Source organism: Lolium rigidum, chromosome 3 (genome assembly GCF_022539505.1).
Source record: "Lolium rigidum isolate FL_2022 chromosome 3, APGP_CSIRO_Lrig_0.1, whole genome shotgun sequence".
NCBI classification, from domain to species: domain Eukaryota; kingdom Viridiplantae; phylum Streptophyta; class Magnoliopsida; order Poales; family Poaceae; genus Lolium; species Lolium rigidum.
In genome coordinates this window covers 49704422-49776510 of record NC_061510.1, presented here as the reverse complement: position 1 = coordinate 49776510, position 72089 = coordinate 49704422, and the positions used below count along the sequence as shown (strand labels likewise).

The 72089-nt window shown below is 44.0% G+C and overlaps 2 protein-coding genes across 3 annotated transcripts; one reads left to right on the top strand and one right to left on the bottom strand.

The window, feature by feature from the left end:
* The first annotated feature begins 22721 nt into the window (after positions 1-22721).
* Positions 22722-27401, top strand: LOC124701579. 2 transcript variants are annotated; one of them, XM_047233668.1, is made up of 5 exons: positions 22722-22824; positions 24455-24721; positions 25372-25503; positions 25894-26010; positions 26822-27401. In XM_047233668.1, exons 2-5 carry the CDS (start codon positions 24455-24457, stop codon positions 27167-27169), a joined length of 864 nt encoding a protein of 287 aa, XP_047089624.1. In that variant the 5' UTR covers positions 22722-22824; the 3' UTR covers positions 27170-27401. The 2 variants fall into 2 exon arrangements, with proteins under 2 accessions (XP_047089624.1, XP_047089623.1); XM_047233667.1 differs by lacking the exon at positions 22722-22824 and adding an exon at positions 23780-23919.
* A 10480-nt stretch (positions 27402-37881) lies between these two features.
* LOC124695993 (AP2-like ethylene-responsive transcription factor CRL5) lies at positions 37882-41119 on the bottom strand. The gene is made up of 8 exons (XM_047228789.1): positions 40912-41119; positions 40138-40561; positions 39810-39892; positions 39502-39590; positions 39217-39290; positions 38766-38816; positions 38518-38594; positions 37882-38294 (listed from the first exon to the last, which is right to left on the bottom strand). Exons 1-8 carry the CDS (start codon positions 41117-41119, stop codon positions 37882-37884), a joined length of 1419 nt encoding a protein of 472 aa, XP_047084745.1.
* Positions 41120-72089: the final 30970 nt, after the last annotated feature.

The following is a 72089-nucleotide window of genomic DNA, read 5'->3' as shown; positions in this document are numbered from 1 at the left end:
ATCATCATCATGGTCTTGCTCCGTGGGATGAGGACTTTCTTCTTGTTCTTCGGAATGTGACTCATCTTGAGTGGAGGATGGTTCTTGAGTTGGACTTGATGGTTCGACTTGAGTTGAGCTAGGCTCCACTTGAGCCGTGCTTGATACTTCTATTCCATCATCTTGATCATCACTATGAATTTCCATGGGCCGAATGTGTCCAATGCCCATATGCTTGATGGCACTAGATGGATCATCATCATTACCTGCAACACATGGAACAAATTGCTCCACTTGGGAGCCATTATCCTCCAAGAACTTCACGTCACAAGATACTTCAATAGTCCCGGTGGACCGGTTGTAGTACCTATAGGCGTGAGAGTTCTCCGCATAACCAACAAATATGTCCTCTATGGTTCTAGTTTCAAATTTACCGAGCTTTCCTTTGTTGTTTTTAACAAGGCATTTGCATCCAAAGACACGAATGTACATGACATTAGGCTTGTTACCGGTAAGAAGCTCGTATGGAGTTTTGTTGTGGAGAGGACGAAGGAAGAGCCGGTTGGAGTAGTGGACGGCCGTAGAGATGGCTTCTCCCCAAAAGTTGTGGGGTGAGTTGAATTCACTCAACATGGTTCTTGCCATCTCAATGATAGTCCGGTTCTTCCTTTCAACAAAACCATTTTGTTGAGGGGTGTATGGCGCCGAGAACTCATGCTTGATGCCCTCATCATCGACAAACTCTCGCATGGCGTAGTTCTTGAACTCGGTGCCATTGTCGGTCATTATCGCCTTGATCTCGGATTCATACATACGTTGAGCTTTCTTGGCGAAGATGATGAATTCCCTATGGGTCTCGTCCTTTGACTTAAGGAGAAAGACCCAAGAGTATCTTGAGTAATCATCAACAATGACGAGTCCATATTTGCTCCCACCAAGAGTATCATAATGTGATGGCCCAAAGAGATCCAAATGAAGGAGCTCCAAAGGCCTAGATGTGGTGACGATACTCTTGATAGGATGTCTCTCCTTGAGTTGCTTTCCGGCTACACATGCACTGCAAACACGATCTTTCTCAAAAGAAATGTCGGTTGGTCCCACAATGTGTTCACCCTTTAGGAGTTGTTTGAGATTCCTCATGTTTACATGACCAAGGCGGCGATGCCATGATAACCCACAAGTATAGGGGATCGCGGCAGTCTTCGAGGGAAGTAAAACCCAAATTTATTGATTCGACACAAGGGGAGGTAAAGAATACTTATAAGCCTTAACAACTGAGTTGTCAATTCAGCTGCACCTGGAAAAGCACTAGTAACAGGGGTGATGTGAAAGTAGCGAGTAATATGAGAGTAGTAGTAACGAGTATACACAGCGAGTAATAGCAATATGAGAGCAATGGCACCAGAAAATAGTTGATACTACTTCCAATGTCATGTAGAACGAGTATATGATGATGAAAGATGGACTGGGGTTCCCAGCTATCTACACTAGTGGTAACTCTCCAATAAAAAGTGTTGGGTGAACAAATTACAGTCGGGCAATTGATAGGATTGAAATAGCATTAAGACAGAATATCAAGATCATTAATCATGTAGGCATGTTTTCCAATAATAGTCGTACGTGCTCGCAATGAGAAACTTGCACAACATCTTTTGTCCTACCAGCCGGTGGCAGCCGGGCCTCAAGGGAATCTCTTGGATATTAAGGTACTCCTTTTAATAGAGCACCGGAGCAAAGCATTAACACTCCGTGAAAACATGTGATCCTCACATCACCGCCATCCCCTCCGGTTGTCCCGATTTCTGTCACTTCGGGGCCTTTGGTTCCGGACGGTGACATGTGCATACAACTTGTAGATACAATCTAAGCAATAAGTATAGAGCTTAAATCTAAGATCATGCCACTCGGGCCCTAGTGACAAGCATTAAACACAACAAGATTGCAGCAACAATAACTTCATAAACTTTGTAGATAGACAATCATAACGTAACAATCCATCGGATCCCGACAAACACAACACCGATTACATCGGATGAATCTCAATCATGTAAGGCAGCTCATGAGATCATTGTATTGAAGTACATGGGGGAGAGAATACCAACTAGCTACAGCTAGAACCCGTAGTCCATGGGGGAACTACTCACGGAGCATGATGGAGGCGATGGCGTTGATGGAGATGGCTTCCGGGGGCACTTCCCCGCCCCGGCAGGGTGCCGGAACAGAGACTTATGTCCCCCGAATTGGAGTTTCGCGATGGTGGCGGCGCCCCTGGAGTCTTTCTGGAGTTTCGTCAAGTGGTACCGTGTTTTTAGGTCGAAAGGGATTTTATAGGCGAAGAGGCGGCGCGAGGGGGCACACAGGGGCTCCCCACCACGAGCCGGTGCGGGCCCGAGGCCAGGCCGCGCCGCCTTATGGTGTGGTGGCCCTCCGGCCCCTCTCCGACTCTTCTTCGGTGTTCGGGTGCTTCCGGGAAAAATAGGAGGTTTGGTCTTCGTTTCGTCGAATTCGAGAATATTGCCCGAACAGCCTTTCCGGAACCAAAAACAACGAGAAAACGAGAACTGACACTGTGGCATCTTGTTAATAGGTTAGTTCCGGAAAACGCATAAAAACATCATAAAGTGCAAGCAAAACATGTAAGTATTGTCATAAAACAAGCATTGAACATCAGAAATTATGGATACGTTGGAGACGTATCAAGCATCCCCAAGCTTAGTTCCTGCTCGTCCCGAGCAGGTAAACGATAAAAAGAATAATTTCTGTAGTGACATGCTACTTACATAACCTTGATCATACTATTACAAAGCATATGAAATGAATGAAGTGACTCAAGGCAATGATCTATAGTTGCTAACAAATAGATAACATATAGCAAAACTTTTCATGAAGAGTACTTTCAAGACAAGTATCAAAAGTCTTGCACAAGAGTTAACTCATAAAGCAATAAGTTCAAAGTAAAGGCATCGAAGCAAAACAAAGGAAGATATAAGTTTCAGCGGTTGCTTTCAACTTGTAACATGCATATCTCATGGATAATTGTCAACACAAAGTAATATGATGAATGCAAATAAGCAAGTATGTAAGAATCAATGCACAGTTGACACAAGTGTTTGCTTCTAAGATGGAAGGAAGTAGGTAAACCGACTCAACATAAAGTAAAAGAATGGCCCTTCAAAGAGGAAAGCATCGATTGCTATATTTGTGCTAGAGCTTTGGTTTTGAAAACATAAAGAGAGCATAAAAGTAAAGTTTTGAGAGGTGTTTGTTGTTGTCAACGAATGGTAGTGGGCACTCTAACCCCCTTGCCGGACAAACCTTCAAGAGCGGCTCCCATGAATTATTTTTATTTTTGGGTGGCACTCCTTCCAACCTTTCTTTCACAAACCATGGCTAACCGAATCCTCGGGTGCCTGCCAACAATCTCATACCATGAAGGAGTGCCCTTTTATTTTAGTTTTATTATGATGACACTCCTCCCCACCTTTGCTTACACAAGCCATGGCTAACCGAATCCTCGGGTGCCGTCCGACAATCACATACCATGGAGGAGTGTCTATTTTTGTTAATTAATTTGGGACTGGGAATCCCATTGCCAGCTCTTTTTGCAAAATTATTGGATAAGCGGATGAAGCCACTAGTCCATTGGTGAAAGTTGCCCAACAAGATTGAAAGATAAACACCACATACTTCCTCATGAGCTATAAAACATTGACACAAATCAGAGGTAATAAATTTTGAATTGTTTAAAGGTAGCACTCAAGCAATTTACTTTGGAATGGCAGGAAATACCACATAGTAGGTAGGTATGGTGGACACAAATGGCATAGTGGTTGGCTCAAGTATTTTGGATGCATGAGAAGTAATCCCTCTCGATACAAGGCTTAGGCTAGCAAGGCTATTTGAAGCAAACACAAGTATGAACCGGTACAACAAAACTTACATAAGAACATATTGCAAGCATTATAATACTCTACACTGTCTTCCTTGTTGCTCAAACACTTTTACTAGAAAATATCTAGACCTTAAGAGAGACCAATCATGCAAACCAATTTCAACAAGATCTACAGTAGTTCTCCACTAATAGGCTTAGACTACATGAAAAAACTTAATCATGATATACTTAAGAGCTCAAAACAATTGCCAAGTGTCAAATTATCCAAGACATGATGAGGCATTTTCTGTTTTCAACCAAATATAAATAAGTGCAATAGCTTCCAACTTTTATCATTGAACATTAAAAGTAAAACGAAGAACAAGTGTTCATATGAAAAAGCGGAGCGTGTCTCTCTCCCAATCAAGGATTGCTAGGATCCGATCTTATTCAAACAAAAACAAAAATAAAAGCACACCGACGCTCCAAGCAAAGCACATATGATGTGACCGAATAAAAATATAGTTTCAGGGGAGGAAACCTGATAAGTTGATGAAGAAGGGGATGCCTTGGGCATCCCCAAGCTTAGACGCTTGAGTCTTCTTGAAATATGCAGGGATGAACCACGGGGGCACCCCCAAGCTTAGACTTTTCACTCTTCTTGATCATATATCATCCTCCTCTCTTGACCCTTGAAAACTTCCTTCACACCAAACTTCTCATAAACTTCATTAGAGGGGTTAGTACTCAAAAAATTTGAATCCACCTTGGTCCTGTAGTGGCACATTGCAAGAACTCAATAAAACATTAGCTACAGCCCTCTACGTCTAGAAAACCTCGCTTAAAGTCCACAAGAGACAATGCAAAAAACAGAGACAGAATCTGCCAAAACAGAACAGCCAGTAAAGACGAATTTTAATAAAATACTTCCGTTGCTCAAATCAGAAAACTCAAAACTAAAGAAAGTTGCGTACATATCTGAGGAACGCGCACGTAAATTGGCTTAATTTTCTGAGTTACCTACAGAGAAAACAGCCCGGATTAGTGACAGATAGAAATCTGTTTCTGCGCAGAAATCCAAATCTAGTACGGAGTATCAACCTTCGATTAGAGGCTTCACTTGGCACAACAAAACACAAAACCAAGATAAGGAGAGGTTGCTACAGTAGTAAACAACTTCCAAGACACAAATATAAAATAAAGTACTGTAGCAAAATAACACATGGGTTATCTCCCAAGAAGTTCTTTTCTTTATAGCCATTAAGATGGGCTCAGCAGTTTTAATGATGCACTCGCAAGAAATAGTATTCGAAGCAAAAGAGAGCATCAAGAGGCAAATCCAAAACACATTTAAGTCTAACATGCTTCCTATGCAAAGGAATCTTGTACACAAATAAATTCATGAAGAACAAAGTGACAAGCATAAGAAGATAAAACAAGAATAACTTCAAAAATTTCAGCATATAGAGAGGTGTATTAGTACCATGAAAATTTCTACAACCATATTTTCCTCTCTCATAATAATTTTCAGTAGCTTCATGAACAAACTCAACAATATAGCTATCACATGCAGCATACTTTTCATGATTTCCAAACACATAATTTTTATCGAGTTCAAGAATAGTGGAATTAAAACTTTCAAACTTACTTTTATTAATAATATAACAAGGTAGGTGATCAATCTCAATAGATATGGGACTCATAGAATAAGTCAAGAATTCTCCAATCCCATTTTCATTAGTAGTACAATTAATATTATCAAGTAGCATAGGACCATCATCTAAAGCTTTATCATAAACATTTGCCAAGCAAAATTCTTTAGTACCATGCATTTCGACATCAGGCACAAACAAAGCATTATCATAAGATTTATCAAAGTAGCATGGATTATCATAGATAACAGTAGCATAATCATTCTCACAAGTATTACTCATAGGTACTATTTCAAGAGAATCCACAGGAACATAACATTCAACCTCTTCCGGTAAGCATGGAGGACAATCAAATAGTGTAAGAGATAAAGAGTTACTCTCATTAGAAGGTTGACATGGGTAGCTAATCCATTCTTCCTCCTTTTGTTCGTCGCTCTCCTCTTCTTTTTCATCCAATGAGCTTTCGGGTTCATCAATTTCCTCCTCTTTTTCATCCAATGAGCTTTCGGGTTCATCAATTCCTTCTTCCACGAGTTCCTGCAAATTGTGAGTGCATTCTTGTGCATTAATGTGTCTCTCTTTATAATCAAGGATATAAGGATTCCTACTCGTAGCATTCTATGCAAGAATTAAGGATAGTAGAGACATAATCTTTAAGGTCCTTACAAACAACACAAGTTTCATAATTCTCAACCATGAAGGATTCTATCTCGGAGGCTCCCATAAATAAGACAAATTGTTCTACCTCTTCGAACCCATAATGAATATAGCAATTACGATTATAGTTCTTGATTAAAAATTCCTCACTAAAGCCACATTGAAATTTAAGATGTTTAGTATCCTGTTGAGAGCAACAGTTTATATCATGGCGTTCAAGCAAGATTTTAGCGATTGTATTCAGTTTTTCTATCATAGCACTCATTATTTTACCAGTTCTTGATTCTCTATAATTATTATAACATTCTATAAGCTCCAAGTAGGTTGTAGGTTCTCCCATAACAGCAATTTTTAATTTTTCGATTTTTCAAATTTTTATGGATTTTTGGGTATATGAGGAAAGTAAAACAAGACAAAAAGTAACTAGGCAAAAGTAAACTAAGCAAAATAATACTAGACAGAAATAAACTAAGCACAAATAAACTAGACAAAAGTAAACTAAGCAAAACAAAATAAAATAAAAGCAGAGAGAGAGGTAGAGTGTACTCCCCAGGTGAACTTATGAGTAGAGTTATGCCTCCCCGGCAACGGCGCCAGAAAATAGTTGATAACCCACAAGTATAGGGGATCGCGGCAGTCTTCGAGGGAAGTAAAACCCAAATTTATTGATTCGACACAAGGGGAGGTAAAGAATACTTATAAGCCTTAACAACTGAGTTGTCAATTCAGCTGCACCTGGAAAAGCACTAGTAACAGGGGTGATGTGAAAGTAGCAGTAATATGAGAGTAGTAGTAACAGTAACACAGCAGCAGTAATAGCAATATGAGAGCAATGGCACCAGAAAATAGTTGATACTACTTCCAATGTCATGTAGAATGAGTATATGATGATGAAAGATGGACTGGGGTTCCCAGCTATCTACACTAGTGGTAACTCTCCAATAACAAGTGTTGGGTGAACAAATTACAGTCGGGCAATTGATAGGATTGAAATAGCATTAAGACAGAATATCAAGATCATTAATCATGTAGGCATGTTTTCCAATAATAGTCGTACGTGCTCGCAATGAGAAACTTGCACAACATCTTTTGTCCTACCAGCCGGTGGCAGCCGGGCCTCAAGGGAATCTACTGGATATTAAGGTACTCCTTTTAATAGAGCACCGGAGCAAAGCATTAACATTCCGTGAAAACATGTGATCCTCACATCACCGCCATCCCCTCTGGTTGTCCGATTTCTGTCACTTCGGGCCTTTGGTTCCGGACAGTGACATGTGCATACAACTTGTAGATACAATCTAAGCAATAAGTATAGAGCTTAAATATAAGATCATGCCACTCGGGCCCTAGTGACAAGCATTAAACACAACAAGATTGCGGCAACAATAACTTCATAAACTTTGTAGATAGACAATCATAACGTAACAATCCATCGGATCCCGACAAACACAACACCGATTACATCAGATGAATCTCAATCATGTAAGGGAGCTCATGAGATCATTGTATTGAAGTACATGGGGGAGAGAATACCAACTAGCTACAGCTAGAACCCGTAGTCCATGGGGGAACTACTCACGGAGCATGATGGAGGCGATGGCGTTGATGGAGATGGCTTCCGGGGCACTTCCCCGCCCCGGCAGGTGCCGGAACGAGACTTCGTCCCCCGAATTGGAGTTTCGCGATGGTGGCGGCGCCCCGGAGTCTTTCCGGAGTTTCGTCAAGTGGTACCGTGTTTTTAGGTCGAAAGGGATTTTATAGGCGAAGAGGCGGCGCAGGGGGCACTCGGGGCTCCCCACCACGAGCCGGCGCGGGCCCGGGCCAGGCCGCGCCGCCTTATGGTGTGGTGGCCCTCCGGCCCCTCTCCGACTCTTCTTCGGTGTTCGGGTGCTTCCGGGAAAAATAGGAGGTTTGGTCTTCGTTTCGTCGAATTCCGAGAATATTGCCCGAACAGCCTTTCCGGAACCAAAAACAACGAGAAAACGAGAACCGGCACTGTGGCATCTTGTTAATAGGTTAGTTCCGGAAAACGCATAAAAACATCATAAAGTGCAAGCAAAACATGTAAGTATTGTCATAAAACAAGCATGGAACATCAGAAATTATGGATACGTTGGAGACGTATCATGCCACAACCAACCTTCGTCATGCTTGGTCGCCATTAGACATGTGGAGTGAGAGGAGCTCTCTTTCGAGAGGTCAACCACATAAAGGTTGTTCTCCACATATCCAACGAGGACCAATTTGAGATTGTCACTCCTAAAGACTTTCACACAATAACTAGTAAAATATGAATTGTAACCGGCATCGGCAAGATGATATATAGAAAGTAAGTTATAGCCAAGGGATTCAACAAGCATAACCGTCTCAAGGCACAAGTCCTTAGAGATTGCTACCTTGCCATACCCAAGTACCTTTCCCTTTGAGTTATCACCAAAGGTAATGCTTGACTTCTTGTTGATATATTCAATAAATTGATCAAGCACACCTCTTCCTCCGGTCATATGATTGGTGCATCCACTATCAAACACCCATTTTGGACCACCGGAGGAATATCCCTACAAAATTAAGTAGAGGATTTAGGAACCCATCGATTAATGGGTTCCTTTGCAATGGCAACAATATCTTTTGGTACCCAAATTGAGTACCCTCTATAAGCATAGCCATTAGGAGGGCCAACATAGTTAGCATAGACATCACCATAATAATCAACAAATAATGCATAGTGATCGTTTGGCCCCGTGCGGTCACCACTAGTGGCATTGCCCTTTGAGGCTTTGCCATTATTAGTGACCTTCTTGTTCTTATCTTGAGCGGGTTTCTCCTTGTTGTAGTTCTTCTTCTTGTGAGACTTGGGAACATATCCAAGTCCAAACTTTTGATTGTTTGACCTTTGCTTACTCAAGAGGTCATCCAATCCCATCTTGTTCTTGGCGGTGGTGAACTTTGCAAGTTCCTTTGTTAACCTAACATTTTCCTCAAGAATAGATGCATGCTCACAAGAGGATTCATTAGGATGATAGTCGAGACCATATTTAGTCACCAAGGATTCAAGATATGCATTGGTCTCAACATGCAAAGAGAGTTCCTCTTGTAAACGAACATGTTCCTCAACAAGCTTAGCATGCTCACTAGTAAAAGATGTAGGGGAACTAGCATGATTTTCAACAACAATGGGATCCTTCATTGATTCAAGTGCTTTTGTGTAGGTTTCTTGGAGTAGGTCATGGTTCTCTCCAAGTTTCTTGAGCTCATCCTTAACAAGCTTGTTAGCTCTTTCAAGGTGGTAAAGATCCCTAGTAAGAGAAGCATGAGCAACTTCAAGTTCCTCCTTTGAGGTATGGAGCACTTGAGTCAAAGATTGAGCCCTATCAATAGTTTCTAGGTCCTTAACTTTATCAAGTTCATAAGTTTCAATTTGTTGCTTAAGACCTTGAGATATGCACCTTTCGGTTTTTAGCTCTTGTCTTAGGAGATTGAATCTCCGTTCCTTCTCATTTAAATGATATTCTAATTCCTCAATGGACTCATCCTTTTCCTTGAGTGAGTCCATCAAGAAATCAAACTTGACAAGAGCTTCACTACGAAGGGTGCATCTAACATCATAGAGTTCCTTAAGCACAATTAATTCTTCTTGATTTTCGTTTTCATCATCAAGAACACTAGATAGGGAAGGTGGAGGTTCCATTACCTTGGTTTCCCTTGCCATAAAACAAGAGCCAACGATTGTAGAGGAGGGAGAGTCATCGGAGTCATCATCTTGAGTTGTTCTTGCCATGAAGGAAGAACCAACATCATTCTCCGTGGAGTAGTCCTTGGAGTAGTCATATGTGAAGAGTGACCCGGGCTTGGAGAAAGCCAAGCCGGCCACCCCGGCCTCCTTCTCCTCATATTCCTCTTCATCATCGGACAAGTACTCGGCCCCAACAAAGGCCCTTCCCTTGTTCTTCTTGAATCGATCGTTGATTGGGTTGGCTTCAATCTTGGCTTGACCCCTTTGATGAATCTTGGCTTGTCTACCCTTTTCTCATAAGGGCACTCATTTGCAAAGTGGCTATCTTCATCACAATTGTAGCAAGTTCTTTTCTTCTTCTTGTCATTGAGGAGCATTGGGAACTTTGCCTTGTATTTCTTGGCAAAGAAAGCAAAGTCGGTAGCAATGTCACTAGTTGAACTCATCTCTTCTTCTTCTTCTTCAAATTCATAGTCTTCATTGCTTCCATGATCGGCCCTAGCTTTGAGAGCAAGGTTGTGTGGCGCTTCATGGTTGTGTGAGGCTTCATCAACACGGTTCATTGCCATGAGCCTCTTTCCCGCTTTGGCCATGTTTTCATTGGCGGCCACATAAGAGACGAGATCATCGGAGTTGAGATCGACACTCTTGGTCATGATTTGCAAGTTGAGTGCAAGGTTGGTGTCTTGTTGCTTGACGGCAATCATAGCAATGACCTGGGACTTTATGAATGCTTCATTCATCTCGAAGCCATAATTGTACTTCTCAACACCAAGTCCCTTGACTCTTACTCTAAGAGCACCAAGCCTAGCGTAGGCATCGGACACGGATTCTCCATCTCGAATCATGAACTGGTGAGTGATGCGCGTAGATGACACGTCCGTTGGGAACCCCAAGAGGAAGGTGTGATGCGCACAGCAGCAAGTTTTCACTCAGTAAGAAACCAAGGTTATCGAACCAGTAGGAGCCAAGAAGCACGTCGAAGGTTGATGGCGGCGGGATGTAGTGCGGCGCAACACCAGGGATTCCGGCACCAACGTGGAACCTGCACAACACAACCAAAGTACTTTGCCCCAACGAAACAGTGAGGTTGTCAATCTCACCGGCTTCGTTGTAACAAAGGATTAGATGTATAGTGTGGATGATGATTGTTTGCGAGAAAATAGTAGAACAAGTATTGCGATGAGATTGTATTCGATGTAAAAGAATGGACCGGGGTCCACAGTTCACTAGAGGTGTCTCTCCCATAAGATAAATAGCATGTTGGGTGAACAAATTACAGTTGGGCAATTGACAAATAGAGAGGGCATGACCATGCACATACATTATATGATGAGTATACTGAGATTTAATTGGGCATTACGACAAAGTACATAGACCGCTATCCAGCATGCATCTATGCCTAAAAAGTCCACCTTCAGGTTATCATCCGAACCCCTTCCAGTATTAAGTTGCAAACAACAGACAATTGCATTAAGTATGGTGCGTAATGTAATCAATAACTACATCCTCGGACATAGCATCAATGTTTTATCCCTAGTGGCAACAAGCACATCCACAACCTTAGAACTTTCCGTCATCGTCCCGGATTTAATGGAGGCATGAACCCACTATCGAGCATAAATACTCCCTCTTGGAGTTAAGAGTAAAAACTTGGCCGAGCCTCTACTAATAACGGAGAGCATGCAAGATCATAAACAACACATAGGTAATAGATTGATAATCAACATAACATAGTATTCTCTATCCATCGGATCCCAACAAACACAACATATAGCATTACAGATAGATGATCTTGATCATGTTAGGCAGCTCACAAGATCCGACAATGAAGCACATAAGGAGAAGACGACCATCTAGCTACTGCTATGGACCCATAGTCCAGGGGTGAACTACTCACACATCACTCCGGAGGCGACCATGGCGGTGAAGAGTCCTCCGGGAGATGATTCCCCTCTCCGGCAGGGTGCCGGAGGCGATCTCCTGAATCCCCCGAGATGGGATTGGCGGCGGCGGCGTCTCTGGAAGGTTTTCCGTATCGTGGCTCTCGGTACTGGGGGTTTCGCGACGAAGACTATATGTAGGCGGAAGGGCGGGTCAGGAGGCGTCACGGGGGCCCCACACGCTAGGGCCGCGCGGGCCCCCCTGGGCCGCACCGCCCTAATGTGGCGGCGCCCCGTGGCCCCACATCGTCTTCTCTTCGGTCTTCTGGAAGCTTCGTGGCAAAATAGGCCCCTGGGCGTTGATTTCGTCCAATTCCGAGAATATTTCCTTACTAGGATTTCTGAAACCAAAAACAGCAGAACATGACAATCGGCTCTTCGGCATCTCGTGAATAGGTTAGTGCCGGAAAATGCATAAATATGACATAAAGTATGCATAAAACATGTAGATATCATCAATAATGTGGCATGGAACATAAGAAATTATCGATACGTCGGAGACGTATCAGCATCCCCAAGCTTAGTTCTGCTCGTCCCGAGCGAGTAAACGATAACAAAGATAATTTCCGGAGTGACATGCCATCATAACCTTGATCATACTATTGTAAGCATATGTAATGAATGTAGCGATCAAAACAATGGTAATGACATGAGTAAACAAATGAATCATAAAGCAAAGACTTTTCATGAATAGTACTTTCAAGACAAGCATCAATAAGTCTTGCATAAGATTTAACTCATAAAGCAATAAATCAAAGTAAAGGTATTGAAGCAACACAAAGGAAGATTAAGTTTCAGCGGTTGCTCTCAACTTATAACATGTATATCTCATGGATATTGTCAATGTAAAGTAATATAACAAGTGCAATATGCAAGTATGTAGGAATCAATGCACAGTTCACACAAGTGTTTGCTTCTTGAGGTGGAGAGAGATAGGTGAACTGACTCAACATAAAAGTAAAAGAAAGGCCCTTCGCAGAGGGAAGCATTGATTGCTATATTTGTGCTAGAGCTTTGGTTTTGAAAACAAGAAACAATTTTGTCAACGGTAGTAATAAAGCATATGTATCATGTAAATTATATCTTACAAGTTGCAAGCCTCATGAATAGTATACTAATAGTGCCCGCACCTTGTCCTAATTAGCTTGGATTAACACTGATTATCATTGCATAGCATATGTTTCAACCAAATGTCACAAAGGGGTACCTCTATGCCGCCTGTACAAAGGTCTAAGGAGAAAGCTCGCATTGGATTTCTCGCTTTTGATTATTCTCAACTTAGACATCCATACCGGGACAACATAGACAACAGATAATGGACTCCTCTTTAATGCATAAGCATTCGACAACAGTTAATATTCTCATAAGAGATTGATGATTAATTGTCCACACTGAAACTTCCACCATGAATCATGGCTTTAGTTAGCGGCCCAATGTTCTTCTCTAACAGTATGCATACTCAAACCATTTGATTGTGAGAACCGCCCTTACTTCAGACAAGACGAACATGCATAGCAACTCACATGATTATTCAACAAAGGTAAAGTTGATGGCGTCCCCGAAACATGGTTACCGCTCAACAAGCAACTTAATAAGAGATAAAGTGCATAAGTACATATTCAATACCACAATAGTTTTTAAGCTATTTGTCCCATGAGCTATATATTGCAAAGGTAAAGGATAGAAATTTTAAAGGTAGCACTCAAGCAATTTACTTTGGAATGGCGGAGAAATACCATGTAGTAGGTAGGTATGGTGGACACAAATGGCATAGTGGTTGGCTCAAGGATTTTGGATGCATGAGAAGTATTCCCTCTCGATACAAGGTTTAGGCTAGCAAGGTTATTTGAAACAAACACAAGGATGAACCGGTGCAGCAAAACTCACATAAAAGACATATTGTAAACATTATAAGACTCTACACCGTCTTCCTTGTTGTTCAAACTCAATACTAGAAATTATCTAGACTTTAGAGAGACCAATTATGTCAACCAAATTTTAGCAAGCTCTATGTATTTCTTCATTAATAGGTGAAAAGTATATGATGCAAGAGCTTAAACATGAGCACAACAATTGCCAAGTATCAAATTATTCAAGACATTTTAGAATTACTACATGTAGCATTTCCCGATTCCAACCATATAACAATTTAACGAAGAAGATTCAACCTTCGCCATGAATACTATGAGTAAAGCCTAACGACATATTTGTCCATATGCAACAGCGGAGCGTGTCTCTCTCCCACACAATGAATGCTAGGATCCATTTTATTCAAACAAAACAAAAACAAAAACAAACCGACGCTCCAAGCAAAGCACATAAGATGTGATGAAATAAAAATATAGTTTCAGGGGAGGAACCTGATAATGTTGCAAGGCATCCCCAAGCTTAGATGCTTGAGTCTTCTTAAAATATGCAGGGGTGAACCACCGGGGCATCCCCAAGCTTAGAGCTTTCACTCTCCTTGATCATATTGTATCATCTCCTTCTCTTGATCCTTGAAAACTTCCTCCACACCAAACTCAAAACAACTCATTAGAGGGTTAGTGCACAATTAAAATTTACATGTTCAGAGGTGACATAATCATTCTTAACACTTCTGGACATTGCACAAAGCTACTGAAAGTCAATGGAATAGAAAAATCCATCAAGCATAGCAAAACAGGCAATGCGAAATAAAAGGCAGAATCTGTCAAAACAGAACAGTTCGTAAAGACGAATTTTATTGAGGTACCAGACTTGCTCAGATGAAAATGCTCAAATTGAATGAAAGTTGCGTACATATCTGAGGATCACTCACGTAAATTGGCATAATTTTCTGAGTTACGTACAGAGAATTAGGACCAGATTCGTGACAGCAAACAAATCTGTTTCTGCGCAGTAATCCAAATCTAGTATTGGCTTTACTATCAAAGACTTTACTTGGCACAACAATGCAATAAAATAAAGATAAGAAGAGGTTGCTACAGTAGTAAACAACTTCCAAGATTCAAATATAAAATAAAGTGCAGAAGTAAAATAATGGGTTGTCTCCCATAAGCGCTTTCTTTATAGCCATTAAGATGGGCTCAGTAAATTTAATGATGCACTCGCATAAGGATGAGAGTTGAAGCAAAGATAGCATCAAAAAGCAAGTATGAAACAAATTTAAGCCTAACCCACTTCCTATAAAAAGGAATCTTGTAAATAAACAAGTCAATGAAGAACAAAGTGAATAGCATAGCAAGACAAAACAAGTGTAACTTCAAAAATTTCAGCATATAGAGATGTGTTTTAGTAACATGAAAATTTCTACAACCATATTTTCATCTCTCATAATAATTTTCAGTAGCATCATGAACAAACTCAACATTATAACTATCACATAAAGCATTTTTATCATGAGTCTCATGCATAAAATAATTACTACTCCCAACATAGGCATAGTCATTCTTATTAATTGTAGTGGGAGCAAATTCAACAAAGTAGCTATCATTATTATTCTCATCACCATAATCATCAAATGTAGGAGGCATAGTATAATCATAATAAACTTTATCCTCAATAGTAGGTGGCACCAAAATACCACTATCATCATAAATGGGAGGAAAAGTGTCATCAAAGTAAATTCTTTCCTCCATGCTCGGGGGACTAAAAATATCATGCTCATCAAAACCAGCTTCCCCAAGCTTAAATTCTTCCATAGCATTAGCAATAATAGTGTTCAAAGAGTTCATGCTAATAACATTGCTACAACTATTTTGCAAACAAAGTTCCATGGGTTTTTTAATTTTCTCTTCAAACACCTCATGTCCTAACTCAAGATAAATACTATAAAGATCTCTAATATTTTTGTTGTTTTTCATTAAGCCTAACTAGTGAAATCACACAACTTAATTAGTGTTCTCAGGAGTACCCATTTTAGCAGTAGTAAATAAAGTAAACTAAATAAAGTAAATGCAGGTAACTAATTTTTTGTGTGTTTTTAATATGGAGAACAAGACAGTAAATAAAGTAAAGCTAGCAACTAATTTTTTTTTTTGTTTTGATATAATGCAGCAAACAAAGCAGTAAATAAAATAAAGCAAGACAAAAACAAAGTAAAGAGATTGGAAGTGGAGACTCCCCTTGCAGCGTGTCTTGATCTCCCCGGCAACGGCGCCGGAAAACGATCTTGATGCGCGTAGATGACACGTCCGTTGGGAACCCCAAGAGGAAGGTGTGATGCGCACGAGCAGCAAGTTTTCCCTCGCAAGAAACCAAGGTTATCGAACCGAGTAGGAGCCAAGAAGCACGTCGAAGGTTGATGGCGGCGGGATGTAGTGCGGCGCAACACCAGGGATTCCGGCACCAACGTGGAACCCGCACAACACAACCAAAGTACTTTGCCCCAACGAAACAGATGAGGTTGTCAATCTCACCGGCTTGCTGTAACAAAGGATTAGATGTATAGTGTGGATGATGATTGTTTGCGAGAAAACAGTAGAACAAGTATTGCGATAGATTGTATTCGATGTAAAAGAATGGACCGGGGTCCACGAGTTCACTAGAGGTGTCTCTCCCATAAGATAAATAGCATGTTGGGTGAACAAATTACGGTTGGGCAATTGACAAATAGAGAGGGCATGACCATGCACATACATGATATGATGAGTATAGTGAGATTTAATTGGGCATTACGACAAAGTACATAGACCGCTATCCATCATGCATCTATGCCTAAAAAGTCCACCTTCGAAGTTATCATCCGAACCCCTTCCGATATTAAGTTGCAAACAACAGACAATTGCATTAAGTATGGTGCGTAATGTAATCAATAACTACATCCTCGGACATAGCATCAATGTTTTATCCCTAGTGGCAACAACGACATCCACAACCTTAGAACTTTTCGTCACTCGTCCCGCATTTAATGGAGGCATGAACCCACTATCGAGCATAAATACTCCCTCTTGGAGTTAAGAGTAAAAACTTGGCCGAGCCTCTACTAATAACGGAGAGCATGCAAGATCATAAACAACACATATGTAATAGATTGATAATCAACATAACATAGTATTCTCTATCCATCGGATCCCAACAAACACAACATATAGCATTACAGATAGATGATCTTGATCATGTTAGGCAGCTCACAAGATCCGACAATGAAGCACATAAGGAGAAGACGACCATCTAGCTACTGCTATGGACCCATAGTCCAGGGGTGAACTACTCACACATCACTCCGGAGGCGACCATGGCGGTGAAGAGTCCTCCGGGAGATGATTCCCCTCTCCGGCAGGGTGCCGGAGGCGATCTCCTGAATCCCCCGAGATGGGATTGGCGGCGGCGGCGTCTCTGGAAGGTTTTCCGTATCGTGGCTCTCGGTACCGGGGGTTTCGCGACGAAGACTATATGTAGGCGGAAGGGCAGGTCAGGAGGCGTCATGGGGGCCCCACACGCTAGGGCCGCGCGGGCCCCCTGGGCCGCGCCGCCCTAGTGTGGCGGCGCCCCGTGGCCCCACTTCGTCTTCTCTTCGGTCTTCTGGAAGCTTCGTGGCAAAATAGGCCCCTGGGCATTGATTTCGTCCAATTCCGAGAATATTTCCTTACTAGGATTTTTGAAACCAAAAACAGCAGAAAACAAAGAATCGGCTCTTCGGCATCTCGTTAATAGGTTAGTGCCGGAAAATGCATAAATATGACATAAAGTATGCATAAAACATGTAGATATCATCAATAATGTGGCATGGAACATAAGAAATTATCGATACGTCGGAGACGTATCAGTGAGCCTCTTGCTTTGCGGTCTCATAAAGAGCTGATTGGATCAAATCGGTTCCCTCTTGGAGTACTACGATCCGATCCCACAACTCTTTAGCGGAGTCGATGTCATTGACTTGATCAAGAAGCTTGCGGTTGATGCCACTTCTAATCTTGTCACGTGCGGAGGCATTGAGTTGACGGTTGTAGAACTCGGTGGAGGTCAACCGAATGGGATCTTGTGGCTCCCGGTATCCATGAACAATGATCTCCCATAACTCCACACTTGCAGCTGCGAATATGAGATTCCATAGAAGATTTCCAAAAAGGAAAGTGAGTTCCATCAAAATGGGGAACATTCCCACTATGGTTTATATGAGGCATGGGTGAAGTGTTTTTGGGATAGTTATGATTAACTTCATGGTAACTCTCTAGAGAGGCCGAAGCCGCACTAGGAGGAGGTCCACTAGTTAATTTCTTAAGCATGGCAGACATTTCTGTCATTTGGTTTTGTAGCTCATCCTCCTTTTTCTTCTTCTCGGCATCATATGCCAAGAATCTAGATTTCATCTCTTTAACCGAAAGGTTAGAGTCGTCATCTAGACCCTCGAAGAGTTTATCCATCTCACTCTTAAGGCGGTGAAGCCCTTAATAAGAGTCCAGGCTCGATACCAATTGAAAGTATAGAGATGGTAAACCTAGAGGGGGGTGAATAGGTTTCTACAAGTTTTAATTCTTTCTTTGCAATATTAGGCTTTGCGAAATATAAAGATGAGCCTAATGCAAACTAGGTGAAGCAACCTATATGAGGATACAACTAACTCGAGCACGAAGGCTCTCACAGAGCGATTAAATCACAAGTAAGGAGTTCGGTTAGAGATAACCGATAGCACGCGGAGACGAGGATGTATTCCCGTGTTCCCTTGCTTTGCAACAAGGTACGTCACGTTTGGAGGGTGGAGGTCCCACGAAGGATTCCCCACGCCACGAAGGCTCACCCTATTCTCCGGAGCCTATCCCACGAAGGAATAGCTCACTCACTTGTGGTAGACTTTGAGGTAGCCTCCAAACCTTCACAATCTTGCCCGGAGCAAATCCACAGCCCGGATGCTTCCGGACTCCTCTTGCCCACCTAGGGTTTCCAAGGAACCCTAGGAAGCAAGATTCTCGATGAATACAAGGGGGAATGAGATTTGGCTTGGTAGAACAGTAGATCGGGTCCTCCTCTAACGTTTCCCCGGGGGATTTGAGTTTGGGTGGAGGAGGAGGTAGATCCGAGGCTTTTGGTGTTTCTAGCAATGGAGTAAGAGAGAGAGAGCTCAAGAACAGCTTGTAGTGTAGTGCCTAACTGTTCGGAGGTAGGAGAAGGCCTATTTATAGTGTTCTTCGAAATATGGCCGTTGGTCACTTGCCACCTCGGCTTTTTCCTCGAGAAACCCGGTTGACCGGGCCACAAACCGGACAGCCCGGTGGTGAGGCCGGTCGGACTGGACCGATGGACCGGACGCCCTTTGCTGGTCCTGGAGCTCCTCCGGTTGGCGGCCGGTTGGCGACCGGTCGACCGGGCCGTGCGCTGGACTCGCCGGTCTGCAGGCCGGTTGACCGGTCGGCAACCGGATTTGCTGTGTTCAGGTGTAGAGCCCGGTTGGCGGCCGGTCGACCGGGTCGTGCGCCGGACTGCCCCGGTTGGCGACCGGTTGACCGAGCTGTGCGCCGAACAGGCCGGTTGCTCGCCCGGTTGGACCGGGCTGCAGACCGGATTTCTGCTGTAGCCCCTTTTTGATTGTTGTTGAAGTGGGGGGTCTCCTTTAGCCTTCTTGTTCCTTTGATACACCATTTCTGCCTCATTGCCTAATACCTGAGATTATCCTTATAAACATATTAGGCCAAATACTCTAGCACGGTGTCATTGTTACCAAAATAATGGATAAGGGTAAAATACCCTTACAACTTTCTATTCCACCATCATACTTATCGTTTATCTACTGGGTTCTACGATTTATATGCTACCATGATTTTTCAGGGTCAGCTGACTGCAGACTTACAGGATGAAGTCGCTCGGTATACACGTCAAGTGTCCAGTGCACCTCTTCTGCAGCGCGACCAACATGTGTCCTGGTTGAGGCGTCTCGAGGACAAGCTACGTGGGATCTACTCCGCTATCACGTGCAGCCGTAGTTCCGATGTCGTTCAACGCCACCTTCTTCCACCGCGGCCCTCCACACAGCAGCAACGACGAACACGTCTCACACCGACGGCGACACTTAGACCACCACTTCCTGACCGGGCAGGAGGTTCGTCGTGGCAGCACCACACTCCTTCCGTCGACGACTTTCAGTACCAGCACCACGGATCACGGCCACGTCTCACATCGACGGTGACACCCAGACCACCACCTCCTGACCAGGCAGGAGGTTCGTCATGGCAGCAACAGCAGCACACTCCTTCTGTCGACGACTTGCAATACCAGCAGCACGGTATGTTCGGTGACTATCAGCAGTAAGCTGCTTTCGACGAGTGGCAGCATCAGCAGGCCCCTTTCATGGGAGGAGCAGGATACACGCAGGGTATGTACTATTCTAGCTATTGTGTTCCATATAGACTATACTCCACTTAGATTGACATCACTTACGTTTTCGTGGCACAGGATACACGCAACACACTGCGTCCAATCCTTCATGGGGAGCTAGTGATCAGGATCCTGAGCAAATGGAGTATTACATCGCGCAACAGAACTATGTCGGTATGCAGACTCCTCCACCAGAGCCCACACAGGAGAAGCAGTACGGCCCCGAGTCCGGGTCCTGAATCCCTTCTTGCATCACCAGGGCCCCGGACAGGTTCGGTTGGACACCCCGTGTTACACCGCCTCCACGAAACCCCAGACGCCGTCCATAGTCTCAGTATCAGACATTTATGTATGCATCACTTATGTATCAGACATTATGTATGAACTATGTATCAGTATGTTCTAGCGTTTAAAAATGGCGCCATAAGTGCCTTTATATCCCTGCTAACCCTAAGCGTGTGCTGCAAACGAAACAAAACACATGCATGCAAATAATCGGATGACCCTAGGCCGGTCGGGAGGCCAATTGGTCTCTAGCTGTCCAGTTGGTCAGCTATCGACCAACGAGTTTGGCCATTTGGGTCAGCCATCCAGTCGACACCCTATCGGTCTGCCCCTGTCCGATCGGACTACTACAGTCCGACCGAGTCACACTTTTGTAAATATTTCAAAAGCGTGATAGTCCTGGAATTAAATAATTATTTCGTATTATTTGAAAGAAATTTGCGAGATATATCATGCTCTTTCAACATCGATGTCATCGCCAGCTCCTCACCCCTAAGTTCGTCTGTCGCCAGGAAGAGAGAAGGCGACTCCCGCCGCTCACTAACGAGCCCGACACACCATTGATGCATGCATGAACTTTGTACTTTATTAAAATATATTCCCACATATTTGCAACATATATGATGTTATTTACATTTTTATATTGATTTATGCGGATTTACCAATGACCCTCTTTATTTGTGTTATAACTCTGCAGAACGGGAAATCTTTGTTTTGTGTATTTTTCACTAGACCTATATGGAGTTAAATTGAGCTAGAATTTCGGAGACGCCATTTTTTTACCAAGAGAAGCATCTGGAGCACCTGGATCTCACGAGAGGGGCACGGAGACCCAAAAGAGTCCGGGTGACTGATACATTCATTTTACATCATCTATAGTGTTACATATATGTTTAGTTTGCATTAATGTTTGCCACTATACATCATTATTATGCATTATTAGTTGATTTTCTGGACTTTTTTTTAAATCTCTTTCATTGGTATTTAATTTCTGAGAGGTAGAAATCTCCTTTTTCGTAATTTGACTGTTTCATGGACCTTCTAAACACCTAAAAATTGAAGAAAAAATAGCAGATTTGTTTTTCACTGGAAGAAGAACCGTGGGCCAAAAAATCACGCAAATCGTGTGAGGGGACCTAGGATGGCTAAAAGACGCCAGGTGGCACGCCCCTTCCTTCTCGCCATATGTTCCTTTTTGTGGGCGCAGTTTCTTTGGATTTGTTTTTCGAGATAAAATGCACATTTGTTTTTCGCAGAGGAAAAAACGCTCGAAGTGAAAAGGCCCATATTATCGTGCTATCAGCCTGCCCATTAGGAACCGACTCATCAACCCACCCCGACGCGGATTTCCTATACACCGACCAGGTCGGCGCGTACCGTGCGCCGCACACCCCTCGCACGGTACGGGTCGGCCCAGTTCGGGTGTTGGGCCACTTGGCCGTTTTCTTTGTTGAGATTTTTTTTTCTGTTCTGTTTTTTTTTTCATTTATGTTTCTTTTTTATTTTTTTCGTTTTTTCTTATAGGATTTTAAAATGCTAGAATTCAAAAAAAAATGAAAAATTATAATTTGAAATTTTTTAAATTTAGAAAATGTTTAAATTGAAAATTGTTCAAATTTGAAAATTGTTCAAATTTGAAAATTGTTCAAATCTGAAAATTGTTCATATCTAAAAACTGTTCAAATCGAAAAAATGTTCAAATTTGAAATTTGATTTGTTCAATAAAAATATTCAGCTTTAAAACCTATTCAAACTACGTTTTTTTTAATTATTCAGATTTTGAAAATCGATTCAAATTTTAAAACTTTTCACATCTTAAAATTATTTAAGTTTTAAAACTGTTCATATTACGAAAAATCTCGATATTTTATTTTTCTAAAAAATGTTAGATTATGAAAAAGAAAATATTAGTAACAAAAAAGAAACAGAAAAAAAAAGAAAAAAATCGTACCTGAGGCTAATGGGCCGAGGCCCAGCCTACCCGACCTGGTCGCTGTGGTGTGCGGCACCCCCGCAAGAGCCGACCAGGTCGGCGTATAGCAGTCCCCACCCCGAGGCCCTGGGTATTGTTTTTTCGCTGCAATAGGTCCGGTTTGTCCCGTCGGCCCGCTGGACCGAACCTCCCTTTTGATACCAATAGGGTTAACGGTGCGGCCCGAAAAATATTAGGTTCACTTTGGGTAATACCCGTCCGACCCTAGCACCTCCTTGCAGAGAGTAGGCCGCCGTAGAAACCAAGCAATCCGCCGGCCGCTCGCAGATGCGGGGCGCCTGAGCTCGTCGGAGTAGAGCCTCCCCTCCTCGCCGCTGGGCATCTCCTAGCCTGCCGGCGGCTCCTCCACCCTCTGTCGCTACTGTCCCCGCCCATCTGCAGGTCGTCCCTGCCGGTCACCGGAACGACGGGACGCGCAGGTAGCGCTCGCAACCGGAAGCGCACAAAGCTTGTCGGCGATTGGCCTATTTTGGTCTTCTTTATTTATTTATCCTCTGTGAATGTGATCCCCTTTGCTCATTCTCGGCCTTTCCTTGGGCCTCGTTCGCTTAGCCCCAACCCGGCCGGTATTGGGCCGCAATCCGCGTGGATACACTGGTTTTGGGCCCCCGGGAGTTAAATACCGGTCTGCTCCGAAAATGCGTTCGGTTAAACACCGGCGGTTTTCTAACCCGCCCGGTTTTGCCCAAAATCCCTCGATTCGACCGGTTTTTGAAAACACTGCTCTGGACCCATGGATTGTATCCCGAGCGAGGCGAGCGACGCGTTCTCCCTCTAGCTTTCGCGACAACGGCGGCGCCGGCGGCGATTCGAACGGAAGGGACGGCTTCCTCCGCCCCGGCGCGCTCGCGCAGCTCCGCGACTCCAAGATCGTCGCCCGCTCCCTCCGCTCCGCCGCGCAGGTCCTCCCGCCCTCCTCGCCCCCGCCCAGCTGTCCCCCGCGGAGGGGCGCCATGCCCTGGTACCCGCTCCGGAAGAAGCCGCCGCGGCCAGGGGCGACCCCGCCGCCCATGTCGACCGGCGCCGCGGAGGCGTTTCTCGGCGCGTTTGCGCTGGCCCCGTCGGAGCTCCTCGCTGCGCACGATTGAGGGCCTGCCTGCTCTGGAGACCAACTGCTGCTGTTTGTGGGCGGGGATTAATCGAAGAGAATGTGAAGCAGGGATATGGGGAATGTGGTTAGTGGGGGATTAGGGTGGTGGTTGGGGTTCACCCGATTACTCCCCGGATTAGATCCACGTGGGATTTGACCCACTCGTAACCGAACGAGGCCTTGAGGTTCAGCGGTCCAATAACAGGGTTGTTGGACCTGACCGGACCTGTTTGCATCTAGAGAGGCCCGAGTCCATTCTAAATATCCCCCAGCGTCTCAGCGAGCTACCACCCACTGAGCAGAGGGGAAAAATTAGGCGTCCGTCTCTCTCCCTTCGCCCAAGGAACCCTAGCCCCCCAGGGAATCGCCGGCCGCCGGAAGGTCGCCCAAAGCCGCGTCTATCGGTCCCGCCGTCGCGGATCCAGTATGGGTTCCCTACTCTGAGATCCCTCCATTTCTCGATTTGATCCGATTTGGTTGCTTTCCTGCCCGAGATCATGATTTTTTGGTCTCCTAGACGGAAATCAAGATCGGATAATTATGGACGGGATTCAGTAGGGTCCTATAGGGACCAAACCGTGTTGGAACGAGCGGACTGCTCGGTCCCCTTCGATGGCTATGATGCTGTGCTGAACGAATGAAACCGTGGAGTTCCTCTGCGATACATGAATGTCATATGCCTAGGTTACGTCTGATGCTACATAAAAGTAACAATAGAAGGGTGGTAGGGTAACTAACGATGTTGTCTATCTATGAACTTCAATTCTGAAATGAACGTGGCAAGACTATGGCCAGTTCAACATGCTTTTCTTGTCTGGTGCATTTCTATTGTTTTAAATTGGGTCTTAATTGGAATTTGCGCATTGATTGTTCTTTTTATTTCGCTCAGGCCATACAGATACTTGGTAATTATGTCTGCCATATAACTAATCAAGTAGTATTGTCAATCTCCTGTCCAGATGGCTCTGAATGAGCGCCTCAGCAAATTTAAGCAGCAGCAGGAGAGGTGCCAGACTACTCTATCCAGCATTGCTGCAACCCAGGCTTCAACTTCCAAGCTGCAAATCTCTTCGAGGTCTCGGCCAGTGAATGCTCCGTTGGCTCCAGCAAAACAGACACCGGCTATTAAATTCTCAAATGATACAGAAAGGCTTCAGCACATCAATTCAATCAGGAAGTCTCCTGTTGGAGCACAGATCAAATTAGTAATTGAGCTTCTTTACAAGGTAATTTGCCACAAGTTCAACTTGATGAGATTGCCTTGTCTTCCATAGTTTTTTTCTTTTCTTTTGCTGCTTTAGCCTTGTAACATAGTTTGTGTAACTGATTGCGCAAAGCAAGCTGTTAATTACTCCCTCTGTTCCATATTAGTTGCTGCTGATTTAATATACTAAATCAGCGACAACTAATGTGGAATGGAGGGAGTATTTGACGAGGTCATTCTTTGGTTACATTTGACCGTTATGAATGATGTCTTTCATTTTGAAAAAAAAATACTGCGTGAATTATTTCTTTGGATAATGATGAAACGATCTGAGCAGTGATGTACTATGATTTTGCTGTTCCTTTTTTTGTGTGTGTGTGTCAAATAGAAGATAATATACTGGCACTGTGGTAGAGTTAATTGTATAAGGGCTCTCCAGCACAGTTATCAGATGCTAGCTGTCCTTAGGCAAAAATAACATTTTTCTCTGGACTGAAAATGGTTTTGCACCTAACTTTGCACACTTTAGTCGAGCAATATTTCAACTTACTGGCACAAAATGACAGCCTTCGTGGTATGGTAAGAACAGAAAATGACTTTTTCCAACTTTTATTCTGGAATTCATGTTATAGTGTGCCCTCTCTGAAATATTTGTGTTTTCTGAACTTGCAGACAAGACAAGCTTATACGGCAGAGCAAATAAACGATGCAACGTATGTTGCAATTAATAGTAACAAGGCCGTCTTTGACAGCCTGAGGAACAATCTCAAAGTACAATTTGATGGGAAGCGTTTCTCGTACAAGGTATATGCATTGAGTATCATATTGTCATTTGTTAACCATGTCAACAAATTAATACCTCGATAAATAAACTGTAATATATTCATGGAGAAGACACCAAATTTGTTGATCCCTTGCAAAACTGCATTCTCTCTCACTGAACACTCAAGGAGCACAGACACACTTGATGATGCCTAACACACAGTCCCTTTAAGTTGTCAGCCCAATCTTGCAACAGCTTAAACTGTAACGAATATTGTATGATTCATCTTGTGGGCAAGTAAATCTTCAGGATGAGATCCCTTTTCACTAATGAAGTTTCCCTTAATATGCTCTAGAGTTTGGTAGTCCTCACAATCGCTCGCCTCACTCATTTTTAGGATGCATATTGACCTGGTATTTGTACTTATGCAGTCCAAGCATGATTTGAATGGAAAAGATCAACTGCTTTATTTGATTAGAAAGTATCCTGAGGGTCTTCCTGTTGTGGAGGTCAAGGATGCGTATCCAACTGTATTGGAAGACTTACAGGTGATACTGTTATTCTTTGCTTAAGATTTGAGAAGCCTGGTGTGTTTTCAAGTATTTTGCAAGTTGTTGCATCAAGTTTGATGGCAGAAATAATTGAATCTGTTTAGACTTAGAAATTACAGTGGTCTTGTTTTCCAAGGTTTGGGCTGAAACCTTGCTTCTATATGCATATTATGTAGAAGTATGGTTACTGGGGCTTCCACTGTTTATGTTCTTAAATTCTTCTTACCCGATTATATTGAATGCTATATAAATGTGGATTGCAGGTTAGACTAGTGTTTGTTTGCCATGAAAATACTGTGGAACTCTGCACAATCTTAGTTAGTGGCTATTGGAGTATTACAACTGCTGGTCAGTTCACCGCTTGTAAAAAATGGAAGTTGGTGAAACACATAATTTCATGTTTGATTATCTTGAACCAGTGGAGAATATACAGAGGTAGAGGTATCTCGTGGCTGTTGAATTATCTTACTGGAAATCAGCGTTTCCTCGTAATGAAACACAATAATAGAGAATCGATGAAATCACTGGTGGTTCATTGTATTGGTCTTTCTTGTATGTAACAAATAGAGCAGCAAAGCATGACAGGGCAGTTCCAATATATATTGGACCTAGGCAGATGGTTTACTGTTCAATAAATAGCATTGTTGTTTCGTTGTGGATTGTATATGCCCAAATGTCCAATGTATTGCAGTGTGTATTTCTGGATTTAGTATTTTGTTGCATCATCATCAGATGTAAAGGTATTAGGAAAGCAGAAATTCAGCCCAGAAATCTGACACACAGCTAAAGTCTCAATTTCTGTTTACAGGCTCTGAAAGCCTCTGGTGACATCTGGTGGCTGTCAAGCATGGACTCCCAGGAAGACATTGCGTACCCGAATGATCCTAAATCAAAGATCAAGGTTGATGCTGATTTGAAGCAACTGTACCGGGAAATAGAGCTGCCGCGGGACATGATAGACATTGAGAAGGAGCTCCTGAAGAATGGCCACAAGCCAGCAACCGACACAACCAAGCGGCGTGCGGCGGCGCAGATCAATGGCCAGCCAAAGAAGCCGAAGGCCAAGAAGAAGCAGAAACAGATCACTAAAAGGACCAAGCTCACAAACGCACATATGCCTGAGCTGTTTGACCTGCCTGGAGGGAGAAACACATAAAGCTTTGGGGGAATTTCAACGTTTGAGAGCTCACAATAATATCATTTTACATATACAAGCCATTCTGGTTTTTCTGTGTTCCATGAGTATCGGCTTGAACGAGTTGCTGTATTCTCAGACACTCGAAAACCAAGCCGGATGCTAAATTATGTTATAATGTTATTTATACTCAGTTGGTTGCTCCTGTAAAAACTGAACCGAGATGAATAACAGCATTCACATACTATCCTGATATTTGTTGTCCTGGGCTTTGAGCTGCTACTCCAAATATAAGTTCTTTGCACTGTCCTGATATTTGTTTGAGGCGCTTGGGTGGGCGTCGGATTTGCCTCTGAAGTCTGAACACATACACCATTTCTCTGAACATACACAACTTGCCGTGTCAAAGTGAAGTTGTATTTTGTTCCTTTTTCACGGCCATTAGTTGGTGGAAACACCTAACTCATATTCAGTCGCAGCATTTTGTTATGCTTCTCCTGTTCATATATGAACTGGGTTGTAAAATAGATTTGTGATGGGTTTGAAAGAGGCTTGGAGCTAGAGCAAATATGGAGGGGTATACTGGACCGGTGATCCGATGAGAGGGCGGCAGGGAGAGAATCTGGTAAGGAGATTTGTGCAGTGAGACACGATTGAGAGGATGCTAGCTGCAGCAGGCGATTTACACAAAAATAACCCAAAAGTGGAAGAAAAGCACAGACTGACCCTCCGGCGAAACTATTTCACCAATCTAACCCTTTTGTGTGGCGCCCCTCCCACGGGCGTCACACATGCCCATGTGGCTCCCCTCCTGCCGGCGCCACTGACCCAGCCGACGTGGCCCCCTCGCCGCTGAGCTGGTGCGCCTATCCGACGTGGCAGCATGTGTGGCGCCCCTCCCAACGGCGCCACACATGCACTTGTAATCCCCCAAAACATACTGTAAGACAAATCCTCTGGGACTTAGCCGTTTTGCGAGGCTCGATGTGTGGCGCCGATGCCACGGGCGCCACACTAGCATGTGTGGCGCCGATGCCACGGGCGCCACACATAGAGGCTCGCGAAAACGGCTAAGGACTTATCGTCCGAAGCCCCCGGATGTTTTCGACCCAATAGTTGATATAGGTTGGCATGTGTGGCGCCGATGCCGTGGGCGCCACACGGTGCGGTGTGGCGCCACCGTGAAGGGCGCCACACACCGACTTGTGTTAAAAACCTGAAAAATCCTACCAAACTCCAACAGTTACGAGTACAACATTGGACACAACAAGTAGCAATTTCATGACATACACGTATAACACTTCATAGGTCACATTGTAGCACGTAGATTCAAACAACAAGTAGCATTACAGACCATGGTTCGAAATGACATAGGGTTCACAAATCGATACTTATGAAGATATAGTTCACAACAACACGGAGCACATCCTAGTGTCGTCCTCGACGTGTCGTCCTCACGGGCTGCTTCCGGACGGCCATCCTCTTCGTCCGCTGCCTTGGCTGCTCCTGCTGCTGCTCCTGCTGCTGCTGCTGCTCCTGCTCCTCCTCCTCCTCCTCCTCCTCCTCCTCCTCTGAAGAGAACGGCTCGTCGTTCCTCATCCTCGACATAGCTGATCTCCGCGGCGGCCCGTCATCCTCCTCAGTGACAACCTTCTTTCCTCGGTTGACATAATCTTCCGGAGTGTACCGGTTTGGAGCCTTGCCCCTTGGCTTCAACCGGTAAGCTGACCGTTGCTTGGAGGTACGCTTCGGAAGTACGCCTTGACTCGGAATTAGGTCGTCCTCGGGAGGAATCTGCACAAACATGAACACATGAGATTACAAAAGTTGAAATTAGTAAGAACATGTTTCACAGCAACAAAATAGTCCATACATGTTCTTCAGAAGAGGAGGATGTAGGGATTTCGCCTTCGCGGCAACCTAGCAAGTTCGCTAACCGCCGCATCTTTCGTGCAGTGTTCTGCGTCATGGAACTCACGGTTACAAAGCCACCAGAACATAATTGCGTACATTCAAAGTTGGTGATCATACCTTAACGAAATTCCGCAACGGTCCGACAGAGCTTTTCATCCGTGTGGCTCTGCTCCCACACAACCTCGCACTCCTCGGCTGTTTTCTCGGATCTCCTCCCGCTGTGACAAACATAGCATACACAATTTAAGCGAGCACATGGCAATCTAGATGATGTACTAGTTAGTGAGAGAATCCATTACCACGAAGTTCAGCTCGGAAGCAATAGAAGTCGATCTCCCTCTCGCGAGCAAAAGTGTCGTGCTGGCTTTGCCCAACCTCATCGAACTGGATGGGGTCGTCCAAGATCTCTTCACGATACGCGCGCTTCACTAACTCGATACGCGTGTTCTGATGGAACCACTCGAGGTAGTTGTTGAAAGCGGTGAAGTCGTGAGGCACAATCTGCTCAGGGCCGGCATTCCGTGCCGCTTCCAAGCGGTGTTGGAACGCCGTGATGTGGCCGCTATGATGGACTGGCCAATTTGTGATCTTCCTCTGCCGCTGCCTATCAAGCCTGCAAGAATCAACAAGTTAGTTTGTACCTCTTCTATCAAGAATCTTCCATCGCATGATTCCGAAGTTTACCCGTGAAGCGCCTTGTCCGTATCTTGCCACATTGGTGGGCACTCCGATACGACCCAAACTCGTCTCATCACTCTTTGCGGCTGGTGGTGTTCAACAAGCCACATGCATATGAGTGGACAGCGCATACGCCAGAACCGCGCCTCCTCCGTGCACTTGGGGTTTAGGTCAGTCATCGCCGCGCCAATACGGTAGTAGCTACCATATGGCTCCCATTCCACCTGCAGCATACAATTATTTAGTAGATGCCAGTAGAATCAATCAAAACTAGGATTGCAACTCCGCGGTGATCGGTTACCTGCTCGGCGGTAAGAGTGTCCAACTCCGCGAGTGTACTGCTCGTACATGATCATTGGATCGCTAGTCATCTCCGAGACATTGTCCCAAAGGTATGCCCAAGTGGGCTCCCGATCGAGAAAGTGAGGGAAATGAGGCCATGGCGTCTCGTTGAGTACCCTGGGACGCCCAACTGATAGGCGGTCCCAGCTCCATACGGAAAGTAGGAGCATGCATCCACCAATACCGCCGCTACCCGTCTTGCTCCCAGTCCTGCGACAAGCTTCGTCCAACTGCGTACATAAGATATTTGGTTACTACTTTGTGTAGCGCACTACTATAGGAAAATAGTACATAGAACAAATCATCACCTGCCGGTAGAGGTAGGCAAGTGCCGCTGTTCCCCAACTCCACCGGGCGTCCAACACCGTAAGCGCCTTCAGCCAACACCAATGGGCCAGCTTACCCCCACTGTCAGGAAAGAGAGTCCTGGAAATCATGTACCATAAGTACACGCGGGCGTACGTCCTCCGAGTGTCCTCGTCGGCCTCTATGGGGCATTCTGCAAAGTTAGTTCTGATCCAAGTGAAAGACGCGCAAGGATCATGGAAACATCCTGCAGAGTAGGGGCCATCTCGCCGGCCCTCAAGTGGAAGGTGTGAGTCTCCGGCCTCCACCGGTCGACAAGGGTGGTGAGTGCCGAGGGGTTCATGTGTGGCCCCCCACGGCTTACAAGGGATATGAACGGCATAAGACCGGTAGGCCGGATGAACTCCGTGTACCTCTCGTCATAAGGTATATCCGGTGTGCCATGGTAACGAATCTTCAAAGGGTGAAGATCCGTTCCCTCTCCGTCATATGAACAGCCCGGTGCTCCCTGTCGTACTCTTCATCCAGAAGCCACACCATCCTACATGTATGAGCAACACATACAACATATTATGAGCCATTCATACCAAATATGAGCAACACATACAACATATTATGAGCCATTCATACCAAATATGAGCAACACATACATGAGATTATGAGCCATTCATACCAAATATGAGCAACACATACATGAGATTATGAGCCATTCATACCAAATATGAGCAACACATACATGAGATTATGAGCCATTCATACCAAATATGAGCAACACATACATGAGAATATATCCAAATAAGCCATCACACATACATTCCTAACAAATATGAGTTATTCCATCAAGAATACATGAGAATATATCTAACTTTCGAATCACATATACATCACACATACATGAGAGTTCATATCCAAATACATCACACATATGAATTTCGTAAGACATACCATTCCTAGGCACATAATAGACATATGTAAGACAATAGAATGCATTTGCTAAGCTCCAATTTTGCCTTTCACCACATACATACATAAGGATTTCAACACATACATGTAAAATTTCATTCAACACATCTAGGGTTCCTACATATCTAGGGTTCCTACATATCTAGGGTTCCTACATATCTAGGGTTCCTACACATACACATTCAACACATACATAGCCATTTCAAATCTAGTTTCCATGTCTAGGGTTCATGTGCAAATCTAGCAAGATCTATGAAATTAGTGGATGAATGTGAGGGATTCGAAGGGGATTACCTTGAGGAATGGATGGGGAAGAGATTGGCCGGTCAGATCTGATGAATTTGTGGCCGATTTGTTGGGGGAGAGAGAGAGGGAGGAGGAGGAACCGCCGGCCGCCTTGGGGAGAGAGGGAGGGAGGAGAAGAAACAGAGAAGAAGAAGATGGTCGGGCTGGGGGCGGGCGCGGGCGCCACACTTAAGTGGATGTGTGGCGCCCGTGGCATCGGCGCCACACATGCTAGTGTGGCGCCCGTGGCATCGGCGCCACACATCGAGCCTCGCAAAACGGCTAAGTCCCAGAGGATTTGTCTTACGAGTATGTTTTGGGGGATTACAAGTGCATGTGTGGCGCCGTTGGGAGGGGCGCCACACATGCTGCCACGTCGGATGGGCGCACCAGCTCGGCGGCGAGGGGGCCACGTCGGCTGGGTCGGTGGCGCCGGCGAGGAGGGAGCCACATGGGCATGTGTGGCGCCCGTCGGAGGGGCGCCACACAAAAGGGTTAGATTGGTGAAATAGTTTCGCCGGAGGGTCAGTCTGTGCTTTTCTTCCACTTTTGGGTTATTTTTGTGTAAATCGCCGCTGCAGCAAGGCGTCGGACTTTTTTGATGTGCGCCATCCTCTCGATTGGATATCCCCGGTCAATTCCTCAAGGAAAAAAAAAATACAGTATGTCGCTTTGCTTTTTGGCATCTCTCACGAGCAAAGGCCATGCTGATGCTGATGCTGCAGCGCATGCTGGGCCGGGGGCCGGCAGTGCGCAACCGGACAAGGCCTGAGTTTTTTTGGTGTGTGTTTTTGTGAGGTGGACGAGGTGCTGCACGCACGCTGACACTTTTGGCACAAAAGCCACCCGATTCCCGCGTACGTCCGCTCCAGGGCGCGGCGCACTTGAGAGACCGCTAGTCAGTCACTGCTGCATTTGCATTTGGGTTCTGCGGGGTCTCGCTGCATTGCGGCAGGGTTGCATTCAGCGGATGTAGAAAGGAATCTCCTACTCCTAGCGTCACCTCTGTGTAAAAAACCATGACCCTCCGCTCCCAACAATATGGATTGTCTAGATATGCAACTATATGGACAATTCTATATGGCAAGATACAAACAAGTAGTTAATCAACACGAAACAGGTGATAAGAGCATCTCCATCGGCGCCTGCAAATAGTCGTCGGGTAGAGGTGCCGGCACCTCCGTTTGGAGGATGTTGACACCGCATCCTCTATTTGGGGGAGCTGTTCCCACACCAGCGTCTCTAAACCGGCGGCCCCGATAAATATTTTGAATTAAAATCACAAATAAATGCATAGAAAATCAAATAAAGAGAAGAAACATTCCATTCCACAAACTAATACATAATTGGGAAGGTGGTTTAAATGAAGATATAGTTTTGAACATGGTTTTCCACAAACTAATACATAGTTTGAACCATGGTTGACACAAATATAAAACGTTGCAAAAAAACTAAACCTAACTAGGACGGTCATCGCAGGTTTCGTGTGTTCGCTGCCAAGAAAGACACTCGAGGGCACACCTAGTCATCCAAACTGGAAAATCCAGCTGGTGAGGGTGTCCCTGTTGGTTCTTTAGATGAAGAACATCCAAAAACATGCGTGCCGGTATTCACTGCGAAGAAACAACACTCAGTCGTCGTCCTCCTCGGTGCTGTCGCCGTGGTAGTGACGGCGGCAACGCGTCTCGTCGAACACCTTGACGGTCATGTCCCTCTCGCCAAAGTAGGAGAACATGAGCACGAAGCCGGCTTGGAGGCGGTGGTAGCGCGCGAACTTCTCCCAGCCGATGTGAAGGTACATCTTGCCGCGTGCGTCGTAGATCACGTCCACGATCCACCGGCAGAAGCCGCAGACAGCCTCCCGCAGATGCAGCGTGCCCGGGCGCTCGTCGTCGGCGACGATGTCGGCGAAGGTGTCCGACAGCCTCTGGATGCCATGTGGGTCGTCCTTGAGGACGACGACAAATTCGAACAGCACGGGGCCCTCCTCGTCCATGTCCGGCGATGAAGACGACGACGTCGCAGGCGATGGCGTGCGTGCATCTCTGCCGCGGCAACGACCACGACCACATCCGCGACCTCGGGCTCGACCAGGCATGGCGTCGTCTTTTCAGATGGTGGCGGCTAGGGTTGGGGAGATAGGTGCTAGGGTTTGTGTGTGAGAGGTACGATGAGAGGCGGCCCTTTTTATAGGCCGGATGGAGGCGGGGGAGCGGTGGCGCTCATTAACGGTGGCACGAAGAGCAAGGCGCGCGCGACGGGATGGTTCGCTCCGCGTCTGCGGAAACTGCACCGCCGCTGCGCCCCAATAACTCTCGTCGCGAGGTAGGCGGCGGTTAGGTTAAAATTGAATGAGCCGCTGACGCGTCGGCCCCGCCACTCCCCGCTGGCGTCGACTTTTGGGATGTGTGGCTGACAGGCGGCTCCCACGCCCAAAATTTTCAGCCTCGCGAGGCGCCGGCGCGCCCGATTCATGCCCTTGGCCAAGGGGCCGGCACGGGGTTGCCGCGATTCTATTGGGCTCGAAAATTGGCCGGCTCCGTTTGGGGGCCGCCGGTGCGAGCCCATTTTCACTCCTGACCCCCAAATCGCTATCGGGGGCGCCGGTGGAGATGCTCTAAAGGATGGTGAAGGATAGAAGTAACATCAAAGGAAACACACCGAGACACAGTGGGATGCGACGTTCCCGTCAATAGTGAGGCGTCTGTGGTGATTTTATCAATTTCAGGATTCAATCATCTGGCTCAGTCTTCCGGAGATGCTCATAGGGGTAGGATGTGCGTGTGTGAATTCATATGGGTGAGTGTATACGCGTGTATGTGAGCGTATGCGTTTGTACTGTGTTTCTAAATTTTTTTTCCCATAATTCCTTTCTTTTGAAGGAAAGTAGGTCTACATATTGGATGGTTGTGGCACCACAAATGTCACCAACGTCACGGAGGCCTCATCCTATTATCCAGTGAGCAAACCACCATGGATACGTAGCAACCTAAACCTTTACAACAAGGTTTGGGCAATCTCTACACTCAATTGGAGGCTCCAACAAACAATCACGAAGCTTTTACAAACACAAAGCAAACCTCAAGGACATATTCTTCCGTCTATGGTTCAAGGAACCTAAGAGTAACGAGTACTCAATGGAATGGGGGGGATTCAAATTTCTTTGGTGGAAGTGCAGACCTAGGGTTTCTCCCTCAAATCCCAAAAGGGTATCAAGATTGAGTTGCAAGGAAGGGGATCTAGAAGGTTTTAGCTCAACGTAATGGAAGAGAGAGAGAGAGAGAGAGAGAGAGAGAGAGAGAGAGAGAGTGAGTGAGTGAGAGAGAGCGAGCGAGAGAGAGAGAGTGGAAACGGCGACTCGGCCTTGGGAAAGAAGGGGATATTTATAGGGGTCCATATTTATAGTCGGTGTTGGATGACTAACCCAATAAATTCCGTCCTAGGGACTGGACATTCCATCCACAAGGCCTGTGTATTCTGTTCTGGCACAGATGCTTCGCCCAAATCACCGGCAGCATCCAACCTTGCTTCTGCGTGGAGTGCAACTAGGCGCGAACCCAACCATGAATTCCCGGGCCCTGAGATTCCGGCCCTTTGGCATAAAGGATAGGAGATTTCAGCCTAAACCATATATTCCGCTACAGCGCATCCTCAGGAACTTCTAGGCCAAAAAATTCGGGCCGGAAATGTAAGAGTCCTAAGTGCCGGAATCTCCTCTCCCGCACACATAAATTTGTGCCCTAGGACAACAAGATCTAGAAATGTTGCAACAACGAGAAGTTTGGTGGTTTCTCTCCTTCATTAAAGATTCGAAAGGTTAGTGGGTGCAAAAGAATTTGTGCAACAAGGTGAATTGCCCACTCCTCCCATCTAGCAAGCCCACTTGATAGTGCGGTGTCCTAAAATTACAGAACAAAAAATAAACTAGGACACCGTCTTGATCTTTTTCTCTTTTTGACGGGTCTCCTACCATCTGGTGCTTCTTATCAAACTTACCTACACACAATTATCACACTGCTAAAATCACTTAGGTTGTCAAAAAAACATCAAAAACCATTTAGGGTAGGGAAATGCTATTTCGACAACCCTTACAAAAATAAATAAAACACGAATCCTTGAAAAGTTCAGTATCATCTTCCTCCCGCATCACTCGGCGGTGCGTAGTGAGAAAAGATCGATGCCACCTATAGGCATTCGACGCAGCGAAGCTCGTGTCGTAGAAAACTTGAAAAACACATGTGCTTGTAGAAGCAGAGGCCAGAAATGTGCCAATAGCAAGAAGTTGCGGGCGAGTACGCTCCGGAGAAGCTACTACCTAGGTGGACTAGGAGATCATCCCAACTCTGGCAAGACCGAGATGGGGGGCACAAAACTTGCAATTTTCTTGACAAAGCCGTACGTAGCTGGGCTTCATCGGGCGGTGGCAGAACTCGAGGACACTATTACGCTCTGACATCATCCCCTCCACAGGATGCCACCGCCGCTGAACGACGCTTTCACGCCATACCTAATCCTAGGCGATCGACTCCAAACTCCAGTCCATCGACGCCCCTCCGAGAAAGAACATCAATCTGGGGCGGGCTAAACGACCTTTATTCTCATCGACGTCAATGCCCATACACTAGAGATGAAGAATTCGAAGACCCTACGGGTACCGGCATTCGCGCCGAGGTTCGCCCACCCTGCAGCCACTGCTGCGACCGACTGAGGGTAGGGGAACCAGGAGGAGAAGTGCGACGGATGAGGGGAGACAATGCATCCAGAGCGTCTTCGTTGGAACCCTAAGGCAGAAAAAACTCTTCGCAAAAAGGTGGCTGCAACACACCTTGATCTCTTCTCGATTCTAGGGGTGTAAACGGGTCGGATCAGATTATGATCTCTCCATATCCTTTCCCATATTATTTTGTCAAATCGAGTGGATCGGATTATGATCTCTCCATATACTTTCCCATATTATTTTGTCAAATCGGAGTGGATCAGATAATGACTGGATGCAGATTCGAATGTCAATTATATCAAACTACAGATTCAGGTTAGAAGCGGAGCGGATTGGGACCTGAAACAAATATACGTTAGCGATAATTGTGCACTATTACTAGTCATGACAATAATATATGGTAGTCCCTCCTTTCCGCAAATAGTGTATAAATACCACAAATTTAGACAAATATATGACATCCTTCTTAAGATTGAAGAGGTGGTTAATCGTGTAACGTTTTGCCTAAAATTAGTAGAGTGCATATCACATTTGTACCTCAACTAGTATAATTTTTTGTTAGTAGCATTACTTGCAACACAAGAGCTCACTCTTCTTGCTTTTTTTTTGATAAAGGACTTTATTACTTAAAAGGTTTAAGCATTAACTTTGATCGCTATGTAACTAAGATGCACACAGCCGAAGCACTCTTGCTAGGATATGGTGAATTATATAAGGAGAGAAACACATAATTATTATGTCAATGTGGAAATGGATCTGTTTGTTATCTGGGCTAATTTATCAGACAATCTTAATTAAGTACGTCAGATAATTCCAAAAAATTGGAAGATAATCCACATCTGTCAGGTAATGGCAATACCATCATATAGTAGGATATCCATCTAACTAAAATCCTTATCCGGCAAATTCCTATAATCATGTACTGTATCTTCAAAAACGGATATTGACTTGGATTCGGAGTGAAAATTATCCGTATTATTTGCTTTCGAATCGCTAGCTAGCATATACCGAAATTCATTGTGCGAGTTGCCAAAAGCATGTAATTCATGCAAAGCAACCAAACACGCTTTGTGAGCAATGAGCAAGTAGTAAGCACATCAAACACATCTAGAGTGAGAACAAGGAAGAGCAAAACCTCGACTACAGCACAAGGAAGCTCGTAGGTCGCAGCACACGCACGATCGAGAAGGAAAGCACACGGTGTGTCTGCGAACATAACGCATAGGCATCGATCACCAGCAACAAGCAGGGCTTGGTAAGATTTTGTTGCTAGCAATAAAATCTCCTAGCTACATCAAGACATGCATGTCTCAGTCTCACATTGCGGCAAAATTGTCGCCACCTCCCGAAGAAGATGCCAACCATGCGACGACATGCATCCATGACGCAACACCACAACCCTCTCGCGCGCGTATGGGTTTGATCAGAGCAGGCCGCCGTCGCAAACTTTGGCAGTACCATGCCTGCATATGGCCCTACCTAGGCTACCTACGTGCCTTGCGTTGCGTGCTAGTGGTACGCTAGTCAATCAGTCGTTCCACAGCGCGAACACCGGGAGCGGGTGCACGCCCGGGACGCCGCCCACCGGCCTCGCCGCGGCCGGCATCCAGCTGCCGCCGTGGCTGCTCTCGCCGGCCTCGTACTTCATGGCCTGCGCGTACTGGAGCCCGTGCAGCAGGTGCGCGCCGCGGTGGCCGTCGGAGGCGTCGGAGCTGTGGTCGGACGCGACGTCGGAGCGGTCGACGGTGATGGGGGCGTTGACGAGCGCCGGCGCGTGGGTCGGGGACGAGCGCCTGCATGCCAGGTCCCCGCCGATGAGGTGCGAGCTGGCGCAGATGCGCTTCACGTCGTACTTGCTGATGTCGAAGTTGGTCACGGCGCTCAGCCCGCGGAACTTGATCGCCGCGATGTCGTACGCCTCCGCCGCCTCCTCCTGCGTGCCTACCATTTTGATGAGAACACAAGCTCAGCATCTACAACTTGAACCATGCACAGCTAAGCATGAGACAAATGACATCAGAATATGCAAGAAATTTGCTCTCTTGTAACAACAATGACAAAAGGAACAAGATTACTACATGCCGTTGGATTAGCAATAGTGGTTATTAGGATTTGGAACTTGGAATCACATGATGTGTCCAACAGTAAAAAAACAAAAACTTACTGAAGGTGCCAAGGTACAGGTCCTTGTTCCCTGCCACCCTGCCAATCCTGGCCTGCCACCTGCCGTGCTGGTGGTGCCTGTATGCATGGGGAAAGCAAGCTCAACAAGAAAGATCACACAGCCTGGCAAGTCGATGCGTGTGTTTCTACGTGTCTGCAGTGAGATCGACCACAGATAGAGCAAGTCTTGTTTTTGGGGTGGTGAAAAAGGCGGCAGATGTGGTTAAAAATGGGGGAGCAGCATAGCACCTGGTCACTCCTCTGTACATGGATGCTCCCCTCGAGAAGCCACTGCTGTTCCTGCAAACAACAAAATTTTAACTCGGAAGTTGTAAGCAGCGTTGGTGAGAGCGCCAGATGTTTTGGCAGTTTTGGATGCATATATGTATGTGAAAGAGTGCAGGCAGATTAGGCAGGAGAAATTTTGTTTCTACTGATCTTCTCCCAGGTTTTCTCCCATGTATGGTCTGCAACTTTTAAAGTTTATCAAGGAACTTCACAATTGTCTGTTGGCAACTTGGCACTCTACAACTTACTCTAGTAACGAGAAAATTGCAGGAAGGAATGAAGAGTTGGAGATTGCATGTTTATGAAAGGAACTTCAGCAATGACAAGTGTATGCATGCTGGAATTGTACCACTCATGATAGTAATGAGGAAAAATGCAGAAAAGTATGAAGAGTTACAGGATACTACTGCACCTTCTTAAGTGCGCAATGAACTCCTGCCTTGTCATGTGCTTCATCTCCTCCAGCTCTTTCTCATAGGTGCTTAACTACATGTCACAAAGCCCAGTGGATCAGCGAACATTGAACACATACATCTGCTGGGGCACTTGTACTAGTACTAAACCTTTAATCAGACGCAAGTTAAAGAGCGCAGGAATGAACAACAGGACCAGGCCCCTACACTGATAAATCCTTTGGGCTCAACAGGAGTTGAGCAAAGCTCTTGATAGTAATGGAGTCTCTGAAACTGAAACGTACCGGGAAATTTATGTGAGTCGTTGGACCCCAGTACTTGAGCGCTGCCAAATCATAAGCCTTCGCAGCTTTCTCCTCCTTGTCGTACCCACCTTCAAACCAATAACCATGGCTCGTCAGGATCATGTACACTTTCACTGAAATGATTAAGGAGGGCGTGGCAAAAGCTTACCTAAGTAAACTGCTCGTTTCATTCGGTAGATCCAAGAACAAGAAGGCGATCGATGTTAGTGGCATATCCATCTAGCTAACAAATGTCTAAAAATGTCGAGTGATTCATCGTGTCGTAGCTCATGCATGCATGGATGTACCTTGTCTCCCTTTCCTGGTCTGGCCTTCCTTCCTGCAAGTGTTGTCCCACAGGTGAGCCTCGTACCTCCCCGTCCATCTGTGCCTGCAATGCAACGCGAGATCTAACATCAATCCATGAACGGGCAGTACCACACGTCCAAACTACGTTGCGAAACTGGAGGAACCAAGATCACCAACCTGGTGACGCCACGGAACTGCGACGTCCTCTGGCCGAACGTCTGCGCGAGCTTGCGAGGGACGGGAACCGACGGCGCCGGCAGCGGCGGCTCGATCGGCGCGGGCACGGCCACGGAGGGCGGCACCGCCGACGAGCGCTCCGGCATGTACATGGACTGCCGGAGCCAGGACTTGATGCCGGAGATGGACATGGAGCCGTCGAATCCCGCGGCTGCGTTGTACATCGGCGCCGCCTGCATAGGCCCCCCGCCTTGGTTCGGCGTGCACAGCGCGTATTGGGCGTGGCCGTGGTGCGGAGGCATGAAGTGGTGGTGGTGGTCTTGCGGCGCGAGGGATCGGTGGTCCGAGAGGCCGGCGCAGGGTGGTGCGTTGTTGATGTCCAGCCCAATGATGCCGCCGCCGCCATGGCCACGGTAGTACGAGTCTGCAGGGAAGGCGTGCACGTCCTGGTGGTACTTGAGCTGGTCGGCGCGGTTGCCGTCGTCGTAGATGCCGCTGCTCCTGTCGTTGCTGTAGCCACCACTCAGGAAGTCCTCCAGCTTGGGGCCTTTGGCTTCCGCATGATGCCTCCAATCTGTGAAAAGGTTCAGGCAAACAGAAATTGGATCTCCTTTGTGAGCAAACACAAATCGAATGCGCTGTGATTGAAGGTGGTATGTGATGAACTAGCAAGCAGGTCTAGGTTGCGTGACTTAGCTCGTTCAGATTAGCACTTCAGAACACGGCAGGAAAAAGGAAGATGAACACATTTGTGTCAAGAACTCAAGTAGAACACGAGACAAACTAGGTTTATCTCCCTAGTGCCAAGCATGCACTCGACAGATAAAAACATGTTAACAGGAAAAACAGAAGTGCAATCAATCGAGCAAATCAAACAGAGTCCTCCTGATCATCAGTTGCATGCATGCATATGCATATAGTTACCTTGACCATCGTACTGCGCAGAGCCGCTAGAGTGCAACGGCACGCCCACGACAGGCGATCCCGCCGCCGCCGCCGCCGCAGTTGGAGAAGAGCAGGAACCACCATCGCCGCCGCTTCCCCCTCCTCCCTCGCCGCCGCCGTCGCCGTAGCCCCTGGCGGCGGCGGAAGAAGAAGACAAGGAGAAGCCGAGCCAGCCGCTGTTGTCCATCTCCAGTTCCTCACCAGCACACGCCACACCAAAAAGCTACTAGCTTATGAGGAGAAAAGGAAACCAAAGAGACACCAAAAGAGCTCGTGATCTTTTCCCGGCCGGAGTGTCTGTGGCTTGCAAGCAAGGAAGGAAGCTATCTAGATTGGTGCTCGAACTACGAGAAGAGACGAGCCTCCCTTTTTGACGTTTATATACGCGAGCTACTCCTACTACACGGGTGCTGTTGTAGCGTAGCGTAGGTGGCGGAATGATCGATCGATCTGTATGAATGAGTGAATGCGGTGGGGAAGTCTTGGTGTGCAACCCTGGCTGGCTTGTGCATTGCATGTACGTATGCGAGTGTGGTCCGGAGTTTTCTTTTCTTGGTCTTGGGGGTTGTGCCATCATAGATACGTCTCGCAGTATGCCAGCACCGGCTGGGGCAAGTACACGCCGCTCCGGCTGATGCACACGACTAGCCTAGTGTGAACGATTGAATGTGTGATGCTCTCTCTATACTATATACTTGGGAAAATACAGTGCATATTATTAGATATATATTTATATATTATAGTTTCTCCATATATGTGAGGGCTTCCTGCATATTTGCACTTGTATATGTACTATATATTGTGGCCTTTGGCCATTGGTAATACAACAAGTCTATTACTCTAACATGGTATCAGAGCCATAGGTTTTGCTCCTCTCCTCGCAGCCGCCGCCCACCCCGGTCTCCTGCCGCCGCGCTCGGCCGCTGCCTCTCCCTCGCCGTCTGCGAGCTCCGCCGCCCCGGCTGCCGCCGTCCCGCCCGCCGTCCTGCCCTGCTGCCCCGGCCCCGACCGCCGCCGCCTCTCCCGGCCGCCGCCTGGCCACCGCCCGCCAAGCCTCCGCCCGCCAGGCCGCCGCCTCTCCCGGCCGACGCCCCGTCCCGGCCGCCACCCTGTCCCCGCCCGTCCGCCTGGCCACCGCCCGCCAGGCCCCCGGCCGCCGCCCCGTCTCCGTCTGTGTACGTGATCTGATCGGAAGTTGACCCGATCTCCCGTCTTGAAAAAAAAACAGAGCTGTGTGATACGTCTCCGACGTATCGATAATTTCTTATGTTCCATGCCATATTATTGATGATACCTACATGTTTTATGCACACTTTATGTCATATTCGTGCATTTTCTGGAACTAACCTATTAACAAGATGCCGAAGTGCCGATTCTGTTGTTCTCTGTCATTTCTGCTGTTTTTGGTTTCGAAATCCTAGTAACGAAATATTCTCGGAATTGGACGAAATCAAGACCCAGGGGCCTATTTTTCCACGAACCTTCCGGAAGACCGAAGAGCATACGAAGTGGGGCCACGAGGTGGCGACACCACAAGGCGGCGCGGCCAAGGGGGCCCGCGCCGCCCTGTGGTGTGGGCCCCTCGTCGGCCCTCCGACTCGCCCTTCCGCCTACTTAAAGCCTCCGTCGCGAAACCCCCGATGAGAAAAACCACGATACGGAAAACCTTCCGGAGACGCCGCCGCCGCCAATCCCATCTCGGGGGATTCGGAGACCTCCTCCGGCACCCTGCCGGAGAGGGGATTCATCTCCCGGAGGACTCTACACCGCCATGGTCGCCTCCGGAGTGATGAGTGAGTAGTTCACCCCTGGACTATGGATCCATAGCAGTAGCTAGATGGTTGTCTTCTCCTCATTGTGCTTCATTGTCGGATCTTGTGAGCTGCCTAACATGATCAAGATCATCTATCTGTAATACTCTATGTTGTGTTTGTCGGGATCCGATGGATAGAGAATATCATGTTATGTTAATTATCAAGTTATTACATATGTGTTGTTTATGATCTTGCATGCTCTCCGTTATTAGTAGAGGCTCGGCCAAGTTGATGCTAGTAACTCCAAGAGGGAGTATTTATGCTCGATAGTGGGTTCATGCCCGCATTGACACCTGTGATGTGAGACGAAAGTTCTAAGGTTGTGTTGTGCTATTGCCACTAGGGATAAAACATTGATGCTATGTCCGAGGATGTAGTTATTGATTACATTACGCACCATACTTAATGCAATTGTCTCGTTGCTTTGCAACTTAATACTCGGAGGGGTTCGGACGATAACTCGAAGGTGGACTTTTTAGGCATAGATGCGGTTGGATGGCGGTCTATGTACTTTGTCGTAATGCCCAATTAAATCTCACTATACTTATCATGACATGTATGTGCATTGTTATGCCCTCTCTATTTGTCAATTGCCCGACTGTAATTTGTTCACCCAACATGCTTTTATCTTATGGGAGAGACACCTCTAGTGAACTGTGGACCCCGGTCCATTCTTTTAATACTTGAAATACAAATCTGTCTGCAATACTTGTTTTTACTGTTTTCTCTGCAAACAATCATCTTCCACACAATTCGGTTAATCCTTTGTTACAGCAAGCCGGTGAGATTGACAACCTCACTGTTTCGTTGGGGCAAAGTACTTTGGTTGTGTTGTGCGGGTTCCACGTTGGCGCCGGAATCCCTGGTGTTGCGCCGCACTACATCCCGCCGCCATCAACCTTCAACGTGCTTCTTGGCTCCTCCCGGTTCGATAAACCTTGGTTTCTTTCCGAGGGAAAACTTGCTGCTGTGCGCATCATACCTTCCTCTTGGGGTTCCCCAACGAACGTGTGAAATACATGCCATCAAGCATATTTTCACGGCGCCGTTGCCGGGGAACTGAAGAAAAGCTACACCACAAAGATTTCTAACTCCCACGTCAACTACGCGCCAGCATATTTTCTGGCGCCGTTGCCGGGGAGATCAAGACACGCTGCAAGGGGAGTCTCCACTTCTCAACCTCTTTACTTTGTTTTTGTCTTGCTTTATTTACTACTTTGTTTGCTGCACTAAATCAAAATACAAAAAAATTAGTTGCTAGTTTTACTTTATTTGCTATCTTGTTTGCTATATCAAAAACACAAAAAAATTAGTTACTTGTTTTACTTTACTTAATATCATGCATGTTTTTATTTCACTAGTTAAACATAATGGAAAACAACAAAAATATGAGAGATCTTTATGAACTTTATCTTGAATTAGGACATGATGTGTTCGAAGAGAGAATTAAAAAACCCATGAAACTTTATATGCATGCTAATGGGAATGTTATTACTATGGATGCTTTGAACACCATTGTTGCTAATGCTATGGAAAATTCTAAGCTTGGGGAAGCTGGCTCGATGAGCATGATCTTTTTAGTCCCCCAAGCATTGAGGAGAATATTTTCTTTTATGATTACAATATGCCTCCTATATATGATGATAGCCACTTTGTTGAATTTGCTCCCACTACAACTAATAAAATTGATTATGCTTATGTGGAGAGTAATTATTTTATGCATGAGACTCATGATAAGAATGCTTTATGTGATAGTTATATTGTTGAGTTTGCTCATGATGCTACTGAAAGTTATTATGAGAGAGGAAAATATGGTTGTAGAAATTTTCATGTTACTAAAATGCCTCTCTATATGCTGAAATTCTCGAAGTTACACTTGTTTTATCTTCCTATGCTTGTTACTTTGCTCTTCATGAACTTGTTTATTTACAAGATTCCTATGCATAGGAAGCATGTTAGGCTTAAATTTGTTTTGAATTTGCCTCTTGATGCTCTCTTTTGGTTCAACTACTATTTCTTGCGAGTGCATCATCAAAACTGCTGAGCCCATCTTAATGGCTAAAAAGAAAGAACTTCTTGGGAGATAACCCATGTGTTACTTTGCTACAGTACTTTGTTTTATATTTGAGTCTTGGAAGTTGTTTACTACTGTAGCAACCTCTTCTTATCTTAGTTTTATGTTTTGTTGTGCCAAGTAAAGTCTTTGATAGTAAAGTAAGTACTAGATTTGGATTACTGCGCAGTTCCAGCATTTCTTTGCTGCCACGAATCTGGGTCTACCTCCCTGTAGGTAGCTCAGAAAATTAAGCCAATTTACGTGCATGATCCTCAGATATGTACGCAACTTTCATTCAGTTTGGGCATTTTCATTTGAGCAAGTCTGGTGGCCTAATAAAATCCATCTTTACGGACTGTTCTGTTTTGACAGATTCTGCCTTTTATTTCGCATTGCCTCTTTCGCTATGTTGGATGAATTTCTTTGATCCATTAATGTCCAGTAGCTTTATGCAATGTCCAGAAGTGTTAAGAATGATTGTGTCACCTCTGAACATGTGAATTTTTATTGTGCACTAACCCTCTAATGAGTTGTTTCGAGTTTGGTGTGGAGGAAGTTTTCAAGGATCAAGAGAGGAGTATGATGCAATATGATCAAGGAGAGTGAAAGTTCTAAGCTTGGGGATGCCCCGGTGGTTCACCCCTGCATATTATAAGAAGACTCAAGCGTCTAAGCTTGGGGATGCCCAAGGCATCCCCTTCTTCATCGACAACATTATCGGGTTCCTCCCCCGAAACTATATTTTTATTCCGTCACATCTTATGCACTTTGCTTGGAGCGTCGGTTTGTTTTTGTTTTTGTTTTGTTTGAATAAAATGGATCCTAGCATTCACCTTGTGGGAGAGAGACACGCTCCATCGTAGCATATGGACAAGTATGTCCTTAGGCTCTACTCATAGTATTCATGGCGAAGTTTCTTCTTCGTTAAATTGTTATATGGTTGGAATTGGAAAATACTACATGTAGTAACTCTAAAATGTCTTGGATAATTTGATACTTGGCAATTGTTGTGCTCATGTTTAAGCTCTTGCATCATATACTTTGCACCCATTAATGAAGAAACACTTAGAGCTTGCTAATTTGGTTTGCATATTTGGTTTCTCTAGAGTCTAGATAATATCTAGTATTGAGTTTTGAACAACAAGGAAGACGGTGTAGAGTCTTATAATGTTTACAATATGACTTTTATGTGAGTTTTGCTGCACCGTTCATCCTTGTGTTTGTTTCAAATAACCTTGCTAGCCTAAACCTTGTATCGAGAGGGAATACTTCTCATGCATTCCAAATCCTTGAGCCTACCACTATGCCATTTGTGTCCACCATACCTACCTACTACATGGTATTTATCCGTCATTCCAAAGTAAATTGCTTGAGTGCTACCTTTAAAATTCCATCATTCACCTTTGCAATATATAGCTCATGGGACAAATAGCTTAAAAACTATTGTGGTATTGAATATGTACTTATGCACTTTATCTCTTATTAAGTTGCTTGTTGTGCGATAACCATGTTTCTGGGGACGCCATCAACTATTCTTTGTTGAATATCATGTGAGTTTCTATGCATGTCCGTCTTGTATGAAGTAAGAGAGATCTACCACCTTAATTGGTTGGAGCATACATATTGTTAGAGAAGAACATTGGGCCGCTAACTAAAGCCATGATTCATGGTGGAAGTTTCAGTTTTGGACATATATCCTCAATCTCATATGAGAATAATAATTGTTGCCACATGCTTATGCATTAAAGAGGAGTCCATTATCTGTTGTCCATGTTGTCCCGGTATGGATGTCTAAGTTGAGAATAATCAAAAGCGAGAAATCCAAAATGCGAGCTTTCTCCTTAGACCTTTGTACGAGCGGCATGGAGGTACCCCATTGTGACACTTGGTTAAAACATGTGTATTGCGATGATCCGGTAGTCCAAGCTAATTAGGACAAGGTGCGGGCACTATTAGTATACTATGCATGAGGCTTGCAACTTGTAAGATATAACTTTCATAACTCATATGCTTTATTACTACCGTTGACAAAATTGTTTCATGTTTTCAAAATAAAAGCTCTAGCACAAATATAGCAATCGATGCTTTCCTCTTTGAAGGACCATTCTTTTTACTTTTATGTTGAGTCAGTTCACCTACCTCTCTCCACCTCAAGAAGCAAACACTTGTGTGAACTGTGCATTGATTCCTACATACTTGCATATTGCACTTGTTATATTACTCTATGTTGACAATTATCCATGAGATATACATGTTACAAGTTGAAAGCAACCGCTGAAACTTAATCTTCCTTTGTGTTGCTTCAATACCTTTACTTTGATTTATTGCTTTATGAGTTAACTCTTATGCAAGACTTATTGATGCTTGTCTTGAAGTACTATTCATGAAAAGTCTTTGCTTTATGATTCACTTGTTTACTCATGTCATTACCATTGTTTTGATCGCTGCATTCATTACATATGTTTACAAATAGTATGATCAAGGTTATGATGGCATGTCACTTCAGAAATTATCTTTTGTTATCGTTTTACCCGCTCGGGACGAGCGTAACTAAGCTTGGGGATGCTGATACGTCTCCGACGTATCGATAATTTCTTATGTTCCATGCCATATTATTGATGATACCTACATGTTTTATGCACACTTTATGTCATATTCGTGCATTTTCCGGAACTAACCTATTAACAAGATGCCGAAGTGCCGATTGCTGTTTTCTGCTGTTTTTGGTTTCAGAAATCCTAGTAACGAAATATTCTCGGAATTGGACGAAATCAAGACCCAGGGGCCTATTTTGCCACGAACCTTCTAGAAGACCGAAGAGCATACGAAGTGGGGCCACGAGGTGGCGACACCACAAGGCGGCACGGCCAAGGGGGGGCCCGCGCCGCCCTGTGGTGTGGGCCCCTCGTCAGCCCTCCGACTCTGCCCTTCCGCCTACTTAAAGCCTCCGTCGCGAAACCCCTGATGAGAAAAACCACGATACGGAAAACCTTCCAGAGACGCCGCCGCCGCCAATCCCATCTCGGGGGATTCTGGAGATCTCCTCCGGCACCCTGCCGGAGAGGGGATTCATCTCCCGGAGGACTCTACACCGCCATGGTCGCCTCCGGAGTGATGAGTGAGTAGTTCACCCCTGGACTATGGGTCCATAGCAGTAGCTAGATGGTTGTCTTCTCCTCATTGTGCTTCATTGTTGGATCTTGTGAGCTGCCTAACATGATCAAGATCATCTATCCGTAATACTCTATGTTGTGTTTGTCGGGATCCGATGGATAGAGAATACCATGTTATGTTAATTATCAAGTTATTACATATGTGTTGTTTATGATCTTGCATGCTCTCCGTTATTAGTAGAGGCTCTGGCCAAGTTGATGCTAGTAACTCCAAGAGGGAGTATTTATGCTCGATAGTGGGTTCATGCCTGCATTGACACCGGGACGATGTGATGTAAAGTTCTAAGGTTGTGTTGTGCTTGTTGCCACTAGGGATAAAACATTGATGCTATGTCCGAGGATGTAGTTATTGATTACATTACGCACCATACTTAATGCAATTGTCTGTTGCTTTGCAACTTAATACTTGGAGGGGTTCGGACGATAACCTCGAAGGTGGACTTTTTAGGCATAGATGCGGTTGGATGGCGGTCTATGTACTTTGTCGTAATGCCCAATTAAATCTCACTATACTTATCATGACATGTATGTGCATTGTTATGCCCTCTCTATTTGTCAATTGCCCGACTGTAATTTGTTCACCCAACATGCTTTTATCTTATGGGAGAGACACCTCTAGTGAACTGTGGACCCCGGTCCATTCTTTTAATACTGAAATACAAATCTGCTGCAATACTTGTTTTTACTTGTTTTCTCTCGCAAACAATCATCTTCCACACAATTCGGTTAATCCTTTGTTACAGCAAGCCGGTGAGATTGACAACCTCACTCGTTTCGTTGGGGCAAAGTACTTTGGTTGTGTTGTGCGGGTTCCACGTTGGCGCCGGAATCCCTGGTGTTGCGCCGCACTACATCCCGCCGCCATCAACCTTCAACGTGCTTCTTGGCTCCTCCTGGTTCAATAAACCTTGGTTTCTTTCTGAGGGAAAACTTGCTGCTGTGCGCATCATACCTTCCTCTTGGGGTTCCCCAACGAACGTGTGAAATACACGCCATCACTGTGTCTTCCTCGTCGGGCTATCTTGCAATTCCTCGCTGCCCAGTGATTTTTGATGGCGCGAATTACCCTGATTTCGCTGCCTTTATGCGCGTCCACATGCGCGGTCTTAGTCTTTGGGTTGTGCTTTCTAGCGAGGTCTCCTATCCGCCGCAATCCACTGCTCCTATGGCGCCTATTCCACCGACGCCCGTTGCCCTTGCCCCTGATGCTACTTAGGAGGTCAAGGATGCAGCCAAGAGTGCTGATGATACTGCTCTGGCTGAGTATGACCGGAAGGTCCAGGAGTATTCTACCGCTGTTGCGACGTACCGGTTGGATCTGACTGACTACACTCAGTGGATAGATGAGAATGCTCGTGCTGCTGCTGTTCTCACTTTCAGTGTTCTGCCTCAGTATGCTGCTGAGTTCATGGGTCTTCCCACTGTTGCTGCTTAGTGGGCTTTTCTTCGTCAGCGCTATCAGCAGTCTGGTGATGCTCTTTACCTGTCTGTGGTTCGGCAGGAGCATGCTCTTCAGCAGGGTGATTCCACTATTGATGAGTTCTATACTCAGAGTGCTATTATCTGGCGTCAGCTTGATTCTCTTCGTACAGCTGTGCATGCCACCTGTCCCTGCTGTCTGACTGTGCGCGTGGATCTGGAGTTTCATCGCGTATTTGAGTTCTTGTCGCGGCTCCGCAAGGAGTTTGAGCCTCGTCGTGCCTAGTTGCTTGCTCGTGGCCGTGTTCCGCTCTCTGAGGTACTGGCTGAGCTTCGTGCTGAGGAGACTCGTCTTCGTGGTGCTGGTCTTCTTGAGGTTCCATCTGTACTTGCTGCTCGTGGCCCCCCTGTGCCATCTGCTCGTGGTCCTCCTGTGCCGTCGGCTTCGTTGCGGTCTCTAGTACCGCCGATACTCTCTACTCCTCCGGTCCAGGGCCAGAGTCAGCCTCAGCAGCCTTGTGGTATGACAGCACCTCCTCGTCCTCCCTGCTCCCTACGCGTGGCAAGCCCGGCCACAATGTCTCTAGCTGCTCGGAGGAGGGATCCCGGCTTACGTCGGCGGTACCATGCTCGTAAGCAGGCTGGTTCTTCAGGATCTTCTGCAGTTGCACTCTCTGATCAGGACATTATCCGTGGTCTTCGTGGTCTGCTCGCTGCTACAGGCTCTTCCTCGACGGGTACTGCTGGTTCTGTGCCTGGCTCTTCTGGCACCGCGCAACCACCATCTTCTACACAGTCAGGTATGTCATCCCCGTGGTATCTGGATTCTGGAGCTTCTTTTCATATGACTTCTACGTCTTCTATTCTTTCTGCTCTTTGCTCTCTTATTTCTCCTGTCCGTGTTATCACGGCTGATGGTACCTCTCTTCCTATTTCCAGTCGAGGCACCCTCTCTACTACCTCTTTCTCTATTCTTGACGTTTCTCATGTTCCTAGTCTTAAGATGAACCTTTTTTCTGCTAGTTAGCTTACTGATTCTGGTTGCCGCGTCATTCTTGATGCTGATTCTTGTGTTGTTCAGGACTGCCATACGCAGGCCCTGGTTGGAGTTGGCCCTCGCAGCCTTGAGACTACGGGGCTATGGGAGTTAGACTGGCTTCGCGTTCCATCCGCTAACACTTCCTCTGCCAGTTCTCCTGCGGTTGCCGCTTCCGTCACTGGCTCTTTTCAGCAGTGGCATCATCGTCTGGGTCACCATTGTGGCTCCCGTTTATCGTCCTTAGTGCGTCGTGGTCTTCTAGGGTCTATCTCAGGAGATGTGTCTTTAAATTGTCAGGGTTGTAGGTTAGGCAAACAGATTCAGCTTCCCTATCCTACTAGTGTGTCTGTATCTCACTGACCTTTTGATTTAGTTCATTCAGATGTTTGGGGTCCAGCCCCCTTTGCTTCAAAAGGGGGCCATCGATACTATATTTATTCATTGATGATTTCTCACGGTACACCTGGTTGTTTTTTATGCGCTCTCGCAGTGAGGTGCTCTCTATTTATCAGCGCTTTGCGGCCATGGTTCGTACTCAGTATCCCACGCCCATTCGTGTGTTTCGTGCTGATTCTGCAGGTGAGTATATCTCCCAGCACCTGCGTGGTGTCCTTGCTGAGCAGGGCACCCTCGCTCAGTTCTCGTGTCCCGGTGACCATGCTCAAAATGGTGTCGCCGAGCGTAAGCATCGTCATATTCTTGAGACTACCCGTGCTATGATGATTGCTTCCTCTCTTCCGCCGCAATTCCGGGCTGAGGCTATCGCTACGTCGACTTACCTCATTAACATTCAGCCATCTGCTACCCTTCAAGGTGGCATTCCTCTCGAGCGTCTCTCTGGTAGTTCTCCAGACTACTCAACTCTTCGTTTATTTGGTTGCGTTTGCTATGTCCTCCTACCTCCTCGCGAACGCACCAAACTGACCGCTCAGTCTGTTGAGTGTGTTTTTCTCGGATACAGTGATGAGCATAAGGGCTATCACTGTTGGGACCTGTTGGTCGTCGGATGCGCATCTCTCGTGATGTCACGTTTGATGAGACGCGTCCCTTCTATCCTCGCCTCACCTCTGGTACTTACCCGGTGGATGATATATCTTTTCTTCTATTTCTTGATGCACCTCCCACTGTCCCTTCTCCTCGACCTCTTAGTTCTGGTGCGCCCCCTTCGACCTCGGCGCCATCCTCTCCTCCGTCTAGTTCCCCTAGTTCTCCTCGTTCTTCGGCTTTGGACCCTTCCTCTGCTGTTCCTTCTTCCTCTTCTTCTGATGAGTCGTCTTCTGCTGATGAGCTTCCCTCTTCACGGCCTGTTCGTCAGCGTCGTGCTCCAGACCGTTAATGTCCTAGTCAGTATGGTCTCTCTATTGTCTCCGAGCCGACTTCTTATCGGGATGCCGAGCGTCATCCTGAATGGCAGCTTGCCATGGCTGAGGAGATCACTGCGCTTGAGCGCACTAGCTCCTGGGATCTTGTTCCTCCCCCTTCTGGTGTTCGTCCTATCACGTGTAAGTGGGTCTATATTAAGACCCGCTCTGATGGATCTCTTGAGCGCTATAAAGCGCGTCTTGTGGCTCGTGGCTTTCAGCAGGAGCACGACCGTGACTATGATGAGACTTTTGCTCCTGTGGCTCATATGACCACTGTGCGTACTCTTCTTGCTGTTGCTTCTGTTTGACGCTGGTCTGTGTCCCAGCTTGATGTTCAGAACGCTTTTCTTTATGGCGAGTTGAGTGAGGAGGTTTACATGCAGCCTCCTCCTGGGTATTCTGTTCCTGATGGGATGGTTTGTCGTCTTCGGCGTTCTCTTTATGGCCTAAAACAGGCCCCTCGTGCCTGGTTTGAGCGCTTTGCCTATGTGGTGACTGCTGTTGGTTTCTCTCCTAGTTTTCATGATCCAGCGCTATTTGTTCACACTTCTCCTCGTGGACGCACTCTTCTTCTTCTCTATGTTGATGATATGATCATTACTGGTGATGATCCTGAGTATATTGCCTTTGTCAAGGCTCGTCTTCGTTATCAGTTTCTTATGACTGATCTTGGTCCTCTTCGCTACTTTCTTGGGATTGAGGTCTCCTCCACTTCTGATGGTTTCACTATCTCTCAGGAAAAGTATATTCAGGATCTTCTTGCTCGTGCAGCTCTTGGGGATGAGCACACTGTTGAGACTCCTATGGAGCTTAATGTTAAGCTTCGTCCTACTGATGGTGATCCTCTTCCTGATCCGACACGTTATCGCCATCTTGTTGGGAGTCTTGTTTATCTTGCTGTCACTCGTCTTGATATCTCTTATCCTGTTCATATTCTGAGTCAGTTTGTCTCAGCTCCTACCACCGTTCACTACAGTCATCTCCTCCGTGTTCTTCGTTATCTTCGTGGCACGATCACTCGTAGCCTTTTAGTTCCAGCTCTCTCCAGCTCCAGTGCTACTCGGATGCCACGTGGGCGAGTGATCCTACGGATCGTCGTTCACTTTCTGCTTACTGTGTGTTTCTTGGTGGTTCGCTTGTTGCTTGGAAGACGAAGAAACATGTAGCGGTTTCCCGTTCGAGTGTTGAGGCTGAGCTGCGGGCTATGGCTTTGTTGATTGCTGAGGTGACCTGGTTACGGTGGTTGCTTGCAGATTTTGGGGTCTATGTTACGACACCCACTCCACTTTTGTCTGACAGTACATGTGCTATCAGTATTGCACGTGATCCGGTCAAGCACTCAAGCATGAGCTTACCAAGCATATTGGTGTTGATGCTTTTTATACAGGTGCTCAGGTGCAGGCTCAGATTGTTGCGCTTCATTATGTGCCTTCAGATTTGCAGTTGGCGGATTTCTTTACAAAGGCACAAACTCGAGCGCAGCATGATTTCTTACTCTCCAAACTCAGTGTTGTGGATCCACCATGAGTTTGAGGGATCCACCATGAGTTTGAGGGGGGTGCGGGTGTTAGATGTATATATTTGTATATTGTAGTTTCCCCATATGTTAGGGGGCTTCCTGCATATTTGCACATGTACCTGTACTATATATTTTGGCCTTTGACCTCCTGGTAATACCACAAGTCTATTACCCTAACACATATAATCCTTTTAATGGGTAAATACGATGTAAATTTGATCAAGTATATAAAACAAAATATCAATATCTAAAATACCAAATTAATAGTATCAGATTCTACCACATGCATATTTTCGTATGGTATATTCTTTAAATTTTGTTTGTGATAAATGGTGCTTAATTACTTACAAAGTTTAAGGAGTGCACACGGCCTTTGCATAAATAAATTGCACACAGCCGCAACATGTACAACGAGAAAAGAAGGCAAAATAAAAAAAATTATTTTCGTAGATCCCGCTGCCATTCATTTTGAATAAAAAATCCCTCGCCGTGCCTTCCAACAGTGTAGACCCTTCATTAAATAGGTCTCGATTCACCACATGCCGCGGAGAAGACCATGAAGAGAGCAAACTTGTGCACCGATAAATAACTTGCATGTAACACACAAAATAATAGGACATCGAGAAGGGTAGATGTTGATTTTTTTGCATTTGCACACCATGCGTCTCTAAAATACGGGAACATTTTGAACTTTTTTATCTTTAAGAACAAAAGTGATCAATTTGAACTCCAGTGGCGTAGTTGACCTAAGTCTGGCACTTTGATTTGAATTTAAAATTTCTACATGACCTTTTAGTATATCAAAACTATGGCTAAACTAAAAACTTGAAATAAATATTTGTTTGCTTTGAGTGTTAAAACTTTGTGTGCCAATAACTTTAACCTAAATAATACATTTCCAAGTTTTTTAATTCAAAATTGAGGTTTGACTTTGGTCAAACGAATAAAAACCTAAGTCTTCGGTTCAAATATTCCTAAAACCATCACAAACCATAATACACCCTCTCAAACTCAATCATATTCATAAAAGAAAATCATAACCGAAATCAAATTTCAACATTTGAATTTAAATAATAATAAGATGGAGATTTAAATATTCATAACTAAATAATAATGAATTAAAAATACAAACTTAGTGTCCAAATTCTCAGAATCAAATTCTCTATCAATTTTCAAATATTACAAAGTTATTTACACACACCATCATTGGTTAAAATGATGGATTCACCTTGTGGTGAATCCATTTGATTTAGGATCTAGTTTGAGCTGCATGGAATAGTCCCTCGAACCCTCGTGATATTTAAGAAAATATAAAAGAAACCAAACAGAAAAGCTCATGTAAATAAAATTCAAAGCATCCAACCATCACCAATAAACCAACATATCAGTAGCAGTAGTAGTAACTTGTAGCACAAAAACAACCTTGATTAAACAAATGAAAAATGTCGTGAATGAATAGGAAGTAGCAAACAACTCAGCCTAATAGAAATATGAACCAAATATTATCTAGGTCACTAGGACATTTTTTAAAATAAAAGTAAACCAATAGGATTCTAAGGAAACACCTCACTAGCATCTAGATCCATGGAAAACCAAAATCAAATAAGAACAAAAAATAGAACTTAAGAAATTCTAGAAACTAAACATATCAACTCTCAACACTTACTTGCTACTGCAACTACAAAATCCATCAATTTAAATCATGAGAACAAGGAATAATTTTTTATATTGTCACAAATAGAATGAAGCTTGGAACATATGCAAGCATGATAACTTATATGCTGTTCTATATCCCAAGTTAGGATAGAGGACAACAAATCATTTACCAAACTTACATGCCTAAATAGGCAGCATCACGTTGCATGGTACACATGTCACCAACACAACCCACAATCTAACCTATAAATACTTGAGCTCTCAGACCCCATAGAGCACAACTCACTGAGCTAGCTCTGACTAGAAACACACACATATAGTAGAGAGAGCTGAGAGCGAGATCAACAAAGGAGCTAGAGGAGAAGGTCAAGCAAGGAGGATCATTAGGTGTTCATCAACAACATGCATAAGAAGTGCCTAGTCTTCAAAGGTTTAGCTAAAACCCTTAGGATAGAGCCGTTACTAGAGTAGAACACTAGAATTGATTTTTTTGCACTAGGGGATTAAGCCCTGATAGTTCATCGGCAAGGCATGCACACTGCTTTGCTAGTGGCTGCAACACAGGCACCATTGACCAATTAATTGGAAATCTTGGAAATTCCACACCAAAATCAACTAGGATACACCTACTAAGGCAAGACATAGGGAAAACACACTAAGATTATTTAGCCATGCTTAAATGGAGGCTATGATTAGCATAGCCAAGCTTGTAGCTAAGATCTAATAATGACATGGGAGGTAAGTATCATTAGGACCTAAATGATTAATTATAGGAAACCTAAGTAACTAAACAAACCCTAAAAGAAACTACATAACCTATAACTATCTACTAAGCTCACAACTGAAGCTATTAAGCTCATACTAATGCCACTGCTAAGCCACAGATAATTATTGGTTGCTTTGAACACTCAATCAACACAAACAAAATTGTCTCACCAAGGTAATTGTGAGAATTAAGCTACATTTGAGTGATTTGTTAATCATTTGAGTGCTAGAAATATCCCGAGTGATTAGGACACTAAAGGCACCTAGAAAACAAACTTTAAAGCTTGAATAGAAAAAACATTTAACTACCAAAACTAAAGCTTTATTCAAGCAAAATGACTAAAATGGAGGATCTATTAGTTAAACTAATCCTAGAATTAACCTAGAGCTAATTATTTGTAACTCAAAGCACCTAAGCCTCCTAGATGAACCCTAGAAACCCTAAACCATCCACTGTCAGTACCGTCTGACTTAACTGAACATTTACAGTGAGCAACTGTTATAAACTGGAAGCAAACCGTAGCCTAGATCAATACAAAACCTAGAACTAGTACTCCTATAGCTAAAGAACATGTGAGTCATCGCCAAGAACACTTAAAACCCTAGAAAATTGACTTGGTTGTGATCGACAAATAGGAACCCTAGAACTAGAATTAGGATGAATCGTGAAGGAAGAGACGCGAGAGAGACTGGATAGGCATAAGAACGTTATCGTAGCCTTAGAAAACCATTGGGGATCTCGAGCTAGACCCAGGGTGGCATGCCGAAATCGATAACATGAAGGGGAGGTGCATGGGGTACCGTTAGGCCCGCTCGACCTATCCTAGAACCTCACCATCACCGGGTAGACACCGTAGAGGGAGCCTGGAAGGCCATCAAGCTCTTGGAGCTCCACAACGCCACTATGGCGACCAAACCCTAGAGCAGGCTAGGTCTATGCGATATCGATTCCGTAAGGGAGAGAAAGCAAAGCTAGGGTATGAGTGTAGATCGAAGGTAGGCGAGTTATTCGAGACCGTGGGCGAAGGCATACCGAGGGGGTCATGGACGACCGGGCAACGCATGCGACTAGACCAACCGGACTAGTTCGGCCTAGTTTTGACAAAATTTGACTAATAAGGAAACCCCCACCTGTTAGGGGTAGTTTAATCATCTCATTATCCTTTAAAACCCTAAAATCAATAGAAGCCCAAAACAAAATGATAAAAATAAAATAGACATGTCCACAGAAAGATAAAAATGTGAATAGTGCAAAAAATGAAAATTGTTTGATTATTTTAAATTATTTTGTTTGTAGAATTGTTAGTGGTATTTAAATACCTAAATAGAAGTAATGCCAATTCAAATTCAAACTCGACTTAAAATTGGAAAACCAACTTTGATTGATATTTAAACAACACTAATAACCTGATAAAGTAAATAGGAAAATTCCAAAGTGAAATAAATATAATAAGGTTAAGCAGATATATGAAAATTTTAAAGTGATATTCATATAGGTATATGGAAATTCTGAAGTGAAATTCAAATAAAACCTAAAATCCATAATTCCATAAATCTTTTAATATGATTTAAGGAATCTATAAGTATCGAGTGCAAGCATATCCTCAGAAAGAAAATTCAGTAATTTTATGACCATCAATGATGAAATTAAAGGTCTTTTATCACTTTGCCATAAGGGAAGCAGTGGAAGTATGTCACCTAAATATTGAAAACATCATTAAAAGGGGAGGCATACAACATACTAAAAAGTAAGGCATCCAATACCATGCATTGTAGCATCATTTTAATCTTAAACATTGTCTTTACCGGATAATGATGATATTTTCAGAGTCCAAGGTCCATGACCACTTAGATTCTGCAAACTTTGGTAGTCCATAGTCACCAGGAAAGTTCATCGTGCATTCCGTTGATAAGGTTTATAATTTTTTTTCCAAAACCCTCATTGTATTCAAAAGAAATAATCTATTTTCTAAACTATAAATTAAGGGTTATCGAACAAAAGTCATGTACTCTATTGGGTGGGAAATGGAACCATGGTTGAGTGCGAAGCCTTATGGCAGATGTTCCATTGTACGGACAACACCATTAATTAGGATAAAATAACAAATGTACTCAGTCATCCTAGCGCTATATAGACAACACTGACAATAGTTCCCGTAGTGGGGCGACAAAGCCGTTTGTACCTTTTTTTCCTTTCGCATTCCTTAGATACTTAGTTGGGTTGGTTCTGTGGTAGAATTCAGTAGGGTGGGTGCCCAAAACGTCCCCGTCCGTGCTGCGGAATGGCAACTGTAGTATCGTAGAAGGGAGGGTGATTGAGCGTAGGTTTCTCAACCGAAACTTGTTACACTGGATGGAATGCGGGGTCGTGGAGAAGGGTAGTGATGGGCTTGTATTTTAATCAAGCCTCACACCATTTTGGGTTGTGTGAACGACGGCACACTTGTTGGAGAACCCTTATACTAGCATGTGTACTACCGGCACACCAACCTAATGGTATGCCAGCCCTATTTACCGAAGGCGTACCAACATTACAGTGCGCCAGTGCTATAATTGTACCACTAGCGTACTGATACGTCTCAAATGTATCTATAATTTTTGATGCTTCATGCTTGTTTTACACCAATTCATAGATGGTTTGCTCATACCTCGTTGCACTTTTATACATTTTCTGGCACTAACCTATTAATAAGATGCCACAGTGCTAGTTCCCTGTTTTCTGCTGTTTTGTATTTCAAAAAATTTGTATAGGAAATATTCTCGGAATTGGACGAAACAAAAGCCCAAGTCAGTATTTTACCATAAAAAAGACAGAGTATAGAGGGGAGTCGAAGGGGGCAGAAGAGCGGCCACGCCAGCCCTAGGCACGGCCTAGCCCTGGCACGCGCCTAGGGGTAGTGTGGGCCACCCTAGCCTCTACCGACATCGCCCCTCCGCCTATTTATTCATGATCTTGGGAAAAACCTGAATACCTGAGCCTCCATCCACGAAAAGTTCCGTCGCTGCCGCCATTGCAGAACCCATCTCGGGATGGTTTTGAAGCTCTTCCCGGCATCCTGCCGGAGGAGGAAATCATCGTTAGAGGCATATACATCGCCATGCCCACCTCCGAAGTGATGCGTGAGTAGTTCATCCCTGGACTATGGGTTCATAGCAGTAGCTAGATGGTTGTCTTCTCCAATTTTTGCCTCATGTTTATATCTTGTGAGATGCTCTACATGATCAAGATCATCTTTATGTAACACTACATGTTGTGTTTGCTGGGATCCGATGAATATTGTATACTATGTTGAGGTTGATTATATATTCATGTCATATGTTATTTGTGATCTTGCATGCTCTCCGTTCCTAGTAGATACTCTGGCCAAGTAGCTAGATGCTTGTGACTCCAAGAGGGGGTATTTATGCTCGATAGTAGGTTCATGCCTCTAGTTTTCTGGAAGAGTGAGAATAACTTCTAAGATTTTAGATGTGTTGTTGCTACTAGGGAGAAAACAACAATGTTTTACCTGAGGGTAACTTTATTGTTTAATTTACATACATTGCTTAATGCGATAATCTTTTGCTTGCAACTTAATACTGGAAGTGGTTGGGACGATAACCGGAAGGTGGATTATTAGTCATAGACGCAGCTGGATTATGGTCTATGTATTATGTTGTAATTCCCAAACGAATCTCATAGTAATCATCTTGTCATGTATGGTCGATATTTTGTCAATTGCCCAGTGATACGTCCAATTTGCATCACTATTTTATATCATAATTTGCTGTTATTCATTGATATATTTCATATTGGGACACAATACTTATGTTATTTCATCTATTTTGCATGTTTCATGATTATTTGGAGATCGAGCACCGGAGCCGGGATTCTCGCTGGAAAAAGCACCGTCAGGATGCAATATTTCGGAAGATCAACTCGTGGAAGGAAGTTTTACCAAAAATCCTATTTTTCCGGATGACGGAGGAAGCCGAAGGGGGAGCCGCTTGGACCCATGGTGGGCCCACACCATAGGGTGGCGCGGCCCATGGCTCCGGCCGCGCCACCATGTGGTGTGGGGCCCCTCGGCCTCTTTCGCCTCCTTTTCTTCGCGAAACCCTTCGTCCCGAAGACCTAAGCCACAGAGGAATCCTCACGAAGGGTTACAGCCGCCTCCGCGGGGCGGAGAACACCGAGAGAAAAGAGCTCTCCGGCGGGCAGGAATCCGCCGGGAAATTCCCTCCCGGAGGGGGAAATCGACGCCATCGTCACCGCCATCGAGCTGGACATCATCTCCATCACCATCATCATCATCTCCACCATCATCACCGCCATCTCCTCCGCAGCACCTCGTCACCGCTGTAGCAATTTGGGTTTGATCTTGATTGTTTGATAGGGGAAACTCTCCCGGTATCGATTTCTACTTGTTGTTTATGCTATTGAGTGAAACCATTGAACCAAGGTCTATGTTCAGATTGTTATTCATCATCATATCACCTCTGATCATGTTCCATATGATGTCTCGTGAGTAGTTCGTTTAGTTCTTGAGGACATGGGTGAAGTCTAATTGTTAGTAGTGAACTATGGTTGAGTAATATTCAATGTTATGATATTTAAGTTGTGGTGTTATTCTTCTAGTGGTGTCGTGTGAACGTCGACTACACGACACTTCACCATTTATGGGCCTAGGGGAATGCATCTTGTACTCGTTTGCCAATCGCGGGGTTGCCGGAGTGACGAAACCTAAACCCCCGTTGGTATATCGATGCAGGAGGGATCGCAGGATCTCGCAGTTTAAGGTCTGTGGTTAGATTTATCTTAATTACTTTCTTGTAGTTGCGGATGCTTGCAAGGGGTATAATCACAAGTATGTATTAGTCCTAGGAAGGACGGTACATTAGCACAGGTTCACCCACACAACACTTATCAAAACAATGAAGATTAATCAACTGTATGTAGCGAAAGCTCTAGACTAAAATCCCGTGTGTCCTCGAGAACGTTTGGTCATTATAAGTAAACAAACCGGCTTGTCCTTTGTGCTAAAAAGGATTGGGCCACTCGCTGCAATTATTTCTCTCGCATTTTACTTATTTGTACTTTATTTATCTGCTACATCAAAACCCCCCGAATATTTGTCTGTGAGCATTTACAGTGAAACCTTCATCGAAACTGCTTGTCAACACCTTCTGCTCCTCGTTGGGATCGACATTCTTACTTATCGAAGATACTACGATACACCCCCTATACTTGTGGGTCATCAAGACTATTTTCTGGCGCCGTTGCCGGGGAGTGAAGCGCTATTGGTAAGGAAAACCTTTACTCGTTTGTGCTGATTTTATTTCTGCTCGCTGCTATAAGTCATTATGGAGAGATCTACTCTTCAATTTCTATTTGGGAAATCTACTACTACCGCAACGGTAGTGGATGAGGCGCCAGGTGAGGAAGTAATACCATATAAAATACCTACGAAAATTATTGAACATGTTATGGATAACCGCTATGAAGGGGATGGAACCGTCCATCCCGGTGATCATTTACTGTTTTTGCATGAATTATGCGGGTTATTCAAATGTGCAGGTATTGCTATGAATGAAGTTAGGAAGAAGCTATTCTCTATATCGTCTGTCCGGTAAAGCGGCGCATTGGTATAAATTGCTCGAAGAATGGTGATTCTCTTGATTGGGAGGACATTGTGCCTTTATTTTATTCCAAATTTTATCCTCCAAGTGAAATTCACAAAGATCGGAACCGCATATATAATTTCTGGCCTCATGATGGAGAGAGTATTGCCCAAGCTTGGGGGAGATTGAAGTCTTTAATGCTCAAATGCCCCATTCATGAGCTTCCCGGTAATGTTATTATTGATAATTTCTATGCAAGACTTTCTTTTCAAGACAAGACCTTGCTGGATACTTCTTGTTCTGGATCATTTACACGCAATAAAGAAGAGTTTAAAAGGGACCTTCTTGATCGGATCCAAGAAAATACCGAAGGTTGGGAGAACGACAAAGATAGAGAATCAGGTATAATTTATGATTATAAATGCATTGAAGCTTTTATGGATACTGATACATTTCGTAATATTAGTGCTACATATGGTCTTGATTCTCAAGTTGCCGCAAACCTTTATAAAGCTTTTGCCTCTCATTATGAATTGCCTAAGAAGAATTTTGATAAGTATCATGAACCGTATAAAGATAAAATTGATTCATCTATTAATAAGTGTGTTGTAATTGAAACTGCCGATCGTGTTATTCCCGAAGCTTATATTGAAAAAACTCCTTTTCCCGCTAAAATGAAAGAGTACTCGTTATAAATAGTGCGGTTCATAAAAGTGAAAAGAAACCTAGAGAACCCGAAGAACAAATAAAAGTTGAACTCGCTGTTGCAATTGTTAAAGATCTTGTGACTCGAAAATGTAGAGGATGGTCATATTATTTTCTCGTGAAGATGCTTCTAATATTGTTTCACATCCTAATAAACCCAAACAAGCTAGTGTTCCTATGCTATCTCGTTAAAATTGGTGATCATTGCTATTATGGTTTATGTGATATTGGTGCAAGTGTTAGCGCTATACCTTATGAGCTATACACGGAGATTATGCACGAAATTGATTCTTGTGAACTTGAAGATATTGATGTGGTTATTCAGCTGGCTAATAGAGAAACTATTTCTCCAATTGGTATTGTTCGAGATGTGGAAGTTCTATGTGGTAAGATTAAATATCCTGCTGACTTTTTGGTACTTGGTTCTGCTCGCTAGTGACTATTGTCCTATCATTTTTGGTAGACCTTTTCTAAATACTTGTGGAGCTATTATAGATTGCAAGAAAGAGAAAATTTTGACCAAATTTGCTGGTGAATCTTATGAGTTTAACTTCTCTAAATTTACTAAAACTCCTTATAAAGCTGATTTGCCTAGTAATGATTTTAAAATGGAGCAGTGTGCATCTATTGTTCTTGTTCCTAATAATCCTTTGCAGCAACATTTAGAGGATAGCGAGAGCGAAGTTTTTAGGAAAGAAAGAGAGGAGCTTGAAGAGATTTTTCTTCGCCAACCTATTCTCAAGCATGATTTACCGGTGGAAGACTTGGGTACAACACCGCCACCAAAGGAAGATCCTGTTTTTGATTTAAAGCCTTTGCCTGATAATCTTAAATATGCTCATATTGATGATAAGAAAATATATCCTGTTATTATTAGTTCTAAGCTTACAGAGTTTGAAGAAGAAAGATTATTGCAAATATTGAAGAAACACCGAAGTGCTATTGGCTATACTCTTGATGACTTGAAGGGGATTTCTCCCTCTATTTGCCAACACGCCATTAATATGAAAGATGATGCGAAGCCTGTTGTTGAACCTCAACGTCGTTTAATTCCCAAGATGAAGGATGTGGTAAGAAATGAGGTATTACGACTTCTTGAAGCTGGTATTATATATCCTATTGCTGATAGTAGATGGGTTAGTCCTGTGCATTGTGTTCCTAAGAAAGGAGGAATGACCGTTGTGCCTAATGATAATGATGAGCTCATACCTCAAAGAGTAGTTGTAGGGTATAGAATGTGCATTGATTATCGAAAAGTTAATAAAGTTACCAAGAAAGATCATTACCCTTTACCATTTATTGATCAAATGCTAGAAAGGTTATCTAAAAATACTCATTTTTTGCTTTCTTGATGGTTATTCTGGGTTTTCACAAATTGCTGTTAAAGCTAAAGATCAAGAGAAAACCACTTTTACTTGTCCCTATGGAACTTATGCTTATAGGCGTATGCCTTTTGGTTTATGTAATGCTCCTCGCTACTTTTCAAAGATGCATGTCTCGCTATTTTTCATGGCTTTTGTGAGAGTATTGTGGAAGTATTCATGGATGATTTTTCCGTCTACGGGAATTCTTTTGATAGTTTCTTGCGAAACCTTGATAAAGTTTTGCAGAGATGTGAAGAAACTAACCTTGTTCTTAATTGGGAGAAATGCCACTTTATGGTTAATGAAGGAATTGTATTGGGACATAAAATTTCCGAAAGAGGTATTGAAGTTGATAGAGCTAAAGTTGAAGCTATTGAGAAGATGCCCTATCCAAGGGATGTTAAAGGTATTCGTAGTGTTCTTGGTCATGTTGGGTTTTATAGGAGATTTATTAAAGATTTCTCCAAGATTTCAAAGCCTCTTACTAATCTTCTTCAAAAAGATGTACCTTTTGTTTTTGATGATGATTGTAAGGAAGCTTTTGAAACTCTAAAGAAAGCCTTAACAACTCGCTCCTATAGTTGAACCTCCCGATTGGAATTTACCATTTGAAATTATGTGTGATGCTAGTGATTTTGTTGTAGGCGCCTGTTCTTGGACAGACGAATAGATAAAAAATTAAATGTTATTCATTATGCTAGCAAGACTCTTGATGCTGCTCAAAGAAATTATGCTACTACTGAAAAAGAATTGTTAGCCGTAGTCTTTGCTTGTGATAAATTTAGATCTTATATTGTTGATTCAAAAGTTACAATTCATACCGATCATGCCGCAATTAGATACCTTATGACAAAGAAAGATGCTAAGCCGAGGCTTATTAGATGGGTACTTCTTTTGCAAGAATTTGATTTACATATTGTAGATAGGAAAGGTGCCGATAATCCCGTTGTTGATAATTTGTCTAGATTGGAAAATATTGCTTATGATCCCGTTCCCGTTAATGATAGTTTTCCAAATGAACAATTAGCTGTAATAAAGGTGAGTTCGCGAGACAGTCCTTGGTATGCTCGATTATGCTAACTTTATTGTTTCCAAGTACTTGCCTCCAACCTTTTCAGCTCAGCAGAGGAGGAAATTCTTTTATGACTTGAGGCATTATTTCTGGGATGACCCACACTTATATAAAGAAGGAGTGGATGGTATTATGCGAAGGTGTGTTCCCGAATATGAACAACAAGAGATATTGAGTAAATGCCATGGCAGTGCTTATGGAGGACATCACGCCGGAGATAGAACCGCGCAAAAGGTTCTACAATCAGGTTTTTATTGGCCAACTCTCTTCAAAGATGCAAGGAAGTTTATTTTATCTTGTGATGAATGTCAAAGGGTTGGTAATATCTCCGTACGCAATGAAATGCCTATGAATTATACTCTTGTTATTGAACCGTTTGATTGTTGGGGATTTGACTTCATGGGACCTTTTCCCTCTTCAAAAGGTAACACTCATATACTTGTTGCTGTTGATTATGTTACTAAATGGGTGGAAGCCATACCTACAAAAAGTGCTGATGGTGAGACCTCTTTAAAAATGCTTTTAGATATTATTTTTCCTAGATTTGGAGTACCTAGATATATTATGACCGATGGAGGTTCTCATTTTATTCATGGAGGTTTTAGAAAAACTCTTGCTAAGTATGGTATTAATCATAGAATTGCTTCCGCTTATCACCCTCAAAGTAGTGGTCAAGTAGAGCTATCAAATAGAGAAATTAAATCTATCTTGAAATTAAATCTATCTTGCAGAAAACCGTTAATAAATCTAGAAAGAATTGGGCTAGTAAATTGAAAGACGCACTATGGGCTTATAGAACTGCTTATAAAAACCCCATGGGAATGTCACCTTATAAAATGGTTTACGGAAAAGCTTGTCATTTACCTTTAGAACTAGAACACAAAGCTTATCGGGCTGTTAGAGAATTAAATAAAGATCCTAAACTTGCCGGTGATAAGAGGTTGTTACAATTAAGTTCTCTAGATGAATGGAGAAGTGAAGCTTATGAAAATGCTAAACTCTTTAAAGAAAAAGTTAAAAAATGGCATGATAGAAGGATCATCAAAAGAGAGTTTAATATTGGGGATAAAGTCCTATTGTATCGGTCTCGTCTCAGATTCTTTGCAGGGAAATTACTCTCGAAATGGGAAGGACCATATGTTGTTGAGGAGGTGTATCGTTCAGGAGCAATCAAAATTAGCTCTCTCCAAGGCAATGCTACGCAAGTGGTGAATGGACAAAGACTCAAGCATTATATCTCAGGTGATTCTTATAATGTTGATGTTGATATTATTCGAGTGGAAACACCGGAGGCTTTCATCAAGGGACAAATTGACAATCCGCCGTAACTCGACTTTGAATAGGTAACGAGATCGGTAATGAAAAGTTCGCGATTTACTTTCCGAACATTATTTTTGTTGTTTTTAGAAAATATGAAAAATTACGAGTTCGAAACGGAGTGGAAAGGACGCACGAGGGCGTGCCACCATAGGCCGGCACGGCCTGACCTGGGCCCGCGCCGACCTATGGTCTGGCCGCCTCGTCGCCCCTTTCCGACTCTGGTTCGATCTGGTACTTTCCGTTCGTTCTGAAAATTTTTACTATAAAATCCAACGGACCCCTGGAGGTCCGTATATCGTTTTCTCGACGTGTTTTGTTTCGAGCTGTTTCTGCCAGGATCTGTTTTCAGTTTAGAGGCACCATGGTCTCCAAGAACAAAGGCAAGGGGCTTTCGGAGGAAGAAGTGAAGGAGGTGCCTTCAAGACAAGATCAGCAAGCCGGAGGGAGCAAGCAAATCTTGGTGGGATCTGTTGACACTCAACGTTCTTTTTCTCATAACTTGCAGGGACCTCTACCACCCGCTCTTAGCCTCGACTCCTTCCCCATGATGGAAGAAGTTCTACGGATTACTGATGAGTTTTGTGATCAATATCGGGCTCTAAGAAGAGAAGTGGAGATACTCCAGGAGGAGAATTGCCGTCTCCGAAGAATGATTGAATATCACTCGATTCGCGTCACAAGGTCGTCATCGCCAACCTCGGATAACAATGAATCTCTTCGAATCTTAGTGCAGAATTGTCAAGCTGAGAAACCGAAGTTGAAGGAGTTTATTAAGAAGCGCGGGAAGAGTTCATCACCACCATCGCCAAAGGAGTAATCCATCATCGGTATTGGCATCCCCTTGGTTTGTTCCAAGCTTGGGGAGTGCCGCGGTATCACATTATCATTACCTTTTACTTTTTACTATCAAGTAGTGTCATATCATGAGTAGGGAAGTTATCGTATGAGATGGGTTGCAGTATGGAAGTATCTCTCCTTTAGTTTGTCTATGTATCCCTTGGTGTGAGTTACCGTTATGGAATATTAATGAGAAGTCTTATCATTTACGTATTGCACATTCTATTTTAGTTTGCAATTTCTACTATATGATTGATCTTGATTTTAGTATTGGTACCACTTTGGGAGCATTGAGTTAATCTATTTGGTTTTGGCAAACTTAGCAATGGTCAATAGTAACAACACTTTGAGTTTAAGAAGAATAGAGGAAATACATGTAGAAGATGTTATTATCTTTCTTATCAGCTCTTAGCTTAGTATTCTAAAGTTAAAACTGTTTGTGCTTACAAGTAAGATGCATGATTGTTTCTATCACATGTATATTTGTTTGTTTCCCTCAACTCTTATGCTTGCTAATTAACCTTGCTAGCCAAAGACCCGTACCGAGAGGGAATACTTCTCGTGCATCCAAACCCGAACCCAAACCTATGCCATTTGTGTCCACCATACCTACCTACCGCATGGTATTGTCTCGCCATTCCAAGTAAATACTTCATGTGCTACCTTTAAACAATTCAAAACTTATTACTTCTTATTTGTGTCAATGTTTTATAGCTCATGAGGAAGTATGTGGTGTTTTATCTTTCAGCCTTGTTAGGCAGCCTCCACTAATGGACTAGTGGCTTCATCCACTTATCCTATAATTTTGCAATAAGAGCCGGCAACGGGGTTCCCAGCCCCAATTAATTAACTTTCATTAATAATTCTCTTCACATGTTTTGCCCCGATTCATCGATAAGCAACTTAATTTTGCAATAGACACTCCTCCATGGTATGAGATTGTTGGAAGGCACCCGAGGATTCGGTTAGCCATGGCTTGTGTAAGCAAAGGTTGGGGGGAGTGTCATCCTTAAAAATAAACTAAAGTACATGTGTAAACAAAAGAGAAGAGGGATGATCTACCTTGCTGGTAGAGATAACGTCCTTCATGGGAGCCGCTCTTTGGAGGTCTGTTTGGCAAGGGGGTTAGAGTACCCGCTACCAGCCGTTGACAACAACAAACACCTCTCAAAACTTTACTTTTATTCTCTTTATATGATTTCAAAACTGAAAAAGCTCTAGCACATGATTTAATCTCTCGCTTCCTCTCGCGAAGGGCCTGTCTTTTACTTTATGTTGAGTCAGTAAACCTATTTCCCTCCATCTCAAGCAAGCATTTGAGTTGTTGTGATTAAACTATTATATTGTGATTTGCTTCATCATGTCTTTACTCTTTCTTGTTTAGTACAAGTTTTACCTTGAATGAATATAGCTTTGAAAGTCATCAATGATTAATATGATTGAGTATGCAAGTTTACCATAAGCTTTAATATGAGAGCACTGCTCAATAGATGAATATAATCTGTTAAATGTTCTCTGACCAAGAACAAAGTTTGCCATCACCAATTATGATTCCTTGTGCACCTTTATTTGTGATTACCTTATACTTGTTTCAAGATTGAGTTATATGAGAAAGTTGTTTACTATAATGTCTTGTGTGAATGAATATGATGCTTCTTGTCCGTATTTTATTTATCGACTCTTCACTCCATAAACATGTGGACCTCGTTTACAGTAGTTCGGCTTCGCTTGGGGACAAGCGAAGTCTAAGCTTGGGGGAGTTGATACGTCCAATTTGCATCACTATTTTATATCATAATTTGTCGTTATTCATTGATATATTTCATATTGGGACACAATACTTATGTTATTTCATCTATTTTGCATGTTTCATGATTATTTGGAGATCGAGCACCGGAGCCGGGATTCTCGCTGGAAAAAGCACCGTCAGGATGCAATATTTCGGAAGATCAACTCGTGGAAGGAAGTTTTACCAAAAATCCTATTTTTCCGGATGACGGAGGAAGCCGAAGGGGGAGCCGCTGGACCCATGGTGGGCCCACACCATAGGGTGGCGCGGCCCATGGCCCGGCCGCGCCACCATGTGGTGTGGGGCCCCTCGGCCTCTTTCGCCTCCTTTTCTTCGCGAAACCCTTCGTCCCGAAGACCTAAGCCACAGAGGAATCCTCACGAAGGGTTACAGCCGCCTCGCGGGGCGGAGAACACCGGAGAGAAAAGAGCTCTCCGGCGGGCAGGAATCCGCCGGGGAAATTCCCTCCCGGAGGGGGAAATCGACGCCATCGTCACCGCCATCGAGCTGGACATCATCTCCATCACCATCATCATCATCTCCACCATCATCACCGCCATCTCCTCCGCAGCACCTCATCACCGCTGTAGCAATTTGGGTTTGATCTTGATTGTTTGATAGGGGAAACTCTCCCGTATCGATTTCTACTTGTTGTTTATGCTATTGAGTGAAACCATTGAACCAAGGTCTATGTTCAGATTGTTGATCATCATCATATCACCTCTGATCATGTTCCATATGATGTCTCGTGAGTAGTTCGTTTAGTTCTTGAGGACATGGGTGAAGTCTAATTGTTAGTAGTGAACTATGGTTGAGTAATATTCAATGTTATGATATTTAAGTTGTGGTGTTATTCTTCTAGTGGTGTCGTGTGAACGTCGACTACACGACACTTCACCATTTATGGGCCTAGGGGAATGCATCTTGTACTCGTTTGCCAATCGCGGGGTTGCCGGAGTGACGAAACCTAAACCCCCGTTGGTATATCGATGCAGGAGGGATCGCAGGATCTCGCAGTTTAAGGCTGTGGTTAGATTTATCTTAATTACTTTCTTGTAGTTGCGGATGCTTGCAAGGGGTATAATCACAAGTATGTATTAGTCCTAGGAAGGACGGTACATTAGCACAGGTTCACCCACACAACACTTATCAAAACAATGAAGATTAATCAACTGTATGTAGCGAAAGCACTAGACTAAAATCCCGTGTGTCCTCGAGAACGTTTGGTCATTATAAGTAAACAAACCGGCTTGTCCTTTGTGCTAAAAAGGATTGGGCCACTCGCTGCAATTATTTCTCTCGCATTTTACTTATTTGTACTTTATTTATCTCGCTACATCAAAACCCCCGAATATTTGTCTGTGAGCATTTACAGTGAAACCTTCATCGAAACTGCTTGTCAACACCTTCTGCTCCTCGTTGGGATCGACATTCTTACTTATCGAAGATACTACGATACACCCCCTATACTTGTGGGTCATCACCCAGCCATAATTTGTTCACCCAGCATGCTATTTATCTTTATGGAGATAGACACCTCTAGTGAACTGTGGACCCCGGTCATTTCCTTTACACCGATAAATTCAACCACTGCAATCATGCTCTGTTTACTTACTGTAAGCTCTATTCTCTTACTACAAACATCTCTTTCCACTCGATACATTTAATCCTTCGTGTTCAGCGAAACCAGTGAGATTGATAACCTCAATGTAAGTTGGGGCAAAGTATTTTTATTGTGTTGTGTGCAGATTTCACATTGTTGCTGACGCCGGTAGTCCGCCCTGCCAATAGTCAGCTAGCAACACCTTCAGAAGTCATGTCTTTCTCCTAATGGTCAATTAAACCTTGGTTTCTTACTGAGGGAAAACTTCCTGTTGTGCTCATCACACCTTCCTCTTGGGGTTCCCCAACGGTGTGCAACTGCACGCCATCAAGACTTTTTCTGGCACCGTTGCCTGGGAGAAAGAGGATTTCTGCAGGGGGTGTCTCTCATCTCCAATCTCTTTACTTTGTTATAGTTTTGGTTAGTTTATTTTATTTTGTCTTGTTTGCTTCTTTATATCAAAAACACAAAAAATTAGTTTCTTTTATAGTCGTCTTTATATCAAAAACACAAAAATTAGTTTCTATTATAGTAATTATTTATGTTGCTTAGTTTTACTTTTGCTAAAATGAGTATTCCTGAAGTTAAGGTTCGTTCTTTTAAGCAACAAGGGGGGAGTTTGAAAGATGCTTGGTATAGAATAAGTAATGCTCATCATAGATGTACTAAAAAATATTCTACCATGATCCTCCTTAGAAAATTTTATGTTGGTTTATCTAGCTGGAATAGATATATTTTGGATACTCTCACAGGGGTAATTTTCTGGTTACTCCCGCTTTGGAAGCCTGCAATTTAATTGAATACTTGGTAGGAATACCACCTACTAATGTTGTTAAAACTGAGAACACTTTGGAGGATGTTATAGAAAGACTAAGATCTCTAGAGAAAAGTTTGCCAAATTGCCTTGATAATGCTAGCCAAATTAATGAACCAATAGAACGTATCAATAAAAGAATCATTGTTTTAGAGGCTAGCAATATCCATGATAGTATAAACCTTAAGATTGGTAAACTAGAGGAGGCTATGGAAACTTTAAGTTCAACCTTTTCCTCTCTTGGGTTTAAGAAGGAGAAAGTTTTTGTGGGAAAAGAGCAAAAATTCATGTATGTTCCCAAGGCACCTAGACCAAAAACCCATAATATGTTTAAAATTGATAAAAGTTTTAGTACAACTAAGAGTTGTTTACATGTTGAATCATCTCCAGGGGTATTTAAAGTGCCTATTTTGACAAGTTGTGTTTTAGAGGAAGTGATTGATCTTGATGCTTCTTTAGTTGATAATACTTGATGCTAGCTCTTTTTCTGCGCCTAGCTGAAAGGCGTTAAACAAAAGCACTCTTGGGAGATAACCCATGTTTATTTTCTGTAATTTTTCTTTTTCTTGAGTCTTGACAATTATTACCTCTGTAATAACCTATCCTTATCATTTTTATTTCCTTTTCGTTCCAAGAATAGCCTCTAATAGGAAGAAAGTAAGATTTGAGGAAGTGGCTGTCCTGAAAATAAATTATGTGCTATTACCATAAACATTCGTATAAATAGCCAGAGCGGAATTTTGATCTGTCATTTTTATGCATATGCCCCAGGTTATTATCTAACTTTTGTTAGTTGACCACTTTTCGAGATGAGCAACAGAGGATTTTCGGGAAAAGTCGATCTTTACATGTTATTCTGTTTTAACAAATTTCTGCACTATTTGCATTTGCCTCTTTAATCTCTTTGTTTTTGAGTTCTTTTGATCAAAGAGCTTTTTGAAGTGTTGCTACAGTATCTAATGCTTTAATAGATGTTTGATATATGTTATAACTGAACCCAAGTGGATTTTTGTTTATTTTGATTGTACTAATGCTGCTAAAAGAGAATTGTGTGAAGTTTTGTATGAAGGAAGTTTTCAAGTGTAGGGAGAGAAGAATGATGTGATGAGATGAAGAATGGACAAAAGCTCAAACTTGGTGATGCCCCTACACCCCAAGAAATATCCAAGAGGTACAAGCGTCAAAGCTTGGGGATGCCCAAGGCATCCTCTCTTCATCAACAAAGCAACATGGCATCTCTCTATGCG

What these genes read in the sequence shown, in the direction of transcription:
- LOC124695993 (XM_047228789.1), bottom strand. Translation starts at nt 41,119, where the DNA reads ATGGACAACAGCGGCTGGCTCGGCTTCTCCTTGTCTTCTTCTTCCGCC. An exon ending in TGCGCAGTACGATGGTCAAG is followed by an intron (nt 40,562 to 40,911) that starts GTAACTATATGC and finishes ACCTTTTCACAG; the next exon opens with ATTGGAGGCATCATGCGGAA. An exon ending in CGACTCACATAAATTTCCCG is followed by an intron (nt 39,291 to 39,501) that starts GTACGTTTCAGT and finishes TGTGACATGTAG; the next exon opens with TTAAGCACCTATGAGAAAGA.
- LOC124701579 (XM_047233668.1), top strand. Translation starts at nt 24,455, where the DNA reads ATGGCTCTGAATGAGCGCCTCAGCAAATTTAAGCAGCAGCAGGAGAGG. An exon ending in GGAAGCGTTTCTCGTACAAG is followed by an intron (nt 25,504 to 25,893) that starts GTATATGCATTG and finishes GTACTTATGCAG; the next exon opens with TCCAAGCATGATTTGAATGG. An exon ending in CTGTATTGGAAGACTTACAG is followed by an intron (nt 26,011 to 26,821) that starts GTGATACTGTTA and finishes TTCTGTTTACAG; the next exon opens with GCTCTGAAAGCCTCTGGTGA.